The 72,089-nt window shown below is 47.1% G+C and overlaps 3 non-coding genes across 3 annotated transcripts; all 3 read left to right on the plus strand.

The window, feature by feature from the left end:
- Positions 1-27,444: 27,444 nt before the first annotated feature.
- On the plus strand, positions 27,445-27,517 carry Trnaa-cgc (transfer RNA alanine (anticodon CGC)). The gene has a single exon. It is a non-coding gene; the product is annotated as a tRNA-Ala (tRNA).
- Positions 27,518-34,293: 6,776 nt separating this feature from the next.
- Trnaa-agc (transfer RNA alanine (anticodon AGC)) lies at positions 34,294-34,366 on the plus strand. Its single transcript has one exon. It is a non-coding gene; the product is annotated as a tRNA-Ala (tRNA).
- A 2,595-nt stretch (positions 34,367-36,961) lies between these two features.
- On the plus strand, positions 36,962-37,034 carry Trnaa-cgc (transfer RNA alanine (anticodon CGC)). Its single transcript has one exon. It is a non-coding gene; the product is annotated as a tRNA-Ala (tRNA).
- Positions 37,035-72,089: the final 35,055 nt, after the last annotated feature.

A 72,089-nucleotide genomic window follows, 5' to 3' on the forward strand; every position in this document is an offset into this window, starting at 1 on the left:
TTGTGTATATGAACGTGTCCGCGCCTTTGTACTCTGCTCCCTTCACCGCTACAATCCAACCAACCATCGTGTCCGTGCGCATCAGAGTCGCAAAGAATGGGGAATAGCGCAGTTAGGTCGTGCATGTGGCGTAGCTCAGTTGGTAGAGCGTTCGCTTCGCATTTGAAAGATCCAGGGTTCAAGCCGCGCCGCCTCCATTTTTTGTGGTCAGTGCATGGTAAGTGTTGGTCGCGGCGAACCTAAAGGCACGCAAGATGTTGCAAAGCCAGCGACACAGACTGATATGATGTATACTGACGTAAGGAGAGCAAGATGTAAGTGTGGCGACCGGCTGTTATCGAGGTGTCATCGAGTGCAGATCTGTCTTAGGTATCACGGCTTAACCTCATTGAAGTCTAGAGGGTGGACAACACGTTCATCTTACTCAGAGCGGTGTCCGAACTCTATTTTCGACGTTATACGTGCCACTTTCATTGTGGCCAACTACGATTCGATACAGAATGCACAAAACCTGAAAGACACCCTAACGGATACATAGAGAGTAGTGTTTGTCTGCTGAATAATGGGAGCGCAACGGTCTGTGTCGTCTATATGGCTGTCTGTAGCACCATTAGCCTCCGGGGGGGCTGGCGTAGCTCAGATGGTAGAGCGCTCGCTTAGTATGCGAGAGATACGGGGATCAATACCCAGTGCCTCCAGAATTTTTAACACACCTACATGCGCACCTTGCCATGCAAGTGGAATAATTCACAGCCAGCAGATGTGTCTAGGAAGATACAAGCGAATGATTAGCATCCACAATTGGCAAGCGTGCTGTTATTAGTGCGCGGGAAGCACCCTCCTCCCACGCCTACACTTAATTTAGAAACAGTACAAGTGTTCCCGTAAGATTCTCAAGCCTATGTCGGAAAGATCTGCCTTGCGCCGAGTTCACGTAAATCCCACTGCACATTCCTATTCTTTGCGTGCAGTCGGCTGCTACTGGTGTTGCTAGTTGTGACTGCTGATAACAGATGCCGTAGCAATCAATTCATGGAGTGAGTTGTATGTTTTGCGATAGTCTGTCTCTGACAAGCAAGCACAGGTGCGAACACAGGAAGCTTGCAGACCCTCGCTGCCTGCAGACACCGAGCAGCCACACTAGGAGGGCGGCCTAAGCCGTAGGCGAAATGTGCTCATTCGCTTTGGCGCGACGTCGAACTATAAATAATGCTGTCACTAGCGTGAGCGTCGTGGAAAGTCGGAAAAGTCGGCTGCGTGGGTGAGTGCCAAGTTTGGGGAGCGTTTCGTAGTATGCGCAGTGCAATGGAGACGCGGAAACTTGTTGTGGCCCAGTGTTTTGCAGTTGGACGACAAGATTGGTACACAGTAGTAAAGAGCGAGGCACTGAGTTGGCATGATTAATGGAGTGCACAATGGGGCTCGAGATGTGTTTGTTACCTCAGGTGCTGTATGATTGTCGACAAGGAGTGAAAACGGAGCAATTTGTGACGGCTCTTTCAATTTAAGACGTTAAAAACAGACGGAATTTGCATTTGTAATACCAGAGCATCGAAACTACTTGGAACTTTTGTGTATATGAACGTGTCCGCGCCTTTGTACTCTGCTCCCTTCACCGCTACAAACCAACCAACCATCGTGTCCGTGCTCATCAGAGCCGCAAAGAATGGGGAATAGCGCAGTTTGGTCGTGCATGGGGCGTAGCTCAGTTTGGCAGTCTGCCTGCGGCAGCGGTGGTGAGCGGACCTCCAGGGCCAGCGCGCTGTGGCAGGAAGTGTTTACGTCAGGCGGTGAGTCGCGTGCTTACAGCGTCTGCTTATTAGTATTCGTTCCGTTTCGTAGGATCTGATATGGAATTATGAATCCGACTAACAGGAAAGATACCTTGAAGTTTACCTTTGATAGGAATTTTTTCGAAACCAAATTCGTTTGAAGTTGAAGCATGGTTAGAGGAAACAGCTAAGATTACTTTTGATGACACTGTAGGGATAAATTTCTCTATCGTGACTAGTGTTGTTTATGTGAAATTAACGTCTTCTGAAATGTGTGATAGAATTGTGGAGTCCAGTTGAGGTGTACTGAAGTTTAAACATAGAGATGGTACCGTCAGTGACGTCAGCCTTACGCATGCTGGACTGGGCATCTGAACGGCACGTATTTTCGAACTCCCGTTTGAAATATCAGCCGCGCAAATATATTCTGCATTAACACCTTACGGGAGGGTCATTAACAATTTTGCGGAGCGTTGGTCCAAAGCCCACAAATTTCCGGTGCTTAACGTCGTCAGGCAGGTTAAGATCGATCTACAGAAGCACATACCTTCATATATTTACGTAGGTGGACATCGCGGAATTGTCATATATGATGGGCAGCCAAAAACGTGTGCCGGCTGTGGTGCGCCCGGCCACGTGCGCTCTGAATGTATACAAAGACGCGTGACGCAGATACCTGTCGGTGAAGCCGCTAGCCCCCCTGTGACAACGGCACTGCCACTGACATACGCTGTTGCGGCTTCTGGTCTTCCACCCGCGACCCCGCCTGTAGATGCCCCTCTTTTGAATGATGTTTTGGCCGATAACGTCAAAGAACCGAGTGCTGACGCGGCACCGCCGCTACCACACTCAGAGATGGAGGTAACGACGGATGACTCCCCAGTGGTTGATGCCACTGGTACTGAGGATGAAGCAGACGCTGTGTTCCCGGCGGATCAACCCCAGAGTCAACAGTCCACTTCGGATGTTGATGATACCGCGAACCCTAACAGGAAGCCTTCCAAAACGAAGCGGAGACTTGCACATCAAGGAGCCAATCAGCTCGCCCCACAGCTCCGCGAAAAAGCGAAACGAATAAGCAGCCAAATGAGTCAAAACACTTCTGAACCCTCTGAAGTTGGTCTCCCTGAGTCTGGTCGAATGGACATTGATCCTGTAGTGTCTCCCCCTGTGAATCCACGACGGGTGGAAGATAGTGATACCTCGAGTAGAGTCATTTTGCCGGATACCCACGCTCAAGGAAACGCAGGATCGCTTTTGTCAGAGGCCACTCTCACTGGGAACTGGGCACAGGAAATGGAAGTACTGGATGCGAGCAATGATGCGGCTGTCATGCGGACCATTGAGACGGCATCTTCGGCACCCCCCACAGAGCAGCATACACCAACCGTACCGGGAACTACAGGAACTCCGACTGACGCGCTTGGCCTCAATTTCGTAAGCCACCCCTCTAAGACTGTTTAATTAATAGTATGTGCCTTCTCCCATGAACGAGCCCCAAGCCTATAAAATTGCCACGTTAAACATCAATAAGATACAGTCGTACAGGCGGCTCCGTAATTTACAAGATTTTGTATACGCAGCGGATATCGATATTCTGTTACTTCAAGAAGTCGCTGCGATTGAACTTGACCGAATAACTGGTTATACTACTCTCTCCAATTCCGGGAGCGGTGCGAATTGAGGGACAGCGATTCTGATAAAAGAAGGGATTGTAGCGACCGACGCAGAAAAACTGCCTGATCATAGAGGGATCGCTGTCACTTTCCATCGGACACGCATAATAAATGTTTACACCCCGTCCGGCAGTAGCAATAGGCGTGCTAGGGCTGAGTTCTTCACAAGCGCCATAGTCCCACTTTTTAGGGGAACCTACAATCGTATAATTTTTGCGGGTGACTTCAATTGTGTCTTAAGTCCAAAAGACCAGACGCCTAATTTTAAGAAATCTGGAGAACTAGAACGTATCGTCCAAGAAATGAACCTCATTGACACATGGGAGCATACGCACAGAGCGGCACCTGGGTTCACTCATGTCACGAACCACTCTGCAAGCCGGCTAGACAGAATCTATGTATCGGCGTGTATGAAGACTCTAGTCCTCCATTCCGAAGTTTGGCCCACAATTTTTTCTGATCATGCCGCATATATTTGTACTGTTAACATAGTCAAGCAAGGCACATTTCGCGGCAGAGGTTTCTGGAAACTTAACAATGCTCTCCTTAACGATGTTGACTGTCACCGTGTCTTTAACGAAACATGGGAGGCATGTGAACGACGGGTTGCAAAGTATGCCTCCGTTACTGAATGGTGGATAACACATGCAAAACCAACTTTATCAAAAATGTTTAAACGCTACGCTCGGGACAAATCCTGGTGGCAACGGCAAACGTCTGAGTTTTATTTTACTTGTCTCATGGAGCTCTACCAGTCCGATGTGACTGTACCTGAATATTTTATGCAGATTAAAAAAATTAAGGCAAAATTATTAAAACTTCAGCGGCAGCAGGCAGAAGGCTTTCAAATAAGGTCCAGGCCACAGAATGTGATAGACGACGAAATGACATCCATGTTTCACGTCATTCGTGAAAATAAGAGGGGGCGGCGGAGATTACTAACTCGTCTTCAGTTGAGTGAAGGCTTTGCGCTCACGCGGCAACAAGACATACGGAACGCACTTCAAAATCACCTGGCATATCTGCTGGCAACGACACATACCGACGATGGAACTCACGATGAATTACTCAATAACTTGCAAATGACTTTGGGTGCTGCTGAAGTCGAAACTCTCATGCGAGAAATTGATGAAGACGAATTGGATTCTGCGCTATCACGAAGTCCGAAAAATAAATCGCCGGGACCCGACGGTCTCACTGCCGAATTTTATCTTACTTTCTGCGACAAATTAAAGCCTTAGTTGTTGAGTATGTTTAATGAAATTTTACGGCCTGATTTTAATGTTCCTCAGACTCTCGTGGAAGGCATCGTGGTTTTAATCCCTAAACGCCCAATGTGCAGTTCTGTTGACGATTTTCGGCCGCTTACTTTACTGAACAGTGACTACAAAATTTTAGCACGTATTATTTCTAATAGATTGAAAATGTTGATGAATACTGTCATTGGTCAGTACCAGACCAGTGTAGGTGTCGGTAGGACGATCTTCCAAAATTTGTCTCAATACAGGGACGTCATAGCCATTGCAGATGCGTACAAGATACGGTGTGCGCTAGTTTCCCTTGACTTTTCAAAGGCATTCGACAGAGTAAACCATCAGTTTCTCATCCGGACGATGCATGCCATGGGATTTCCACTACGTTTTATCAATCTTATACATGAGCTCCTTCGTAAAGGAGTAACTCGACTCATGGTGAATGGCCAGCTGAGCGCATCGATACATATTACTAATTCAGTGCGACAGGGATGCCCTATGTCAATGGCCTTGTTTGCCATTGCCATTGAGCATTTGCTTGTCACCTTGACACAGCGTCTACAAGGATTAACCATCCACGGCATTAAGATTGTTTGTACTGCATATGCGGATGACGTCGGATTTTTGGTCATGGACGAAGGTGAAGTTGAGGAAGCCCTTCAGATCGTCAAAAACTACGAACTTGTTGCGGGTGCGAAGTTGAATGCCAGGAAATCTGGCATTATGAACATAGGACGCGGCATCTCGCTGCACCATCATGGTCAGTTGCAACTACTTTCTAAAATGAAATGCCTTGGTATTGAGTACAGGAGCAACATACAGCACACAATTGCGGTGAACTATAGGAATCTCCTGGCAAGTATGCGTGCTTGCATGCAGACCCACTACCTAAGGAGCCTTGATGAACTGCAGAAAGTCACCTTCGCTAATGTCTACCTCACCTCAAAGATTAACTACGTTGCACAAGTACTGCCCATGCCACAGGCGACAGCGAAGCGTATGATGTCCGCTGTAGGCCATTTTGTCACACGTGGACACATTTTTAAAGTCAAGTACGATACGCTCACTCTCTCCACGACCGATGGAGGCTTAAATTCAACAGATGTTCGTTCCAAGTCACGAGCTTTGTACGTATGCACCACCTACAAACGGTGGAGGTCGTTACCGAACAGTCTAACGGCTCACTTGTTAACTGAAATAGCGCCGGCCTGCCTGCAGCCTCCCGTCTATGTTCAACATATTCCGCCTGCGCTGACTCACTTTAAGAGCTTTTTCATTGAGTTCAGTTACGTACGGTCAACTCTCCCAGAAAATGAGCTTTCCGTGGTGAAGTTAGTTTATAATAAACTACTGGCAACCAAGAACAGGAACAACATCGAATACAAATACCCCAATCATCGCTGGCCAGTGATATGGAAAAACATACATAGCCGTGATTTACCAACGTCAGTGAAAGCCTCTTGGTACAGGGTCGTGAACCGTAAAATAAGTACCAATTCACGACTTCATGCTCTACATTTGGCTGACTCACCTTTGTGCCTTACGTGCAACTTGCCTGATACTGATGAACATCGTTTTCTGTGCACCACTGTTCAAGCAGCTTGGCCATGCATTCGCCGAAAACTGGCTACGATTATGAGGACTTCCCAGCTTTGTATTAAACCTGAAGATTTCCTGTATCCGGATTCAGTGCCTTACCCGAACACCAAACGGAACTCTGTCAATTGGTTGAAGGGTCATTATGTTCATTATTTACAGACGCAAGAACCCAAGAGTGAGGCGGCATACTGTCTTTAACTGGCATTACATTTTCACATACTTTCACGGACGAGACATTACAGGAAACGATATGCGAATTTTTTAGAAGTCGTTCTTCGATGAAAGAAGTATTTTTTTCTTTCCTTCATTCTACATTGCTTTGTTTTTTTTTTTTCTTTTCTTCTTCAAATGTCACAGTGACGTATACTGAACAGTGTTACGACAAGGACTATTTTCTTTTCTTCTGTTTTTCTAGAGGACCAGAGTTCCTTGTTTCATTTTCTATTACAAAAAAAACAAACAAAAAAAACATAAATAAATAAATTATAAAAAAAATAAACAATTATAAAAGTTGATAAAAAAACCAACAACACAACGAAAGCACTAAAAAGAACAACAAACAACAGAAAGAGTGTTGCAGACCAGAAGTAGGGGATTGCTGCCTGGGGTGAAGTACGGTGGGGAATTCGAGGGCCCTCTCGCCGCTACGGTAGCCGTAAAGGCCCAGGACAAATCTCTGAAAATGGAATACAACACACGCACAAAAAAAAAAAAAAAGAAAAATTCTACTTTGTCACCATTGCGGGACTATGCATTAGGTTTAGAAGTATCTTTGGTTTGGAAATTGGAATAGTTCAGAAGAATAAGTAATTCAGAAATCATGGCAGATGAAGCCGACGCCAACGAAGGCGATTTATGGCGAGTAAAAGGCGGGGCTGAAGGGGAGGAAGGAGGCGCTAAAATTGTAAAAAAAAAAAAAAAAATAAAAGTTGGTAGAGCGTTCGCTGCGCATGTGAAAGGTCCATGGTTCAAGCCGCGGCGCCTCCATTTTTTGTGGTCAGTGCATGGTAACTGTTGGGCGCGGCGAACCTAAAGGCACGCAAGATGTTGCAAAGCCAGCGTCACAGACTGATATGATGTATACTGACGTAAGGAGAGCAAGATGTAAGTATGGGGACCGGCTGTTATCGAGGTGTCATCGAGTGCAGATCTGTCTTAGGTATCACGGCTTAACCTCATTGAAGTCTAGAGGGTGGACAACACGTTCGTCTTACTCAGAGTGGTGTCCGAACTCTATTTTCGACGTTATACGTGCCACTTTCATTGTGGCCAACTACGATTCGATACAGAATGCACGAAACCTGAAAGACACCCTAACGGATACATAGAGAGTAGTGTTTGTCTGCTGAAGAATGGGAGTGCAAGGGTCTGTGTCGTGTATATGGCTGTATGTAGCACCATTAGTCTCCGGGGGGACTGCCGTAGCTCAGATGGTAGAGCGCTCGTTTAGTATGCGAGAGGTACTGGGATCAATACCCAGTGCCTCCAGAATTTTTAACACACCTACATGCGCACCTTGCCATGCAAGTGGAATAACTCACAGCCAGCAGATGTGTCTAGGAAGATACAAGCGAATGATTAGCATCCACAATTGGCAAGCGTGCTGTTATTAGTGCGCGGGAAGCACCCTCCTCCCACGCCTACACTTAATTTAGAAACAGTACAAGTGTTCCCGTAAGATTCTCAAGCCTATGTCGGAAAGATCTGCCTTGCGCCGAGTTCACGTAAATCCCACTGCACATTCCTATTCTTTGCGTGCAGTCGGCTGCTACTGGTGTTGCTAGTTGTGACTGCTGATAACAGATGCCGTAGCAATCAATTCATGGAGTGAGTTGTATGTTTTGCGATAGTCTGTCTCTGACAAGCAAGCACAGGTGCGAACACAGGAAGCTTGCAGGCCCTCGCTGCCTGCAGACACCGAGCAGCCACACTAGGAGGGCGGCCTAAGCCGTAGGCGAAATGTGCTCATTCGCTTTCGCGCGTCGTCGAACTATAAATAATGCTGTCACTAGCGTGAGCGTCGTGGAAAGTCGGAAAAGTCGGCTGCGTGAGTGAGTGCCAAGTTTGGGGAGCGTTTCGTATTATGCGCAGTGCAATGGAGACGCGGAAACTTGTTGTGACCCAGTGTTTTGCAGTTGGACGACAAGATTGGTACACAGTAGTAAAGAGCGAGGCACTGAGTTGGCATGAATAATGGAGTGCACAATGGGGCTCGAGATGTGTTTGTTACCTCAGGTGCTGTATGATTGTCGACAAGGAGTGAAAACGGAGCAATTTGTGACGGCTCTTTGAATTTAAGGCGTTAAAAACAGACGGAATTTGCATTTGTAATACCAGAGCTTCGAAACTACTTGGAACTCTTGTGTATATGAACATGTCCGCGCCTTTGTACTCTGCTCCCTTCACCGCTACAAACCAACCAACCATCGTGTCCGTGCGCGTCACAGTCGCAAAGAATGGGGAATAGCGCAGTTTGTTTGTGCATGGAGGTAGCTCAGTGGTTAGAGCGTTCGCTTCGCATGTGAAAGGTCCAGGGTTCAAGCCGCGGCGCCTCCATTTTTTGTGGTCAGTGCATGGTAAGTGTTGGTCGCGGCGAACCTAATGGCACGCAAGATGTTGCAAAGCCAGTGTCACAGACTGATATGATGTATACTGACGTAAGGAGAGCAAGATGTAAGTGTGGGGACCGGCTGTTATCGAGGTGTCATCGAGTGCAGATCTGTCTTAGGTATCACGGCTTAACCTCATTGAAGTCTAGAGGGTGGACAACACGTTCGTCTTACTCAGAGCGGTGTCCGAACTGTATTTTCGACGTTATACGTGCGACTTTCATTGTGGCCAACTACGATTCGATACAGAATGCACGAAACCTGAAAGACACCCTAACGGATACACAGAGAGTAGTGTTTGACTGCTGAATAATGGGAGTGCAAGGGTCTGTGTCGTCTATATGTCTGTATGTAGCACCATTTGTGTTCGGGGGGGCGGGCGTAGCTCAGATGGTAGAGCGCTCTCTTAGTACGCGAGAGGTACTGGGATCAATACCCAGTGCCTCCAGAATTTTTAACACACCTACATTCGCACCTTGCCATGCAAGTGGAATAATTCACAGCCAGCAGATGTGTCTAGGAAGATACAAGCGAATGATTAGCATCCACAATTGGTAAGCGTGCTGATATTAGTGCGCAGGAAGCACCCTCCTCCCACGCCTACACTTAATTTAGAAACAGTACAAGTGTTCCCGTAAGATTCTCAAGCCTATGTCGGAAAGATCTGCCTTGCGCCGAGTTCACGTAAATCCCACTGCACATTCCTATTCTTTGCGTGCAGTCGGCTGCTACTGGTGTTGCTAGTTGTGACTGCTGATAACAGATGCCGTAGCAATCAATTCATGGAGTGAGTTGTATGTTTTGCGATAGTCTGTCTCTGACAAGCAAGCACAGGTGACATAGGTGCGAACACAGGAAGCTTGCAGACCCTCGCTGCCTGCAGACACCGAGCAGCCACACTAGGAGGGCGGCCTAAGCCGTAGGCGAAATGTGCTCATTCGCTTTGGCGTGACGTCGAACTATAAATAATGCTGTCACTAGCGTGAGCGTCGTGGAAAGTCGGAAAAGTCGGCTGCGTGGGTGAGTGCCAAGTTTGGGGAGCGTTTCGTAGTATGCGCAGTGCAATGGAGACGCGGAAACTTGTTGTGGCCCAGTGTTTTGCAGTTGGACGACAAGATTGGTACACAGTAGTAAAGAGCGAGGCACTGAGTTGGCATGAATAATGGAGTGCACAATGGGGCTCGAGATGTGTTTGTTACCTCAGGTGCTGTATGATTGTCGACAAGGAGTGAAAACGGAGCAATTTGTGACGGCTCTTTCAATTTAAGACGTTAAAAACAGACGGAATTTGCTTTTGTAATACCAGAGCATCGAAACTACTTGGAAATTTTGTGTATGTGAACGTGTCCGCGCCTTTGTACTCTGCTGCCTTCACCGCTACAAACCAACCAACCATCGTGTCCGTGCGCATCAGAGCCGCAAAGAATGGGGAATAGCGCAGTTTGGTCGTGCACGGGGCGTAGCTCAGTTGGTAGAGCGTTCGCTTCGCATGTGAAAGATCCAGGCTTCAAGCTGCGGCGCCTCCATTTTTTGTGGTCAGTGCATCGTAAGTGTTGGACGCGGCGAAACTAAAGGCACGCAAGATGTTGCAAAGCCAGCGTCACAGACTGATATGATGTATACTGACGTAAGGAGAGCAAGATGTAAGTGTGTGGACCGGCTGTTACTGAGGTGTCATCGAGTGCAGATCTGTCTTAGGTATCACGGCTTAACCTCATTGAAGTCTAGAGGGTGGAAAACACGTTCGTTTTACTCAGAGCGGTGTCCGAACTCTATTTTCGACGTTATACGTGCCACTTTCATTGTGGACAACTACGATTCGATACAGAATGCACGAAACCCGAAAGACCCCCTAACGAATACATAGAGAGTAGTGTTTTCTGCTGAGTAATGGGAGTGCAAGGGTCTGTGTGGTCTATATGGCTGTATGTAGCACCATTTTTCTTCGGGGGCGGCGGGCGTAGCTCAAACGGTAGAGCGCTCGCTTAGTATGCGAGAGGTACTGGGATCAATACCCAGTGCCTCCAGAATTTTTAACACACCTACATGCGCACCTTGCCATGCAAGTGGAATAATTCACTGACAGCAGATGTGTCAAGGAAGATACAAGCGAATGATTAGCATCCACAATTGGCAAGCGTGCTGTTATTAGTGCGCGGGAAGCACCATCCTCCCACGCCTACACTTTATTTAGAAACAGTACAAGTGTTCCCGTAAGATTCTCAAGCCTATGTCGGAAAGATCTGCCTTGCGCCGAGTTCACGTAAATCCCACTGCACATTCCTATTCTTTGCGTGCAGTCGGCTGCTACTGGTGTTGCTAGTTGTGACTGCTGATAACAGATGCCGTAGCAATCAATTCATGGAGTGAGTTGTATGTTTTGCGATAGTCTGTCTCTGACAAGCAAGCACAGGTGACATAGGAGCGAACACAGGAAGCTTGCAGAACCTCGCTGCCTGCAGACACCAAGCAGCCACACTAGGAGGGCTGCCTAAGCCGTAGGCGAAATGTGCTCATTCGCTTTCGCGCGTCGTCGAACTATAAATAATGCTGTCACTAGCGTGAGCGTCGTGGAAACTCGGAAAAGTCGGCTGCGTGAGTGAGTGCCAAGTTTGGGGAGCGTTTCGTATTATGCGCAGTGCAATGGAGACGCGGAAACTTGTTGTGACCCAGTGTTTTGCAGTTGGACGACAAGATTGGTACACAGTAGTAAAGAGCGAGGCACTGAGTTGGCATGAATAATGGAGTGCACAATGGGGCTCGAGATGTGTTTGTTACCTCAGGTGCTGTATGATTGTCGACAAGGAGTGAAAACGGAGCAATTTGTGACGGCTCTTTCAATTTAAGACGTTAAAAACAGACGGAATTTGCATTTGTAATACCAGAGCATCGAAACTACTTGGAACTTTTGTGTATATGAACGTGTCCGCGCCCTTGTACTCTGCTCCCTTCACCGCTACAAACCAACCAACCATCGTGTCCGTGCGCATCAGAGTCGCAAAGAATGGGGAATAGCGCAGTTTGGTTGTGCATGGGGGTAGCACAGTGGTTAGAGCGTTCGCTTCGCATGTGAAAGGTGCAGGGTTCAAGCCGCGGCGCCTCCATTTTTTGTGGTCAGTCCATGGTAAGTGTTGGTCGCGGCGAACCTAAAGGCACGCAAGATGTTGCAAAGCCAGCGTCACAGACTGATATGATGTATACTGACGTAAGGAGGGCAAGATGTAAGTGTGGGGACCGGCTGTTATCGAGGTGTCATCGAGTGCAGATCTGTCTTAGGTATCACGGCTTAACCTCATTGAAGTCTAGAGGGTGGACAATACGTTCGTCTTACTCAGAGCGGTGTCCGAACTGTATTTTCGACGTTATACGTGCCACTTTCATTGTGGCCAACTACGATTCGATAAAGAATGCACGAAACCTGAAAGACACCCTAACGGATACATAGAGAGTAGTGTTTGTCTGCTGAATAATGGGAGTGCAAGGGTCTGAGTCGTCTATATGGCTGTATGTAGCACCATTAGTCTTCGGGGGAGCGGGCGTAGCTCAGATGGTAGAGCGCTCGCTTAGTATGCGAGAGGTACTGGAATTTTTAACACACCTACATGCGCACCTTGCCACGCAAGTGGAATAATTCACTGACAGCAGATGTGTCTAGGAAGATACAAGCGAATGATTAGCATCCACAATTGGCAAGCGTGCTGTTATTAGTGCGCGGGAAGCACCCTCCTCCCACGCCTACACTTTATTTAGAAACAGTACAAGTGTTCCCGTAAGATTCTCAAGCCTATGTCGGAAAGATCTGCCTTGCGCCGAGTTCACGTAAATCCCACTGCACATTCCTATTCTTTGCGTGCAGTCGGATGCTACTGGTGTTGCTAGTTGTGACTGCTGATAACAGATGCCGTAGCAATCAATTCATGGAGTGAGTTGTATGTTTTGCGATAGTCTGTCTCTGACAAGCAAGCACAGGTGACATAGGTGCGAACACAGGAAGCTTGCAGACCCTCGCTGCCTGCAGACACCGAGCAGCCACACTAGGAGGGGGCCTAAGCCGTAGGCGAAATGTGCTCATTCGCTTTGGCGCGACGTCGAACTATAAATAATGCTGTCACTAGCGTGAGAGTCGTGGAAAGTCGGAAAAGTCGGTTGCGTGGGTGAGTGCCAAGTTTGGGGAGCGTTTCGTAGTATGCGCAGTGCAATGGAGACGTGGAAACTTGTTGTGGCCCAGTGTTTTGCAGTTGGTCGACCATATGGGTACACAGTAGTAAAGAGCAAGGCACTGAGTTGGTATGAATAATGGAGTGCACAATGGGGCTCGAGATGTGTTTGTTACCTCAGGTGCTGTATGATTGTCGACAAGGAGTGAAAACAGAGCAATTTGTGACGGCTCTTTCAATTTAAGACGTTAAAAACAGACGGAATTTGCATTTGTAATACCAGAGCATCGAAACTACTTGGAACTTTTGTGTATATGAACGTGTCCGCGCCTTTGTACTCTGCTCCCTTCACCGCTACAAACCAACCAACCATCGTGTCCGTGCGCATCAGAGTCGCAAAGAATGGGGAATGGCGCAGTTTGGTCATCCATGGGGCGTAGCTCAGTTCGTAGAGCGTTCGCTTCGTATGTGAAAGGTCCAGGGTTCAAGCCGCGGCGCCTCCATTTTTTGTGGTCAGTGCATTGTAAGTGTTGGTCGCGGCGAACCTAAAGGCACGCAAGATGTTGCAAAGCCAGCGTCACAGACTGATATGATGTATACTGACGTAAGGAGAGCAAGATGTAAGTGTGGGGACCGGCTGTTATCGAGGTGTCATCGAGTGCAGATCTGTCTTAGGTATCACGGCTTAACCTCATTGAAGTCTAGAGGGTGGACAACACGTTCGTCTTACTCAGAGCTGTGTCCGTACTCTATTTTCGACGTTATACGTGCAACTTTCATTGCGGCCAACTACGATTAGATACAGAATGCACGAAACATGAAAGACACCCTAACGGATACATAGAGAGTAGTGTTTGTCTGCTGAATAATGGGAGTGCAAGGGTCTGTGTCGTCTATATGGCTGTATGTAGCACCATTAGTGTTCGGGGGGGCGGGCGTAGCTCAGATGGTAGAGCGCTCGCTTAGTACGTGAGAGGTACTGAGATCAATACCCAGTGCCTAAAGAATTTTTAACACACCTACATGCGCACCTTGCCATGCAAGTGGAATAATTCAAAGCCAGCAGATGTGTTTAGGAAGATACAAGCGAATGATTAGCATCCACAATTGGCAAGCGTGCTGTTATTAGTGCGCTGGAAGCACCCTATTCCCACGCCTACACTTAATTTAGAAACAGTGCAAGTGTTCCCGTAAGATTCTCAAGCCTATGTCGGAAAGATCTGCCTTCGCCGAGTTCACGTAAATCCCACTGCACGTTCCTATTCTTTGCGTGCAGTCGGCTGCTACTGGTGTTGCTAGTTGTGACTGCTGATAACAGATGCCGTAGCAATCAATTCATGGAGTTAGTTGTATGTTTTGCGATACTCTGTCTCTGACAAGCAAGCACAGGTGACATAGGTGCGAACACAGGAAGCTTGCAGACCCTCGCTGCCTGCAGACACCGAGCAGCCACACTAGGAGGGCGGCCTACGCCGTAGGCGAAATGTGCTCATTCGCTTTCGCGCGACGTCGAACTATAAATAATGCTGTCACTAGCGTGAGCGTCGTGGAAAGTCGGAAAAGTCGGTTGCGTGGGTGAGTGCCAAGTTTGGGGAGCGTTTCGTAGTATGCGCAGTGCAATGGAGACGCGGAAACTTGTTGTGGCCCAGTGTTTTGCAGTTGGTCGACCATATGGGTACACAGTAGTAAAGAGCAAGGCACTGAGTTGGTATGAATAATGGAGTGCACAATGGGGCTCGAGATGTGTTTGTTACCTCAGGTGCTGTATGATTGTTGACAAGGAGTGAAAACAGAGCAATTTGTGACGGCTCTTTCAATTTAAGACGTTAAAAACAGACGGAATTTGCATTTGTAATACCAGTGCATCGAAACTACTTGGAACTTTAGTGTATATGAACGTGTCCGCGCCTTTGTACTCTGCTCCCTTCACCGCTACAAACCAACCAACCATCGTGTCCGTGCGCATCAGAGTCGCAAAGAAAGGGGAATAGCGCAGTTTGGTCATCCATGGGGCGTAGCTCAGTTCGTAGAGCGTTCGCTTCGTATGTGAAAGGTCCAGGGTTCAAGCTGCGGCGCCTCCATTTTTTGTGGTCAGTGCATTGTAAGTGTTGGTCGCGGCGAACCTAAAGGCACGCAAGATGTTGCAAAGCCAGCGTCACAGACTGATATGATGTATACTGACGTAAGGAGAGCAAGATGTAAGTGTGGGGACCGGCTGTTATCGAGGTGTCATCGAGTGCAGATCTGTCTTAGGTATCACGGCTTAACCTCATTGAAGTCTAGAGGGTGGACAACACGTTCGTCTTACTCAGAGCGGTGTCCGAACTCTATTTTCGACGTTATACGTGCAACTTTCATTGTGGCCAACTACGATTCGATACAGAATGCACGAAACCTGAAAGACACCCTAACGGATACATAGAGAGTAGTGTTTGTCTGCTGGGTAATGGGAGTGCAAGGGTCTGTGTCGTCTATATAGCTGTATGTAGCACCATTAGTCTTCGGGGGAGCGGGCGTAGCTCAGATGGTAGGGCGCTCGCTTAGTATGCGAGAGGTACTGGGATCAATACCCAGTGCCTCCAAAATTTTTAACACACCTACATGCGCACCTTGCCATGCAAGTGGAATAATTCACAGCCAGCAGATGTGTCTAGGAAGATACAAGCGAATGATTAGCATCCACTATTGGCAAGCTTGCTGTTACTAGTGCGCGGTAAGCACCCTCCTCCCACGCCTACACTTAATTTAGAAACAGTACAAGTGTTCCCGTAAGATTCTCAAGCCTATGTCGGAAAGATCTGCCTTGCGCCGAGTTCACTTAAATCCCACTGCACATTCCTATTCTTTGCGTGCTGTCGGCTGCTACTGGTGTTGCTAGTTGTGACTGCTGATAACAGATGCCGTAGCAATCAATGCATGGAGTGAGTTGTATGTTTTGCGATAGTCTGTCTCTGACAAGCAAGCACAGGTGACATAGGTGCGAACACAGGAAGCTTGCAGACCCTCGCTGCCTGCAGACACCGAGCAGCCACACTAGGAGGGCGGCCTAAGCCGTAGGCGAAATGTGCTCATTCGCTTTCGCGCGACGTCGAACTATAAATAATGCTGTCACTAGCGTGAGCGTCGTGGAAAGTCGGAAAAGTCGGCTGCGTGGGTGAGTGCCAAGTTTGGGGAGCGTTTCGTAGTATGCGCAGTGCAATGGAGACGCGGAAACTTGTTGTGGCCCAGTGTTTTGCAGTTGGACGACAAGATTGGTACACAGTAGTAAAGAGCGAGGCACTGAGTTGGCATGAATAACGGAGTGCACAATGTGGCTCGAGATGTGTTTGTTACCTCAGGTGCTGTATGATTGTCGACAAGGAGTGAAAACGGAGCAATTTGTGACGGCTCTTTCAATTTAAGACGTTAAAAACAGACGGAATTTGCATTTGTAATACCAGAGCATCGAAACTACTTGGAACTTTTGTGTATATGAACGTGTCCGCGCCTTTGTAATCTGCTCCCTTCACCGCTACAAACCAACCAACCATCGTGTCCGTGCGCATCAGAGTCGCAAAGAATAGGGAATAGCGGAGTTTGGTCGTGCATGGGGCGTAGCTCAGTTGGTAGAGCGTTCGCCTCGCATGTGAGAGGTCACGGGTTCAAGTCGCGGCGCCTCCATTTTTTTGTGGTTAGTGCTTGGTAAGTGTTGGTCGCGGCGAACCTAAAGGCACCCAAGATGTTGCAAAGCCAGCGTCACAGACTGATATAAAGTATACTGACGTAAGGAGAGCAAGATGTAAGTGTGGGGACCGGCTGTTATCGAGGTGTCATCGAGTGCAGATCTGTCTTAGGTATCACGGCTTAACCTCATTGAAGTCTAGAGGGTGGACAACACGTTCGTCTTACTCAGAGCGGTGTCTGTACTCTATTTTCGACGTTATACGTGCATCTTTCATTGTGGCCAACTACGATTCGATACAGAATTGAACCTAAAGGCACGCAAGATGTTGCAAAGCCAGCGTCACAGACTGATATGATGTATACTGACGTAAGGGGAGCAAGATGTAAGTGTGGGGACCGGCTTTTATCGAGGTGTCATCGAGTGCATATCTGTCTTAGGTATCACGGCTTAACCTCATTGAAGTCTAGAGGGTGGACAACACGTTCGTCTTACTCAGAGCGGTGTCCGAACTCTATTTTCGACATTATACGTACCACTTTCATTGTGGCCAACTACGATTCGATACAGAATGCACGAAACCTGAAAGACACCCTAACATATACATAGAGAGTAGTGTTTGTCTGCTGAATAATGGGAGTGCAAGGGTCTGTGTCGTCTATATGGCTGTATGTAGCACCATTAGTCTTCGGGGGGGCGGGCGTAGCTCAGATGGTAGAGCGCCCGCTTAGTATGCGAGAGGTAATGGGATCAATACCCAGTGCCTCCAGAATTTTTAACACACCTACATGCGCACCATGCCATGCAAGTGGAATGATTCACAGCCAGCAGATGTGTCTAGGAAGATACAAGCGAATGATTAGCATCCACAATTGGCAAGCATGCTGTTATTAGTGCGCGGGAAGCACCCTCCTCCCACGCCTACACTTAATTTAGAAACAGTACAAGTGTTCCCGTAAGATTCTCAAGCCTATGTCGGAAAGATCTGCCTTGCGCCGAGTTCACGTAAATCCCACTGTACATTCCTATTCTTTGCGTGCACTCGGCTGCTACTGGTGTTGCTAGTTGTGACAGCTGATAACTGATGCCGTAGCAATCAATGCATGGAGTGAGTTGCATGTTTTGCGATAGTCTGTCTCTGACAAGCAAGCACAGGTGACATAGGTGCGAACACAGGAAGCTTGCAGGCCCTCGCTGCCTGCAGACACCGAGCAGCCACACTAGGAGGGCGGCTTAAGCCGTAGGCGATATGTGCCACTTTCATTGTTGCCAACTACGATTCGATTCAGAATTGTACCTAAAGGCACGCAAGATGTTGCAAAGCCAGCGTCACAGACTGATATGATGTATACTGACGTAAGGGGAGCAAGATGTAAGTGTGGGGACCGGCTGTTATCGAGGTGTCATCGAGTGCAGAATTGTCTTAGGTATCACGGCTTAACCTCATTGAAGTCTAGAGGGTGGACAACACGTTCGTCTTACTCAGAGCGGTGTCCGAACTCTATTTTCGACATTATACGTACCACTTTCATTGTGGACAACTACGATTCGATACAGAATGCACGAAACCTGAAAGACACCCTAACAGATACATAGAGAGTAGTGTTTGTCTGCTGAATAATGGGAGTGCAAGGGTCTGTGTCGTCTATATGGCTGTATGTAGCACCGTTAATCTTCGGGAGGGCGGGCGTAGCTCAGATGGTAGAGCGCCCGCTTAGTATGCGAGAGGTAATGGGATCAATACCCAGTGCCTCCAGAATTTTTAACACACCTACATGCGCACCTTGCCATGCAAGTGGAATAATTCACAGCCTGCAGATGTGTCTAGGAAGATACAAGCGAATGATTAGCATCCACAATTGGCAAGCATGCTGTTATTAGTGCGCGGGAAGCACCCTCCTCCCACGCCTACACTTAATTTAGAAACAGTACAAGTGTTCCCGTAAGATTCTCAAGCCTATGTCGGAAAGATCTGCCTTGCGCCGAGTTCACGTAAATCCCACTGCACATTCCTATTCTTTGTGTGCAGTCGGCTGCTACTGGTTTTGCTAGTTGTGACTGCTGATAACAGAAGCCGTAGCAATCAATGCATGGAGTGAGTTGTATGTTTTGCGATAGTCAGTCTCTGATAAGCAAGCACAGGTGACATAGGTGCGAACACAGGAACCTTGCAGACCCTCGCTGCTTGCAGACACCGAGCAGCCACACTAGGAGGGCGGCCTAAGCCGTAGGCGAAATGTGCTTATTTGCTTTCGCACGACGTCGAACTATAAATAAAGCTGTCACTAGCGTGAGCGTTGCGTGAGCGTCGTGGAAAGTCGGAAAAGTCGGCTGTGTGGGTGAGTGCCAAGTTTGGGGAGCGTTTCGTAGTATGCGCAGTGCAATGGAGACGCGGAAACTTGTTGTGGCCCAGTGTTTTGCAGTTGGACGACAAGATTGGTACACAGTAGTAAAGAGCAAGGCACTGAGTTTTCATGAATAATGGAGTGCACAATGGGGCTCGAAATGTGTTTGTTACCTCAGGTGCTGTATGATTGTCGACAAGGAGTGAAAACGGAGCAATTTGTGACGGCTCTTTCAATTTAAGACGTTAAAAACAGACGGAATTTGCATTTGTAATACCGGAGCATCGAAACTACTTGGAACTTTTGTGTATATGAACGTGTCCGCGCCTTTGTACTCTGCTCCCTTCACCGCTACAAACCAACCAACCATCGTGTCCGTGCGCATCAGAGTCGCAAAGAATGGGGAATAGCGCAGTATTGTCGTGCATGGGGCGTACTTCATTTGGTAGAGCGTTCGCTTCGTATGTGAAAGGTCCATGGTTCAAGCCGCGGCGCCTCCATTTTTTGTGGTCAGTGCATGGTAAGTGTTGGTCGCGGCGAACCTAAACGCACGCAAGATGTTGCAAAGCCAGCGTCACAGACTGATATGATGTATACTGACGTAAGGGGAGCAAGATGTAAGTGTGGGGACCGGCTGTTATCGAGGTGTCATCGAGTGCAGATCTGTCTTAGGTATCACGGCTTAACCTCATTGAAGTCTAGAGGGTGGACAACACGTTCGTCTTACTCAGAGCGGTGTCCGAACTCTATTTTCGACGTTATACGTGCCACTTTGATTGTGGACAACTACGATTCGTTACAGAATGCACGAAACATGAAAGACACCCTAACAGATACATAGAGAGTAGTGTTTGTCTGCTGAATAATGGGAGTGCAAGGGTCTGTGTCGTCTATATGGCTGTATGTAGCACCATTAGTCGTCGGGGGGGCCGGCGTAGCTCAGATGGTAGAGCGCTCGCTTAGTATGCGAGAGGTACTGGGATCAATACCCAGTGCCCACAGAATTTTTAACACACCTACATGCGCACCTTGCCATGCAAGTGGAATAATTCACAGCCAGCAGATGTGTCTAGGAAGATACAAGCGAATGATTAGCATACACAATTGGATAGCGTGCTGTTATTAGTGCGCGGGAAGCACCCTCCTCCCACGCCTACACTTAATTTAGAAACAGTACAAGTGTTCCCGTAAGATTCTCAAGCCTATGTCGGAAAGATCTGCCTTGCGCTGAGTTCACATAATCCCACTGCACTTTCCTATCCTTTGCTTGCAGTCGGCTGCTACTGGTGTTGCTAGTTGTGACTGCTGATAACTGATGCCGTAGCAATCAATGCATGGAGTGAGTTGTATGTTTTGCGATAGTCTGTCTCTGACAAGCAAGCACAGGTGACATAGGTGCGAACACAGGAGGCTTGCAGACCCTCGCTGCCTGCAGACACCGAGCAGCCACACTAGGAGGGCGGCCTAAGCCGTAGGCGAAATGTGCTTATTTGCTTTCGCGCGACGTCGAACTATAAATAAAGCTGTCACTAGCGTGAGCGTTGCGTGAGCGTCGTGGAAAGTCGGAAAAGTCGGCTGTGTGGGTGAGTGCCAAGTTTGGGGAGCGTTTCGTAGTATGCGCAGTGCAATGGAGACGCGGAAACTTGTTGTGGCCCAGTGTTTTGCAGTTGGACGACAAGATTGGTACACAGTAGTAAAGAGCAAGGCACTGAGTTTTCATGAATAATGGAGTGCACAATGGGGCTCGAGATGTGTTTGTTACCTCAGGTGCTGTATGATTGTCGACAAGGAGTGAAAACGGAGCAATTTGTGACGGCTCTTTCAATTTAAGACGTTAAAAACAGACGGAATTTGCATTTGTAATACCAGAGCATCGAAACTACTTGGAACTTTTGTGTATATGAACGTGTCCGCGCCTTTGTACTCTGCTCCCTTCACCGCTACAAACCAACCAACCATCGTGTCCGTGCGCATCAGAGTCGCAAAGAATGGGGAATAGCGCAGTATGGTCGTGCATGGGGCGTACTTCATTTGGTAGAGCGTTCGCTTCGTATGTGAAAGGTCCAGGGTTCAAGCCGCGGCGCCTCCATTTTTTGTGGTCAGTGCATGGTAAGTGTTGGTCGCGGCGAACCTAAACGCACGCAAGATGTTGCAAAGCCAGCGTCACAGACTGATATGATGTATACTGACGTAAGGGGAGCAAGATGTAAGTGTGGGGACCGGCTGTTATCGAGGTGTCATCGAGTGCAGATCTGTCTTAGGTATCACGGCTTAACCTCATTGAAGTCTAGAGGGTGGACAACACGTTCGTCTTACTCAGAGCGGTGTCCGAACTCTATTTTCGACGTTATACGTGAAACTTTGATTGGGGACAACTACGATTCGATACAGAATGCACGAAACCTGAAAGACACCCTAACAGATACATAGAGAGTAGTGTTTGTCTGCTGAATAATGGGAGTGCAAGGGTCTGTGTCGTCTATATGGCTGTATGTAGCACCATTAGTCGTCGGGGGGGACGGCGTAGCTCAGATGGTAGAGCGCTCGCTTAGTATGCGACAGGTACTGGGATCAATACCCAGTGCCCACAGAATTTTTAACACACCTACATGCGCACCTTCCATGCAAGTGGAATAATTCACAGCCTGCAGATGTGTCTAGGAAGATACAAGCGAATGATTAGCATCCACAATTGGCAAGCGTGCTGTTATTAGTGCGCGGGAAGCACCCTCCTCCCACTCCTACATTTAATTTAGAAACAGTACAAGTGTTCCCGTAAGATTCTCAAGCCTATGTCGGAAAGATCTGCCTTGCGCCGAGTTCACGTAAACCCCACTGCACATTCCTATTCTTTGTGTGCAGTCGGCTGCTACTGGTGTTGCTAGTTGTGACTGCTGATAACAGATGCCGTAGCAATCAATGCATGGAGTGAGTTGTATGTTTTGCGATAGTCTGTCTCTGATAAGCAAGCTCAGGTGACATAGGTGCGAACACAGGAGGCTTGCAGACCCTCGCTGCCTGCAGACACCGAGCAGCCACACTAGGAGGGCGGCCTAAGCCGTAGGCGAAATGTGCTCATTCGCTTTCGCGCGACGTCGAACTATAAATAATGCTGTCACTAGCGTGAGTGTTGCGTGAGCGTCGTGGAAAGTCGGAAAAGTCGGCTGCGTGGGTGAGTGCCAAGTTTGGGGAGCGTTTCGTAGTATGCGCAGTGCAATGGAGACGCGGAAACTTGTTGTGGCCCAGTGTTTTGCAGTTGGACGACAAGATTGGTACACAGTAGTAAAGAGCAAGGCACTGAGTTTTCATGAATAATGGAGTGCACAATGGGGCTCGAGATGTGTTTGTTACCTCAGGTGCTGTATGATTGTCGACAAGGAGTGAAAACGGAGCAATTTGTGACGGCTCTTTCAATTTAAGACGTTAAAAACAGACGGAATTTGCATTTGTAATACCAGAGCATCGAAACTACTTGGAACTTTTGTGTATATGAACGTGTCCGCGCATTTGTACTCTGCTCCCTTCACCGCTACAAACCAACCAACCATCGTGTCCGTGCGCATCAGAGTCGCAAAGAATGGGGAATAGCGCAGTATGGTCGTGCATGGGGCGTACTTCATTTCGTAGAGCGTTCGCTTCGTATGTGAAAGGTCCAGGGTTCAAGCCGCGGCGCCTCCATTTTTTGTGGTCAGTGCATGGTAAGTGTTGGTCGCGGCGAACCTAAACGCACGCAAGATGTTGCAAAGCCAGCGTCACAGACTGATATGATGTATACTGACGTAAGGGGAGCAAGATGTAAGTGTGGGGACCGGCTGTTATCGAGGTGTCATCGAGTGCAGATCTGTCTTAGGTATCACGGCTTAACCTCATTGAAGTCTAGAGGGTGGACAACACGTTCGTCTTACTCAGAGCGGTGTCCGAACTCTATTTTCGACGTTATACGTGAAACTTTGATTGGGGACAACTACGATTCGATACAGAATGCACGAAACCTGAAAGACACCCTAACAGATACATAGAGAGTAGTGTTTGTCTGCTGAATAATGGGAGTGCAAGGGTCTGTGTCGTCTATATGGCTGTATGTAGCACCATTAGTCGTCGGGGGGGCCGGCGTAGCTCAGCTGGTAGAGCGCTCGCTTAGTATGCGAGAGGTACTGGGATCAATACCCAGTGCCCACAGAATTTTTAACACACCTACATGCGCACCTTCCATGCAAGTGGAATAATTCACAGCCTGCAGATGTGTCTAGGAAGATACAAGCGAATGATTAGCATCCACAATTGGCAAGCGTGCTGTTATTAGTGCGCGGGAAGCACCCTCCTCCCACTCCTACACTTAATTTAGAAACAGTACAAGTGTTCCCGTAAGATTCTCAAGCCTATGTCGGAAAGATCTGCCTTGCGCCGAGTTCACGTAAATCCCACTGCACATTCCTATTCTTTGTGTGCAGTCGGCTGCTACTGGTGTTGCTAGTTGTGACTGCTGATAACAGATGCCGTAGCAATCAATGCATGGAGTGAGTTGTATGTTTTGCGATAGTCTGTCTCTGATAAGCAAGCACAGGTGACATAGGTGCGAACACAGGAGGCTTGCAGACCCTCGCTGCCTGCAGACACCGAGCAGCCACACTAGGAGGGCGGCCTAAGCCGTAGGCGAAATGTGCTCATTCGCTTTCGCGCGACGTCGAACTATAAATAATGCTGTCACTAGCGTGAGCGTTGCGTGAGCGTCGTGGAAAGTCGGAAAAGTCGGCTGCGTGGGTGAGTGCCAAGTTTGGGGAGCGTTTCGTAGTATTCGCAGTGCAATGGAGACGCGGAAACTTGTTGTGGCCCAGTGTTTTGCAGTTGGACGACAAGATTGGTACACAGTAGTAAAGAGCAAGGCACTGAGTTTTCATGAATAATGGAGTGCACAATGGGGCTCGAGATGTGTTTGTTACCTCAGGTGCTGTATGATTGTCGACAAGGAGTGAAAACGGAGCAATTTGTGACGGCTCTTTCAATTTAAGACGTTAAAAACAGACGGAATTTGCATTTGTAATACCGGAGCATCGAAACTACTTGGAACTTTTGTGTATATGAACGTGTCCGCGCCTTTGTACTCTGCTCCCTTCACCGCTACAAACCAACCAACCATCGTGTCCGTGCGCATCAGAGTCGCAAAGAATGGGGAATAGCGCAGTATGGTCGTGCATGGGGCGTACTTCATTTCGTAGAGCGTTCGCTTCGTATGTGAAAGGTCCAGGGTTCAAGCCGCGGCGCCTCCATTTTTTGTGGTCAGTGCATGGTAAGTGTTGGTCGCGGCGAACCTAAACGCACGCAAGATGTTGCAAAGCCAGCGTCACAGACTGATATGATGTATACTGACGTAAGGGGAGCAAGATGTAAGTGTGGGGACCGGCTGTTATCGAGGTGTCATCGAGTACAGATCTGTCTTAGGTATCACGGCTTAACCTCATTGAAGTCTAGAGGGTGGACAACACGTTCGTCTTACTCAGAGCGGTGTCCGAACTCTATTTTCGACGTTATACGTGAAACTTTGATTGGGGACAACTACGATTCGATACAGAATGCACGAAACCTGAAAGACACCCTAACAGATACATAGAGAGTAGAGTTTGTCTGCTGAATAATGGGAGTGCAAGGGTCTGTGTCGTCTATATGGCTGTATGTAGCACCATTAGTCGTCGGGGGGGCCGGCGTAGCTCAGATGGTAGAGCGCTCGCTTAGTATGCGAGAGGTACTGGGATCAATACCCAGTGCCCACAGAATTTTTAACACACCTACATGCGCACCTTCCATGCAAGTGGAATAATTCACAGCCTGCAGATGTGTCTAGGAAGATACAAGCGAATGATTAGCATCCACAATTGGCAAGCGTGCTGTTATTAGTGCGCGGGAAGCACCCTCCTCCCACTCCTACACTTAATTTAGAAACAGTACAAGTGTTCCCGTAAGATTCTCAAGCCTATGTCGGAAAGATCTGCCTTGCGCCGAGTTCACGTAAATCCCACTGCACATTCCTATTCTTTGTGTGCAGTCGGCTGCTACTGGTGTTGCTAGTTGTGACTGCTGATAACAGATGCCGTAGCAATCAATGCATGGAGTGAGTTGTATGTTTTGCGATAGTCTGTCTCTGATAAGCAAGCACAGGTGACATAGGTGCGAACACAGGAGGCTTGCAGACCCTCGCTGCCTGCAGACACCGAGCAGCCACACTAGGAGGGCGGCCTAAGCCGTAGGCGAAATGTGCTCATTCGCTTTCGCGCGACGTCGAACTATAAATAATGCTGTCACTAGCGTGAGCGTTGCGTGAGCGTCGTGGAAAGTCGGAAAAGTCGGCTGCGTGGGTGAGTGCCAAGTTTGGGGAGCGTTTCGTAGTATGCGCAGTGCAATGGAGACGCGGAAACTTGTTGTGGCCCAGTGTTTTGCAGTTGGACGACAATATTGGTACACAGTAGTAAAGAGCAAGGCACTGAGTTTTCATGAATAATGGAGTGCACAATGGGGCTCGAGATGTGTTTGTTACCTCAGGTGCTGTATGATTGTCGACAAGGAGTGAAAACGGAGCAATTTGTGACGGCTCTTTCAATTTAAGACGTTAAAAACAGACGGAATTTGCATTTGTAATACCGGAGCATCGAAACTACTTGGAACTTTTGTGTATATGAACGTGTCCGCGCCTTTGTACTCTGCTCCCTTCACCGCTACAAACCAACCAACCATCGTGTCCGTGCGCATCAGAGTCGCAAAGAATGGGGAATAGCGCAGTATGGTCGTGCATGGGGCGTACTTCATTTCGTAGAGCGTTCGCTTCGTATGTGAAAGGTCCAGGGTTCAAGCCGCGGCGCCTCCATTTTTTGTGGTCAGTGCGTGGTAAGTGTTGGTCGCGGCGAACCTAAACGCACGCAAGATGTTGCAAAGCCAGCGTCACAGACTGATATGATGTATACTGACGTAAGGGGAGCAAGATGTAAGTGTGGGGACCGGCTGTTATCGAGGTGTCATCGAGTGCAGATCTGTCTTAGGTATCACGGCTTAACCTCATTGAAGTCTAGAGGGTGGACAACACGTTCGTCTTACTCAGAGCGGTGTCCGAACTCTATTTTCGACGTTATACGTGAAACTTTGATTGTGGACAACTACGATTCGATACAGAATGCACGAAACCTGAAAGACACCCTAAGAGATACATAGAGAGTAGTGTTTGTCTGCTGAATAATGGGAGTGCAAGGGTCTGTGTCGTCTATATGGCTGTATGTAGCACCATTAGTCGCCGGGGGGCCGGCGTAGCTCAGATGGTAGAGCGCTCGCTTAGTATGCGAGAGGTACTGGGATCAATACCCAGTGCCCACAGAATTTTTAACACACCTACATGCGCACCTTGCCATGCAAGTGGAATAATTCACAGCCTGCAGATGTGTCTAGGAAAATACAAGCGAATGATTAGCATCCACAATTGGCAAGCGTGCTGTTATTAGTGCGCGGGAAGCACCCTCCTCCCACTCCTACACTTAATTTAGAAACAGTACAAGTGTTCCCGTAAGATTCTCAAGCCTATGTCGGAAAGATCTGCCTTGCGCCGAGTTCACGTAAATCCCACTGCACATTCCTATTCTTTGTGTGCAGTCGGCTGCTACTGGTGTTGCTAGTTGTGACTGCTGATAACAGATGCCGTAGCAATCAATGCATGGAGTGAGTTGTATGTTTTGCGATAGTCTGTCTCTGATAAGCAAGCACAGGTGACATAGGTGCGAACACAGGAGGCTTGCAGACCCTCGCTGCCTGCAGACACCGAGCAGCCACACTAGGAGGGCGGCCTAAGCCGTAGGCGAAATGTGCTCATTCGCTTTCGCGCGACGTCGAACTATAAATAATGCTGTCACTAGCGTGAGCGTTGCGTGAGCGTCGTGGAAAGTCGGAAAAGTCGGCTGCGTGGGTGAGTGCCAAGTTTGGGGAGCGTTTCGTAGTATGCGCAGTGCAATGGAGACGCGGAAACTTGTTGTGGCCCAGTGTTTTGCAGTTGGACGACAAGATTGGTACACAGTAGTAAAGAGCGGGGCACTGAGTTGGCATGAAGAATGGTGTGCACAATGGGGCTCGAGATGTGTTTGTTACCTCAGGTGCTGTATGACTGTCGACAAGGAGTGAAAACGGAGCAATTTGTGACGGCTCTTTCAATTTAAGACGATAAAAACAGACGGAATTTGCATTTGTAATACCAGAGCATCGAAACTACTTGGAACTTTTGTGTATATGAACGTGTCCGCGCCTTTGTACTCTGCTCCCTTCACCGCTACAAACCAACCAACCATCGTGTCCGTGCGCATCTGAGTCGCAAAGAATGTGGAATAGCGCAGTTTGGTCGTGCATGGGGCGTAGCTCAGTTGGTAGAGCGTTCGCTTCGCATGTGAAAGGTGCAGGGTTCAATCCGCGGCGCCTCAATTTTTTGTGGTCAGTGCATTGTAAGTGTTGCTCGCGGCGAACCTAAAGGCACGCAAGATGTTGCAAAGCCAGCGTCACAGACTGATATGATGTATACTGACGTAAGGGGAGCAAGATGTATGTGTGGGGACCGGCTGTTATCGAGGTGTCATCGAGTGCAGATCTGTCTTAGGTATCACGGCTTAACCTCATTGAAGTCTAGAGGGTGGACAACACGTTCGTCTTACTCAGAGCGGTGTCCGAACTCTATTTTCGACGCTATACGTACCACTTTCATTGTGGCCAACTACGATTCGATACAGAATGCACGAAATCTGAAAGACACCCTAACAGATACATAGAGAGTAGTGTTTGTCTGCTGAATAATGGGAGTGCAAGGGTCTGTGTCGTCTATATGGCTGTATGTAACACCATTAGTCTTCGGGGCGGCGGGCGTAGCTCAGATGGTACAGCGCCCGCTTAGTTTGCGAGAGGTACTGGGATCAATACCCAGTGCCTCCAGAATTTTTAACACACCTACATGCGCACCTTGCCATGCAAGTGGAATAATTCACAGCCAGCAGATGTGTCTAGGAAGATACAAGCGAATGATTAGCATCCACAATTGGCAAGCGTGCTGTTATTAGTGCGCGGGAAGCACCCTCCTCCCACGCCTACACTTAATTTAGAAACAGTACAAGTGTTCCCGTAAGATTCTCAAGCCTATGTCGGAAAGATCTGCCTTGCGCCGAGTTCACGTAAATCCCACTGCACATTCCTATTCTTTGCTTGCAGTCGGCTGCTACTGGTGTTGCAAGTTGTGACTGTTGATAACAGATGCCGTAGCAATCAATGCATGGAGTGAGTTGTATGTTTTGCGATAGTCTGTCTCTGACAAGCAAGCACAGGTGACATAGGTACGAACACAGGAAGCTTGCAGACCCTCGCTGCCTGCAGACAACGAGCAGCCACACTAGGAGGGAAGCCTAAGCCGTAGGCGAAATGTGCTCATTCGCTTTGGCGCGACGTCGAACTATAAATAATGCTGTTACTAGCGTGGGCGTCGTGGAATGTCGGAAAAGTCGGTTGCGTGGGTGAGTGCCAAGTTTGGGGAGCGTTTCGTAGTATGCGCAGTGCAATGGAGACGCGGAAACTTGTTGTGGCCCAATGTTTTGCAGTTGGACGACAAGTTTTGTACACAGTAGTAAAGAGCGAGGCACTGATTTCGCATGAATAATGGAGTGCACAATGGGGCTCGAGATGTGTTTTTTACCTCAGGTGCTGTATGATTGTCGACAAGGAGTGAAAACGGAGCAATTTGTGACGGCTCTTTCAATTTAAGACGTTAAAAACAGACGGAATTTGCATTTGTAATACCAGAGCATCGAAACTACTTGGAACTTTTGTGTACATGAACGTGTCCGCGCCTTTGTACTCTGCTCCCTTCACCGCTACAAACCAACCAACCATCGTGTCCGTGCGCATCAGAGTCGCAAAGAATGGGGAATAGCGCAGTTTGGTCGTGCATGTGGCGTAGCTCAGTTGGTAGAGCGTTCGCTTCGCATGTGAAAGGTGCAGGGTTTAAGCCGCGGCGCCTCCATTTTTTGTGGTCAGTGCATGGTAAGTGTTGGTCGCGGCGAACCTAAAGGCACGCAAGATGTTCCAAAGCCAGCGTCACAGACTGATATGATGTATACTGACGTAAGGAGAGCAAGATGTAAGTGTGGGGACCGGCTGTTATCGAGGTGTCATCGAGTGCAGATCTGTCTTAGGTATCACGGCTTAACGTCATTGAAGTCTAGAGGGTGGACAACACGTTCGTCTTACTCAGAGCGGTGTCCGAACTCTATTTTCGACGTTCTACGTGACACTTTCATTGTGGCGAAATACGATTCGATACAGAACGCACGAAACCTGCAAAACACCCTGACAGATATATAGAGAGTAGTGTTTGTCTGCTGAATAATGGGAGTGCAAGGGTCTGTGTCGTCTATATGGGTGTATGTAGCACCATTAGTCTTTGGAGGGGGGGGGGGGGGGTAAGCCGGGCGTAGCTCAGATGGTAGAGCGATCGCTTTGTATGCGAGAGGTACTGGTATCAATACCCAGTGCCTCCAGAATTTTTAACACACCTACATGCGCACCTTGCCATGCAAGTGGAATAACTCACAGCCAGCAGATGTGTCTAGGAAGATACAAGCGAATGATTAGCATCCACAATTGGCAAGCGTGCTGTTATTAGTGCGTGGGAAGCACCCTCCTCCCAGGCCTACACTTAATTTAGAAACAGTACAAGTGTTCCCGTAAGATTCTCAAGCCTATGTCGGAAAGATCTGCCTTGCGCCGAGTTCACGTAAATCCCACTGCACATTCCTATTCTTTGCGTGCAGTCGGCTGCTACTGGTGTTGCTACTTGTGACTGCTGATAACAAATGCCGTAGCAATCAATTCATGGAGTGAGTTGTATGTTTTGCGATAGTCTGTCTCTGTCAAGCAAGCACAGGTGACATAGGTGCGAACACAGGAAGCTTGCAGACCCTCGCTGCCTGCAGACACCGAGCGGCCACACTAGGAGGGCGGCCTAAGCCGTAGGCGAAATGTGCTCATTCGCTTTGGCGCGACGTCGAACTATAAGTAATGCTGTCACTAGCGTGAGCGTCGTGGAATGTCGGAAATGTCGGCTGCGTGGGTGAGTGCCAAGTTTGGGGAGCGTTTCGTAGTATGCGCAGTGCAATGGAGACGCGGAAACTTGTTGTGGCCCAATGTTTTGCAGTTGGACGACAAGTTTTGTACACAGTAGTAAAGAGCGAGGCACTGATTTCGCATGAATAATGGAGTGCACAATGGGGCTCGAGATGTGTTTTTTACCTCAGGTGCTGTATGATTGTCGACAAGGAGTGAAAACGGAGCAATTTGTGACGGCTCTTTCAATTTAAGACGTTAAAAACAGATGGAATTTGCATTTGTAATACCAGAGCATCGAAACTACTTGGAACTTTTGTGTATATGAACGTGTCCGCGCCTTTGTACTCTGCTCCCTTCACCGCTACAAACCAACCAACCATCGTGTCCGTGCGCATCAGAGTCGCAAAGAATGGGGAATAGCGCAGTTTGGTCGTGCATGTGGCGTAGCTCAGTTGGTAGAGCGTTCGCTTCGCATGTGAAAGGTGCAGGGTTTAAGCCGCGGCGCCTCCATTTTTTGTGGTCAGTGTATGGTAAGTGTTGTTCGCGGCGAACCTAAAGGCACGCAAGATGTTGCAAAGCCAGCGTCACAGACTGATGTGATGTATACTGACGTAAGGAGAGCAAGATGTAAGTGTGGGGACCGGCTGTTATCGAGGTGTCATCGATTGCAGATCTGTCTTAGGTATCACGGCTTAACCTCATTGAAGTCTAGAGGGTGGACAACACGTTCGTCTTACTGAGAGCGGTGTCCGAACTCTATTTTCGACGTTATACGTGCCACTTTGATTGTGGACAACTACGATTCGATACAGAATGCACGAAACCTGAAAGACACCCTAAGAGATACATAGAGAGTAGTGTTTGTCTGCTGAATAATGGGAGTGCAAGGGTCTGTGTCGTCTATATGGCTGTATGTAGCACCATTAGTCGTCGGGAGGGGGGTGGTGGGCGTAGCTCAGATGGTAGAGCGCTCGCTTAGTACGCGAGAGTTACTGGGATCAATACCCAGTGCCTCCAGAATTTTTAACACACCTACATGCGCACCTTACCATGCAAGTGGAATAATTCACAGCCAGCAGATGTGTCTAGGAAGATACAAGCGAATGATTAGCATCCACAATTGGCAAGCGTGCTGTTATTAGTGCGCGGGAAGCACCCTCCTCCAACGCCTACACTTAATTTAGAAACAGTACAAGTGTTCCCGTAAGATTCTCAATCCTATGTCGGAAAGATCTGCCTTGCGCTGAGTTCACGTAAATCCCACTGCACATTCCTATTCTTTGCGTGCAGTCGGCTGCTACTGGTGTTGCTAGTTGTGACTGCTGATAACAGATGCCGTAGCAATCAATTCATGGAGTGAGTTGTATGTTTTGCGATAGTCTGTCTCTGACAAGCAAGCACAGGTGACATAGGTGCGAACACAGGAAGCTTGCAGACCCTCGCTGCCTGCAGACACCGAGCAGCCACACTAGGAGGGCGGCCTAAGCCGTAGGCGAAATGTGCTCATTCGCTTTGGCGCGACGTCGAACTATAAATAATGCTGTCACTAGCGTGAGCGTCGTGGAATGTCGGAAAAGTCGGCTGCGTGGGTGAGTGCCAAGTTTGGGGAGCGTTTCGTAGTATGCGCAGTGCAATGGAGACGCGGAAACTTGTTGTGGGCCAGAGTTTTGCAGTTGGCCGACAAGATTGGTACACAGTAGTAAAGAGCGAGTTACTGAGTTGGCATGAATAATGGAGTGCACAATGGGGCTCGAGATGTGTTTGTTACCTCAGGTGCTGTATGATTGTCGACAAGGAGTGAAAACGGAGCCATTTGTGACGGCTCTTTCAATTTAGGACGTTAAAAACAGACGGAATTTGCATTTGTAATACCAGAGCATCGAAACTACTTGGAACTTTTGTGTATATGAACGTGTCCGCGCCTTTGTACTCTGCTCCCTTCACCGCTACAAACCAACCAACCATCGTGTCCGTGCGCATCAGAGTCGCAAAGAATGGGGAATAGCGCAGTTTGGTCATGCATGGGGCGTAGCTGAGTTGGTAGAGCGTTCGCTTCGCATGTGAAAGGTCCAGGGTTCAAGCTGCGGCGTCTCCATTTTTTGTGGTCAGTGCATGGTAAGTGTTGGTCGCGGCGAACCTAAAGGCACGCAAGATGTTGCAAAGCCAGCGTCACAGACTGATATGATGTATACTGACGTAAGGAGAGCAAGATATAAGTGTGGGGACCGGCTGTTATCGAGGTGTCATCGAGTGCAGATCTGTCTTAGGTATCACGGCTTAACCTCATTGAAGTCTAGAGGGTGGACAACACGTTCGTCTTACTCAGAGCGGTGTCCGAACTCTATTTTCGACGTTATACGTGCCACTTTGATTGTGGACAACTACGATTCGATACAGAATGCACGAAACCTGAAAGACACCCTAACAGATACATAGAGAGTAGTGTTTGTCTGCTGAATAATGGGAGTGCAAGGGCCTGTGTCGTCTATATGGCTGTATGTAGCACCATTAGTCTTCGGGGGGGCGGTCGTAGCTCAGATGGTAGAGCGCTCGCTTTGAATGCGAGAGGTACTGCGATCAATACCCAGTGCCTCCAGAATTTTTAACACACCTACATGCGCACCCTGCCATGCAAGTGGAATAACTCACAGCCAGGAGATGTGTCTAGGAAGATACAAGCGAATGATTAGCATCCACAATTGGCAAGCGTGCTGTTATTAGTGCGCGGGAAGCACCCTCCTCACACGCCTACACTTAATTTAGAAACAGTTCAAGTGTTCCCGTAAGATTCTCAAGCCTATGTCGGAAAGATCTGCCTTGCGCCGAGTTCACGTAAATCCCACTGCAAATTCCTATTCTTTGCGTGCAGTCGGCTGCTACTGGTGTTGCTAGTTGTGACTGCTGATAACAGATGCCGTAGCAATCAATTCATGGAGTGAGTTGTATGTTTTGCGATAGTCTGTCTCTGACAAGCAAGCACAGGTGACATAGGTGCGAACACAGGAAGCTTGCAGCCCCTCGCTGCCTGCAGACACCGAGCAGCCACACTAGGAGGGAGGCCTAAGCCGTAGGCGAAATGTGCTCATTCGCTTTGGCGCGACGTCGAACTATAAATAATGCTGTCACTAGCGTGATCGTCGTGGAAAGTCGGAAAAGTCGGCTGCGTGGGTGAGTGCCAAGTTTGGGGAGCGTTTCGTAGTATGCGCAGTGCAATGGAGACGCGGAAACTTGTTGTGGCCCAATGTTTTGCAGTTGGACGACAAGATTGGTACACAGTAGTAAAGAGCGAGGCACTGAGTTCGCATGAATAATGGAGTGCACAATGGGGCTCGAGATGTGTTTTTTACCTCAGGTGCTGTATGATTGTCGACAAGGAGTGAAAACGGAGCAATTTGTGACGGCTCTTTCAATTTAAGACGTTAAAAACAGACGGAATTTGCGTTTGTAATACCAGAGCATCGAAACTACTTGGAACTTTTGTGTATATGAACGTGTCCGCGCCTTTGTACTCTGCTCCCTTCACCGCTACAAACCAACCAACCATCGTGTCCGTGCGCATCAGAGTCGCAAAGAATGGGGAATAGCGCAGTTTGGTCGTGCATGGGGCGTAGCTCAGTTGGTAGAGCGTTCGCTTCGTATTTGAAAGGTGCAGGGTTCAAGCCGGGGCGCCTCCATTTTTTGTGGTCAGTGCATGGTAAGTGTTGGTCGCTGCGAACCTAAAGGCACGCAAGATGTTGCAAAGCGAGCGTCACAGACTGTTATGATGTATACTGACGTAAGGAGAGCAAGATGTAAGTGTGGGGACCGGCTGTTATCGAGGTGTCATCGAGTGCAGATCTGTCTTAGGTATCACGGCTTAACCTCTTTGAAGTCTAGAGGGTGGACAACACGTTCGTCTTACTCAGAGCGGTGTGCGAACTCTATTTTCGACGTTATACGTGCCACTTTGATTGTGGACAACTACGATTCGATACAGAATGCACGAAACCCGAAAGACACCCTAACAGATACATAGAGAGTAGTGTTTGTCTGCTGATTAATGGGAGTGCAAGGGTCTGTGTCGTCTATGTGGCTGTATGTAGCACTATTAGTCGTCGGGAGGGAGGGGGGTGGTGGGCGTAGCTCAGCTGGTAGAGCGCTCGCTTAGCATGCGAGAGTTACTGGGATCAATACCCAGTGCCAACAGAATTTTTAACACACCTACATGCGCACCTTACCATGCAAGTGGAATAATTCACAGCCAGCAGATGTGTCTAGGAAGATACAAGCGAATGATTAGCATCCACAATTGGCAAGCGTGTTGTTATTAGTGCGCGGGAAGCACCCTCCTCCCACGCCTACATTTAATTTAGAAACAGTACAAGTGTTCCCGTTAGATTCTCAAGCCTACGTCGGAAAGATCTGCCTTGCCCCGAGTTCATTTAAATCCCACTGCACATTCTTATTCTTTGCGTGCAGTCGGCTGCTACTCGTGTTGCTAGTTGTGACTGCTGATAACAGATGCCGTAGCAATCAATTCATGGAGTGAGTTGTATGTTTTGCGATAGTCTGTCTCTGACAAGCAAGCACAGGTGACATAGGTGCGAACACAGAAAGCTTGCAGACCCTCGCTGCCTGCAGACACCGAGCAGCCACACTAGGAGGGCGGCCTAAGCCGTAGGCGAAATGTGCTCATTCGCTTTGGCGCGACGTCGAACTATAAATAATGCTGTCACTAGCGTGAGCGTCGTGGAAAGTCGGAAAAGTCGGCTGCGTGGGTGAGTGCCAAGTTTGGGGAGCGTTTCGTAGTATGCGCAGTGCAATGGAGACGCGGAAACTTGTTGTGGCCCAATGTTTTGCAGTTGGACGACAAGATTGGTACACAGTAGTAAAGAGCGAGGCACTGAGTTCGCATGAATAATGGAGTGCACAATGAGGCTCGAGATGTGTTTTTTACCTCAGGTGCTGTATGATTGTCGACAAGGAGTGAAAACGGAGCAATTTGTGACGGCTCTTTCAATTTAAAACGTTAAAAACAGACGGAATTTGCGTTTGTAATACCTGAGCATCGAAACTACTTGGAACTTTTGTGTATATGAACGTGTCCGCGCCTTTGTACTCTGCTCCCTTCACCGCTACAAACCAACCAACCATCGTGTCCGTGCGCATCAGAGTCGCAAAGAATGGGGAATAGCGCAGTTTGGTCGTGCCTGGGGCGTAGCTCAGTTGGTAGAGCGTTCGCTTCGTATTTGAAAGGTGCAGCGTTCAAGCCGCGGCGCCTCCATTTTTTGTGGTCAGTGCATGGTAAGTGTTGGTCGCGGCGAACCTAAAGGCACGCAAGATGTTGCAAAGCGAGCGTCACAGACTGTTATGATGTATACTGACGTAAGGAGAGCAAGATGTAAGTGTGGGGACCGGCTGTTATCGAGGTGTCATCGAGTGCAGATCTGTCTTAGGTATCACGGCTTAACCTCATTGAAGTCTAGAGGGTGGACAACACGTTCGTCTTACTCAGAGCGGTGTGCGAACTCTATTTTCGACGTTATACGTGCCACTTTGATTGTGGACAACTACGATTCGATACAGAATGCACGAAACCTGAAAGACACCCTAACAGATACATAGAGAGTAGTGTTTGTCTGCTGAATAATGGGAGTGCAAGGGTCTGTGTCGTCTATATGGCTGTATGTAGCACCATTAGTCGTCGGGAGGAAGGGGGGTGGTGGGCGTAGCTCAGCTGGTAGAGCGCTCGCTTAGCATGCGAGAGTTACTGGGATCAATACCCATTGCCAACAGAATTTTTAACACACCTACATGCGCACCTTACCATGCAAGTGGAATAATTCACAGCCAGCAGATGTGTCTAGGAAGATACAAGCGAATGATTAGCATCCACAATTGGCAAGCGTGCTGTTATTAGTGCGCGGGAAGCACCCTCCTCCCACGCCTACACTTAATTTAGAAACAGTACAAGTGTTTCCGTTAGATTCTCAAGCCTACGTCGGAAAGATCTGCCTTGCCCCGAGTTCATTTAAATCCCACTGCACATTCTTATTCTTTGCATGCAGTCGGCTGCTACTGGTGTTGCTAGTTGTGACTGCTGATAACAGATGTCGTAGCAATTAATTCATGGAGTGAGTTGTATGTTTTGCGATAGTCTGTCTCTGACAAGCAAGTACAGGTGACATAGGTGCGAACACAGGAAGCTTGCAGCCCCTCGCTGCCTGCAGACACCGGGCAGCCACACTAGGAGGGCGGCCTAAGCCGTAGGCGAAATGTGCTCATTCGCTTTGGCGCGACGTCAAACTATAAATAATGCTGCCACTAGCGTGAGCGTCGTGGAAAGTCGGAAAATGTCGGCTGCGTGGGTGAGTGCCAAGTTTGGGGAGCGTTTTGTAGTATGCGCAGTGCAATGGAGACGCGGGAACTTGTTGTGGCCCAGTGTTTTGCAGTTGGACGACAAGAGTGGAACACAGTAGTAATGAGCGAGGCACTGAGTTGGAATGAACAATGGAGTGCACAATGGGGCTCGAGATGTGCTTGTTACCTCAGGTGCTGTGTGATTGTCGACAAGGAGTGAAAACGGAGCAATTTATAACGGCCCTTTCAATTTAAGACGTTAAAAACAGACGGAATTTGCATTTGTAATACCAGAGCATCGAAACTACTGGGAACTGTTGTGTATATGAACGTGTCCGCGCCTTTGTACACTGGCCCTTCACCGCTACAAACCAACCAACCATCGTGTCCTTGCACATCAGAGTTGCAAAGAGTGGAGAATAGCGCAGCTTGGTCGTGCATGGGGGCGTAGTTCAGTTGGTAGAGCGTTCGCTTCGCATGTGAAAGGTCCAGGGTTCAAGCCCCGGCGCCTCCATTTTTTGTGGTCATTGCATGGTAAGTGTTGGTCGCGGTTAACCTAAAGGCACACAAGATGTCGCAAAGCCAGCGTCACAGACTGATATGGTGTATACTGACGTAAGGAGAGCAAGATGTAAGTGTGGGGACCGGCTGTTATCGAGATGTCACCGAGTGCAGAGCCGTCTTAGGTATCACGGCTTAACCTCATTGAAATCTAGAGAGTGGGCAACACGTTCGTCTTACTCAGAGCGGTGTACGATCTCTATTTTCGACGTTATGCGTGCCACTTTCATTGTGGCCAACTAACATTCGATACAGAATGCACAAAACCTGAATGACACCCTCACGGATACATAGAGAGTAGTGTTTGTCTGCTGAATAATGGGAGTGCAAGGGTCTGTGTCGTCTATATGGCTGTATGTAGTACCATTACACATGGGAGTGCGGGCGTAGCTCAGATGGTAGAGCGCTAGCTTGGTAAACGAGAGGTACTGTGATCGATACCCAGTGCCTCCAGAATTTTTAACACAACAGCAAGCGCACCTTGCCATGCAAGTGGAATAATTCACAGGCAGAAGATGTGTCTAGGAAGATACAAGCGAATGATTAGCATCCACAACTGGCAAGCGTGCTGTTATTAGTGCGCAGGAAGCACCCTCCTCCAACGCCTACACTTAATTTAGAAACAGTACAAGTGTTCCCGTAAGATTCTCAACCCTCTATCGTAAAGATCTGCCTTGGCCCGAGTTCATTTAAATCCCACTGCACATTCTTATTCTTTGCGTGCTGTCGGCTGCTACTGGTGTTGCTAGTTGTGACTGCTGATAACAGATGCAATAGCAATCAATTCATGGAGTGAGTTGTATGTTTTGCGATAGTCTGTCTCTGACAATCAAGCACAGGTGACATAGGTGCGAACACAGGAAGCTTGCAGACCCTCGCTGCCTGCAGACACCGAGATGCCACACTAGGAGGGCAGCCTAAGCCGTAGGCGAAATGTGCTCATTCGCTTTTGCGCGACGTCGAACTATAAATAAGGCTGTCACTAGCGTGAGCGTTGCGTGAGTGTCGTGGAAAGTCGGGAAAGTCGGCTGCATGGGTGAGTGCCAAGTTTGGGGAGCGTTTTGTAGTATGCGCAGTGCAATGGAGACGCGGAAAGTTGTTGTGGCCCAGTGTTTTGCAGTTGGACGACAAAAGTGGAACACAGTTGTAAAGAGCGAGGCACTGAGTTGGAATGAACAATGGAGTGCACAATGGGGCTCGAGATGTGCTTGTTACCTCAGGTGTTGTGTGATTGTCGCCAAGGAGTGAAAACGGAACAATTTGTGACGGCCCTTTCAGTTTAAGACGTTAAAAACAGAGGGAATTTGCATTTGTAATACCAGAGCATCGAAACTACTTGGAACTCTTGTGTATATGAACGTGTCCGCGCCTTTGTACTCTGGTCCCTTCACCGCTACAAACCAACCTACCATGGTGTCCTTGCACATCAGAGTGGCAAAGAATGGAGAATAGCGCAGCTTGGTCGTGCATGGGCCCATAGGTCAGTTGATAGACCGTTCGCTTCGCATGTGAAAGGTCCAGGGTTCAAGCCCCGTCGCCTCCATTTTTTGTGGTCATTGCATGGTAAGTGTTGGTCGCGGTTAACCTAAAGGCACGCAAGATGTCGCAAAGCCAGCGTCACAGACTGATGTGATGTATACTGACGTAAGGAGAGCAAGATGTAAGTGTGGGGACCGGCTGTTATCGAGATGTCATCGAGTGCAGATCCGTCTTAGGGATCACGGCTTAACCTCATTGAAATCTAGAGAGTGGACAACACGTTCGTCTTACTCAGAGCGGTGTACGAACTCTGTTTTCGACGTTATGCGTGCCACTTTCATTGTGGCCAACTACGATTCGATACAGAATGCACGAAACCTGAAGGACACCCTCACGGATACATAGAGAGTAGTGTTTGTCTGCTGAACAATGGGAGTGCAAGGGTCTGTGTCGTCTATATGGCTGTATGTAGTACTATTATCCATGGGGGGCGGGCGTAGCTCAGATAGTTCGCCTTGAGACGCGACAGCGATCGGACGTGCTGTGTATTCGATCTTGCCGTTACCCTCGGGTTGTGAATATTTACCTTCTGTGTGTGACGTTTCTTTGTCCTCTGTTTTTGTTGTTTCTTTGCCTTAGTGTTTGTCTTGTGTCTTGCGTTGTATTGCGGCTTTTGCCGCATTAATTAAGTATTATGGCTTCCCGGTTGTTTCCGCGGAAGTGTACTCTCAGTTTTCAGTTTAACAAGGCTACCGACATCGTTGGAAATTCACGAATGGATTGTGGACACGATTGGCATTACATCGGACCAGGTACATACGGCGTATTTTGATACAGAATTATACTGCTTTTTTGTGAAATTGTTGAACCCGGTTTTGCTGGATAAGATATTACTTAAACATGGTGAGCAAGTGTCGTTCCGTCATAGGGATGGTTCTGTAAGCAGTGTTACTGTCTCAAATGCAGAAATTACGTATACCACACTTCGGGTTTATAATTTACCCCCTGAAGTTGACAACAGCTATCTTAATGAAGCTTTGCTTGGTTATGGTACTGTTCGGTCAATTCGAAATGAACGTTGGTCTGCACAACATAAGCTGCAATGTTATAATGGTGTCAGATCAGTTGAAATGCATATTAAGTCTAATATACCGTCCCATCTGGTTGTATGTGGTTATCGTGTACATCTTACTTATGAGGGGCAGCTTAGTACATGTTTCCTATGTAATGAACATGGTCATGTTCGAGCTAATTGCCCTAAGCGGGTATTTGTGCTTACAAATGGCCTAGCACAGCGCCGCAAATTAACGGTTGCCGATCTTGTGCCAGCAGCTTCCTCCACTGTTTCCTATCTGCCTCCTGCAGTAGCTTCTTCACAACAGGTGTCACCCTCCCCTGATGCAGGTTTTCCTCCGCTACCTACTCGCCCAGACGTATCGGCTGCTCCTATACCGATTCCGTCTGTTTCCAACAACAAACGCCGTCGTGCTAGTGATACCGGTAGCACTGATGACGAAGCTGCTGTTTCGCAGCCGGTTTGCGAATCTCATGAGAGAATTCCAGAATCTCCCATGCCTGTTTCGGATTCTGTTCCCGCTGTGTCTTCTGCTTTGCCTGATGACGTCAAACTTGCTGCCATGCCGTCGGCGCAAGAGCCACAACATTCGGTCGAGGTGTTGTTGACATCCCCACCGCCACAGGCATCACAACATGTTGACGACACTTCGGTGGAGACGGCTGTTTGTCGGAAAACCGCTCCTAGAACTGCGCGCTCCGCATCAGCAGACTCCAAACCTATCTTACCACCACCTACACTTCCAATACCTACACATTCTGAAACCGGTGCCGATGTTCCTGATGCAGTTTTCCCCTTGATGGCTCCTCCTTCTGACTCCTCTCGCCCTGCTAATCCTTCGGACGCTTTGGTTGACGTGCCTGATCTCGAACCCCCCACTCCGCCTGCTCTTGAATCTGGTGTGCATCAGATACGTCGTCGGGTGAAAGTGCCCCCCAATCTCCACGCGGTGCGGAAGAAACATAAGCATGCGAAGGACGACTCTGATTCCGTTGATTCTGGACAATCACCCTCTGCGATGTCTGATGTTGATGATATGGATGTAGTTGCTTCTAGTGTGGTGTAATTTGGGTTCATTTCCCATTTTTTGGTAGATGTTGCAGGCGTACACGTTTATTACCTTAAATATAAATGGCATTCAATCTGCTCTGAAGTTAGCGTCTCTGCAGCAGTTTATTTATGACTCTGCAGCTGATATTGTTTTCCTGCAGGAAGTCTCCGTTGCACACCTGTTTGTTCCTGGTTTTCGCACTATTATAAATTTTGCACCTGATTTTTCTGCAGGTACTGCTTTCCTAATTCGTGACGGTATCCCCGTTACCGAAATTGAGCTTTTAGACTCGGGACGTGGCATTGGTTGTCGGTTATTTGACACCACCTTGGTTAACATTTATGCCCCCTCTGGTTCTAGCAAGCGGCAGGAAAGGTCTCGTTTTTATAAAGAGGATCTGATTTACCTTTAATGAAAAAATACTGCGACCTTGATATTGGGGGGCGATTTTAATTGTGTATTACAAGCTAAAGACCAATGCCCTCATTTTAATTATTGTTTCGAGCTACATTCTCTTGTACGTCAATTACGACTACGCGATGCGTGGGAGGTTAAACACCCCACCTTAGTTAAATTTACATTTTTTACTGCCACCTCATGTAGTCGACTTGACCGATTGTATATTTCTGATCCCCTTAGTGTTTCGGTTTTAGATGTAGATGTTATTCCTGCCAGTTTTACGGATCATTGTGCCCTTGCTGATGTAATTAATTTGGAGCGTCAACCACTTAAACTTTATAGGCCGCTGTGGAAATTAAATGTCTCCTTGCTCGATGACCCTGACATTGAACCTCTAATACAGACGGCGTGGGACATTTGTTTACGTTCTCTGCGATACTTCCGTCTAAGCTTCACTGGTGGATCCACTGTGTGAAGGCAAAACTACGTCGCACTTTAATGTCCTACAGTTATAATAGAGCGCGAGATCAGAAACTGACTTTTGAGTATTACTATTCGGTGCTTCGGGAACTTTATGATAATTCTACAATGACATGTGCCCACCTTTCTGAGATTCGGAAAATTAAGGCCAAGCTTCTTAGTATTAAGCGGCTTCAGATGGAAGGATTGAAGATTAAATCTAAACCACCGTCCACGTTAGCACATGAAATGACTTCTATGTACCATCTGTTTCGTCACCACAAGAACCGTCGACGTGTATTGATTGACGGCCTTATGGCAGCTGATGGTCGCCGGCTTACCTTACAGAATGAAATAACCCATGAAATTACCTGCTACTATGAGACGTTATATACTGCGGCAGATTCTGATCCGATTGATGTTGACGAGATTTTAACTGCTATCCCATCAGTTTTAACATAGGACCATAATGCGAAATTTTTAGCTCCTTTTAATGCAGACGAAATTTCAGCTTTCATTGCTTGTTCAGCATCTCACAAATCTCCTGGTCCTGATGGCCTACCTAAGGAGTTTTTTGTTCGCTTTTGGCCTATTATAGGGCCTGTTTTTACGGATATTGTGAATGAAATCTTGAATGGTGGCACAATTCCAGCCGATTTCAAGAGAGGTACGGTTGTCCTCATACCTAAATCTGCTGGTTTGAAGATAGCTAGTGACTTTCGTCCTTTAACCCTTTTAAATGTTGACTATAAGACGGCCGCTAGGGCTGTTAATGCACGTCTATCCCTTTTGCTTACACCTGTGATACCTCCTTGTCAAAGCTGCTTTCCAGGGCGCTCCATATTGACGTCTCTGGCGGGGTATCGTGATGTCGTGTCGATTGTCGCTGTCACCAATATTTCCTGTGCGCTTTTATTTGTTGATTTTAGTAAGGCTTTTGATCGTGTGTCCCATTCATTTTTAGAGCTTCTGCTGCGCCGGCTCGGTTTTAATGAACAGGCGCTGCTGGTACTTAAGAATATGACGACTGGCATTTCTGCTAAGATTGACATTAATGGCCAGCTAACAAAGGTCATTGATATTCTACGTGGCTTCCCGCAAGGTAGTCCTTTATCCATGACCCTTTATGCTCTCTCCCTTCAACCACTCCTCACACGTCTCAACTCGACACTTCGTGGTCTTACGATCTCTGGGGTTACCCAGACGGCAACAGCTTATGCTGATGATTTGGTTGTTTTGCTTCGTCCCACCACAGAAGTGCCACAGTTGAAAATGGAACTCGATAAATTTTCTGCGGCCTCAGGTTCTCGTATCAATCCCCGTAAAAGCAAGCTCCTGAATTTGCGGGGCTTTGAACGTGTGGTTGTTCCGTGGGTTACAGCTGTTGAACACCATACACATTTAGGTATCTACTTTGAACGTTGTCCTCTTCGGATGGCTGCAAAAAATTGGCAAGTGGCCATTTCCAAGCTGCAAGGTGTTTTATTAGAACACTCATGGCGTTCGATACCGCTACTGCAAAAAAAGCGTGTATTAGACACTTATGTTTTATGTAAAGTATATTACGTTGCTCAGTTGTTTCCGCTTCCCCGAATGCAGTGTGCAAAAATGGTCCAGCTTATTAACAGATATATTTGGCGGGGGCATATTTTTAAATTACGTTGTGATGTTCCTACGAAGCCGCGTCTTGAGGGCGGCTTGTCGTTCACAGATGTCCGTGTCAAGGCTGCTGCCCTTTATGTTAAGCGAACCCTCCATCTTTTATTATCTGAGTCCCCGACTGTTATTTCGCGATTATTCCATGTCGTTCGTCCTGCGAGCTTGTCACCGCCCATTAACGTTGGGCCTCTAAATGCGAAGCTACGGCATGTTCGGGACTTCTACATTGAGATTAGTTACCTAGATCTCCATTTACAACGTCGTCCTGTTATTACTACGCTAACCCTGCTTGACAAATGGCCCCGGTCTTCTTCTTCCAAACCGATTGTTTTGCATTATCCCAGTTTTAATTGGCGTAACATATGGACGAATATTAGCTTACCCGTTCATTCAGCAACTGTTGCCTCCCTATGGTATAAGGTAGTTAATCAGCTGATTCCTACGAACGAACGATTTCATCGTATAGGTTTATGTGTCTCTCCGCTTTGTCAAACGTGTGGTTGTGTTGATACACTCCAACACCGGTTTACCTGCGCTGACCGTCATCGCATGTGACACTGGCTGCGCCGACAATTGGCTTTACTCACCAGGAGCTCCGAATCGGCATTTAAGACTGATATTCTCTGCTGGCCGGACACGGTTTTTTATCCCCGGACCAAGAACAACACAGTTATGTGGCTTCTTGGCCATTACATTTTTGCAGTGGTTGATGATCATGGTATTACCGATTTTATTTCGTTTACTGGTTACATGCTTCATGAGTACTGGACGCAAAAGTCTTTCCCACACCTTAAGAGGGACTTTGCGAATATGCTTACTATTGTTTTCGAAAAGCAGGGAGTTGGTTAAGTTTCAATTTCTATTGATCGCTCCTGCGCCTGAATCATTAATGGAACCGGTATAGGGGCATACTGAGCTAACTTCATGACAAGGAAGACATTCTCGCTAGTTCTTAAGTACAATCTTGGCAGGAAGGCAAAATAACTGTTTGGATAGACAACGCTTCATAAGTCCCGTGTTCACATATAAGAATCATAAGACTCCGAACCAAAGACAATTACAACGTATTGGTGACACTGTGCTACGGTGCAGGGAGGAGGAGACGTCATGGCCAGGCCTCGGGATACGACCCCTGCCCAACGCGCCTCCACCTACCTGCCCTGGGTCATTACAAAGGAAAAAAAAAGCAAAAAAAAAAATGGATAAGGCATCGGTCTCCTAAACCGGGGGAAAAAAAAAAGTTGGTAGATCGTTCGCTTCGCATGTGAAAGGTCCAGGGTTCAAGCCGCGGCGCCTCCATTTTTTGTGGTCAGTGCATGGTAAGTGTTGGTCGCGGCGAACCTAAAGGCACGCAAGATGTTGCAAAGCCAGCGTCACAGACTGATATGATGTATACTGACGTAAGGAGAGCAAGATGTAAGTGTGGGGACCGGCTGTTATCGAGGTGTCATCGAGGGCAGATCTGTCTTAGGTATCACGGCTTAACCTCATTGAAGTCTAGAGGGTGGACTACACGTTCGTCTTACTCAGAGCGGTGTCCGAACTCTATTTTCGACGTTATACGTGCCACTTTCATTGTGGCCAACTACGATTCGATACAGAATGCACGAAACCTGAAAGACACCCTCACGGATACATAGAGAGTAGTGTTTGTCTGCTGAATAATGGGATTGTATATGTCGTCTATTTGGCTGTATATAGCACCATTACACATCGTGGTGGCGTTCGTAGCTCAGATGGTAGAGCGCTCGCTTGGTAAGCGAGAGGTACTGGGCTCGAGACCCAGTGCAACCACAATTTTTTACACAAAAGCAAGCGCACCTTGCCATGCAAGTGGAATAATTCACAGGCAGAAGATGTGTCTAGGAAGAAACAAGCGAATGATTAGCATCCACAACAGGCAAGCGTGCTGTTATTAGTGCGCAGGAAGCACCCTCCTCCCACGCCTACACTTAATTTAGAAACAGTACAAGTGTTCCCGTAAGATTCTCAAGCCTACGTCGGAAAGATCTGCCTTGCCCCGAGTTCATTTAAATCCCACTGCACATTCCTATTCTTTGCGTCCAGTCGGCTGCTACTGGTGTTGCTAGTTGTGACTGCTGATAACAGATGCCGTAGCAATCATTTCATGGAGTGAGTTGTATGTTTTGCGATAGTCTGTCTCTGACAAGCAAGCACAGGTGACATAGGTGCGAACACAGGAAGCTTGCAGCCCCTCGCTGCCTGCAGACACCGAGCAGCCACACTATTAGGGCGGCCTAAGCCGTAGGCAAAATGTACTCATTCGCTGTGGCGCGACGTCGATCTGTAAATAAGGCTGTCACTAGCGTGAGCGTTGCGTGAGCGTCGTGGAAAGTCGGTAAAGTCGGCTGCGTGGGTGAGTGCCAAGTTTGGGGAGCGTTTCGTAGTATGCGCAGTGCAATGGAGACGCGGAAACTTGTTGTGGCCCAGTGTTTGGCAGTTGGACGACTAGAGTGGAACACAGTAGTAAAGAGCGAGGCACTGAGTTGGAATGAACAATGGAGTGCACAATGGGGCTCGAGATGTGCTTGTTACCTCAGGTGCTGTGTGATTGTCGACAATGAGTGAAAACGGAGTAATTTGTGACGGCCCTTTCAATTTAAGACGCTAAAAACAGACGGAAATTGCATTTGTAATACCAGAGCATCGAAACTACTTGGAACTCTTGTGTATATGAAGGTGTCCGCGCCTTTGTACTCTGGTCCCTTCACCGCTACAAACCAAACAACCACCGTGTACTTGCACATCAGAGTCGCAAGTAATGGAGAATAGCGCAGCTTGGTCGTGCATGGGGGCGTAGGTCAGTTGGAAGAGCGTTCGCTTCGCATGTGAAAGGTCCAGGGTTCAAGCCCCGGCGTCTAGATTTTCTGTGGTCATTGCATGGTAAGTGTAGGTCGCGGTTAACCTAAAGGCACGCAAGATGTCGCAAAGCCAGCGTCACAGACTGATATAATGTATACGGACGTAAGGAGAGCAAGATGTAAGTGTGGGGACCGGCTGTTATCGAGGTGTCACTGAGTGCAGATCCGTCTTAGGTATCACGGCTTAACCTCATTGAAATCTAGAAACTGGACAACACGTTCGTCTTGCTCAGAGCGGTGTCCGAACTCTATTTTCGACGTTATGCGTGCCACTTTCATTGTTGCCAACTACGATTCGATACAGAATGCACGAAACCTGAAAGACACCCTCACGGATACATAGAGAGTAGTGTTTGTCTGCTGAATAATGGGAGTGCAACGGTCTGTGTCGTCTATATGGCCGTATGTAGTACCATAACTCCTGGGGAGGCGGCGTAGCTCAGATGGTAGAGCCCTTGCTTGGTAAACGAGATGTACTGGGATCGATTCCTAGTGCCTCCAGAATTTTTAACACAACTGCAAGCGCACCTTGCCATGCAAGTGGAATAATTCACAGGCAGAAGATGTGTCTAGGAAGATACAAGCGAATGATTAGCATCAACAACTGGCAAGCGTGCTGTTATTAGTGCGCAGGAAGCACCCTCCTCCCCCGCCTACACTTAATTTAGAAACAGTACAAGTGTTCCCGTAAGATTCTCAAGCCTACGTCGGAAAGATCTGCCTTGCCCCGAGTTCATTTAAATCCCACTGCACATTCCTATTCTTTGCGTGCAGTCGGCTGCTACTGGTGTTGCTAGTTGTGACTGCTGATAACAGATGCCGTAGCAATCGATTCATGGAGTGAGTTGTATGTTTTGCGATAGTCTGTCTCTGACAAGCAAGCACAGGTGACATAGGTGCGAACACAGGAGGCTTGCAGACCCTCGCTGCCTGCAGACACCGAGCAGCCACACTAGGAGGGCGGCATAAGCCGTAGACGAAATGTGCTCATTCGCTTTGGCGCGACGTCGAACTATAAATAATGCTGTCACTAGCGTGAGCGTTGCGTGAGTGTCGTGTAAAGTCGGCTGCATGTGTGAGTGCCAAGTTTGGGGAGCGTTTCGTAGTATGCGCAGTGCAATGGCGACGCGGAAACTTGTTGTAGCCCAGTGTTTTGCAGTTGGACGACAAGAGTGGAACACAGTAGTAAAGAGCGAGGCACTGAGTTGGAATGAACAATGGAGTGCACAATGGGGCTCGAGATGTGCTTGTTACCTCAGGTGCTGTGTGATTGACGACAAGGAGTGAAAACGGAGCAATTTGTGACGGCCCTTTCAACTTAAGACGTTAAAAAGAGACGGAATTTGCATTTGTAATACCAGAGCATCGAAACTACTTGGAACTCTTGTGTATATGAACGTGTCCGCGCCTTTGTACTCTGGTCCCTTCACCGCTACAAACCAACCAACCATCGTGTCCTTGCACATCAGAGTGGCAAAGACTGGAGAATAGCGCAGCTTGGTCGTGCATGGGGGCGTAGGTCAGTTGGTAGAGCGTTCGCTTCGCATGTGAAAGGTCCAGGGTACTAGCCCCGGCGCCTCCATTTTTTGTGGTCATTGCATGGTAAGTTTTGGTCGCGGTTAACCTAAAGGCACGCAAGATGTCGCAAAGCCAGCGTCACAGACTGATATGATGTATACTGACGTAAGGAGAGCAAGATGTAAGTGTGGGGACCGGCTGTTATCGAGATGTCATCGAGTGCAGATCCGTCTTAGGTATCACAGCTTAACCTCATTGAAATCTAGAGAGTGGACAACACGTTCGTCTTACTCAGAGCGGTGTTCGAACTCTATTTTCGACGTTAAGCGTGCCACTTTCATTGTGGCCAACTACGATTCGATACAGAATGCACGAAACCTGAATGACACCCTCACGGATAAATAGAGAGTAGTGTTTGTCTGCTGAATAATGGGAGTGCAAGGGTCTGTGTCGTCTATATGGCTGTATGTAGTACCATTACCAATGGGGCGGCGGGCGTAGTTCAGTTGGTAGAGCGCTCGCTTGGTAAACGAGAGATACTGGGATCGATACCCAGTGGCTCCAGAATATTTAACACAACAGCAAGCGCACCTTGCAATGCAAGTGGAATAAGTCACAGGCGGAAGATGTGTCTAGGAAGATACAAGTGAATGATTAGCATCCACAACTGGCAAGCGTGCTGTTATTAGTGCGCAGGAAGCACCCTCCTCCAACACCTACACTAAAGTTAAAAACAGTACAAATGTTCCCGTAAGATTCTCAAGCCTACGTCGGAAAGATCTGCCTTGCGCCGAGTTCACGTAAATCCCGCAGCACGTGCCCATTCTTTGCGTGCAGTCGGCTGCTACTGGTGTTGCTGGTTGTGACTGCTGATAACAGATGCCGTAGCAATCAATTCATGGAGTGAGTTGTATGTTTTGCGATAGTCTGTCTCTGACAAGCAAGCACAGGTGATATAGGTGCGAACACAGGAAGCTTGCAGCCCCTCGCTGCATGCAGACACAGAGCAGCCACACTATGAGAGCGGCTTAAGCCGTAGGCGAAATGTGCTCATTCGCTTTGGCGCGACGTCGAACTATAAATAAGGCTGTCACTGTGTAAAGTCGAAAAAGTCGGCTGCATGGGTGATTGCCAAGTTTGGGGAGCGTTTCGTAGTATGATCATTGCAATGGAGAAGCGGAAACTTGTTGTTGGACAGTGTTTTGCAGTTGGACGACAAGAGTTTTACACAGTAGCAAAGAGCGAGGCACTGAGTTGGCATGAACAATGGAGAGCACAATGGGGCTCGAGATGTGTTTGTTACCTCAGGTGCTGTATGATTGTCGACAAGGAGTGAAACGGACCGATTTTTTGACCGCCCTTTCAATTTAAGACGTTAAATACAGACGGAATTTGCATTCGTAATACCAGGGCATTGAAACTACTTGGAACTCTTGTGTATATGAACGTGTCCGCGCCTTTGTACTCTTGTACCTTCGCCGATACTAACCAACCAACCATCGTGTCCGTGCCATCAGAGTCGCAAAGAATGGGGATAGCCAGGCTTGGTCGTGTGTGCAGCTGTAGCTCAGTTGGCAGAACGTTCGCTTAGCGTGTGAAAGGTGTTTTGGTTCAAGCCCCGGCTCCTCCATGTTTTGTGGTCAGTGCATGGTAAGTGTTGGTCGCGGCGAACATAAAGGCACTCAAGAAGTTGCAAAACCAGCGTCACAGACTGATATGATAAACACTGTCATAAGGAGAGCAAGATGTAAGTGTGGGGACCGGCTGTTATCGAGGTGTCATCGAGTGCACATCTGTCTTAGGTATCACGGCTGAATGTCATTGAAGTCTAGAGTGTGGACAACACGTTCGTCTTACTCAGAGCGGTGTCCGAACTCTATTTTCGACGTTATGCGTGCCACATTCATTGTGGCCAACTACGATTCGATACAGAATGCACGAAACTTGAAAGACACCCTCACTGATTTATAGAGAGTAGTGTTTGACTGCGGAATAATGGGAGTGCAAGTGTCTGTGACGTTGATATGGCTGTATGTAGCACTATTAGTCAACGGGGGGGTGGGCGCAGCTCAGATGGTTGTCTGCGTTCGGCAGGGCAGCAGTGCGTACCGCGCTCGGCCGTCCACGCCGCTGCGCCCGCGGAGTGTTTTGTTTACATCGTCGTCACAGCGATTTTCAGTCGACCACGCTCTAATGGCCAACTCTTACAGGAAGAACGCTCTTAAGTTCACCTTCTCAAATGAATACGCACGACCCAAAGCACTGGCCGTCGAACGCTTCCTACGCGAAGACGTGAAGATCCCCCGTGACGAACTCATCGGCATACACCTATCGATCATTAGCAGCGTCGTTTATGTTAAGATGTCTTCTGACGCTGCCTGCAATGAGATTATTCAAAGGACGCGACATGGACTAAAATTTCGGCACTCCGACGGAAACGTCGGGCCTGTGGATGTCGACCATGCAGGACTTGGCCTTCGGACGATCCGTGTATTCGAACTGCCTTTCGAGGTAAAAGAAGATGAAGTCATCGCGGCGCTAAGCCCGTTCGAAAAAGTCCAGAGCCACTTAGCCGAGACATGGGCACAGTTTACGACGTATCCGGTGCTTAATGGTGTGAGACAAGTCCGAATCGATCTCAAACGGCACGTTCCATCGTACATTTCTATCGGCGGCTGCCGCGCGGTGGTCATTTACGACGGACAACCTCGAACATGTTCCGGTTGTGGCAAAGAAGGCCACGTCCGTAATGAATGTCTGCAACGCCGCATCACACAACTAAGGCCCGACGATACGAACACCGACAGAACCACGACCACCCTTCCAGTCACCTATGCGGCGACACTGCACGTCCAGCCCACACATGACGCCGTTCATGATCATCTCTCTGGTCCGATACACTCGGAGGCGTCCCAGCACCTTGACACCGACGATGCCGCCCGTGAACATGTCCAACAGCCGGACACACCCACGCTAGAAGAACACAAGGATGCCAGTGAGAGTGTTCTGGGGAATGACGACCGCATCATAGCACCCGCGGCTTTTGTACCCGAACGACGTGAATCTCTTCCTTCCTCAGACACCGAAACTCATTGCCGAAAGCAGAAGTCGCCCAAACGACGAAAAAAAACGGCGCAAGACATCAGAATCAACCATTGAGCCCCCTCCGCAGGACGAAGAGATGGCACATCACTCTGACGGAGGACACGATAACACTTTCTCCTCTGCCACGGAGACGCGTCATCCAAAAGACGGTGAACCGTCCAACAGAGAGCGTGCGCAAGCCCCGCGCCTTAAGCCATGGAACATAGCACGCCTGTTGTCACCGACGCAACTGAGCCGACTCGGCCGGCGCTGCCACCTCTCGCCGATGCCAAACCTGTCGGACATTTTTCATGGGCGGATGACACGGATTTCCCACCTCCATCTGATGCGGAAATGAGATCTGTTCCTCCCTTAGACCAACACTAAAATGGGGGAAGTTTCTTCGGCGACCACTGCGACTTCTATGGACTTCCAGCATCCACCACAACAATCTTCACCAGCTACGACCCTATCGGCAGCACGAATCTCCCATCAGGCGTACCGAATAGCTACTATCAATACTAATAATATCGGCTCCCACGCTAAACTTCAACTGCTCCGTGACACGCTAAGAGCAGCGGACATCGACATCGCCCTGTTACAAGAACTGAGGACAGCAACTTGGGCTGGGTGTTATGGATATGAGACGTACGCCGCCCCTGCAGCTATGGAACACACAGGCGCAGCCATCCTCCTCCGAGAAGGGATTGCAGTTTCCGATGTCGCATACGTCCCAACAGCGCGAGGGGTGGCCATCACAGTTGACGGACTGAAAATCATTAATCTGTACGCCCCATCGGGCACTGATAAACGGAGGGATCGCTCCCAGTTCTACGCAGAAGATATCACACCTTTATTCCTCGGCCGATACGATCATCTCATCGTAGGTGGAGATTTCAACTGCGTTCTCGAGCGCACAGACCAATACCCCCATTTCACCACATGTCCGGAACTTCGCTTCCTCGTCCGCCGCCTTCGTCTCCTCGACACTTGGCGAGTGGTACACGGCGACCGCCCGGGGTATACACACATTACGAGCCACTCCGCCAGCCGACTTGACAGAATATACATCTCTAACGCTCTAAAATCAGTTCTCCTCGACGCGGAACGTTGGCCGTCTGCCTTCTCGGATCATGACATCTACATCTGTACCATGAACCTACGTCGACAATCTATATGGCGCAGTGCAGGACCTTGGAAACTCAATGTAGCACTACTGCGGGACCCTGAATGTCGACAACAGGTCACCGACACGTGGCACACCTGTGTTCAACGAATTACGCGTTACGAGACCACACTGCAGTGGTGGTTGCTTGCGCCAAACCGGCCATCCGACGCACATTGACACACTATGGCAGAGCCAAAGCCAGGTGGAATCACCATACAACTGATTTCTACTATAGCGCTCTACGTGAACTCATGGATCAACCTCCATCCCCGGATCGTCTAAAAGAAGCTCAACGCATTAAGGCGAAGATTTTAACCTTGACCAGATGTTGTCTAGAGGGAGCTATTGTACGAGCACGCAGCCAAGATAGGATTAACGGTGAAGAACCTTCTATGCATCATATTATTCAAAATGTTCGTCGACGCCGACAGGCTTTAATGACAACTTTAGACTTACCTGATGGACGCCGGCTGACTTCGCAAGCTACCATTGCGGATGCATTCACAACGCACTATAGACTTTTATATCAAGAGGTACCTGCCGGTGCGGAAGCCATTGCTGAGGTTACCCAGGAGACACTTGGTACGCTAAACGCAGCAGCGGCTACCCTCCTGACTTCTGAAGTGACCAACGACGACGTCCAAGGCGCTGTGGCTAAAGGGTCTCTGAATCGATCTCCCGGCCCGGATGGTTTACCTCTCGAATTTTACAGAACCTTCCAAGATTTTATGATGTCACGATGGAGGGACATGTACTGGGAACTTTTGTCCGGCGCGGCGAACCCGCCACCAATGTTCATGGAAGGCTTACTTGTACCACTCCCGAAACCCGCAGGAGGAACACGACTCGACAGTTATCGGCCGATCACGTTACTCAATTTCGACTTCAAGATTTTCACACGCCTTCTAGCAGTGCGACTCAAACATGTCTTACGAGACATTGTTTCCCACGAACAAACATCTTTAGGCGGAGATCGTAATATACAGACAGCCCTCAGTGAATATCGAGATGTGATCGCTGTGGCAACACACTCGAGGCTGCCAGGCGCTTTAATCTCCATCGACTTCAAACAAGCGTTTGACCGCGTCAATCATGCATTCCTGAACGCAGTGATGAACCGAATGGCAATTCCCCCGACGTTCACGCAAGTGGTTATGCGGCTCCTTCGTGGAGCAACGTCCACACTTCTCGTCAACGGCAGACTTACAGAACCTATACGGATTGAACGCTCAGTACGGCAGGGTTGCCCCTTGTCGACGGTGCTTTATGCCATTGCGATGGAACCACTCATTTGCGGATTACGGCTACGTTTGACAGGTATTCAACTCCGGGATCATATGTTCCGCTGCCGAGCTTACGCGGACGACTTGGCCCTCGTCGTACGTTCAGCGGCCGACGTACAAGCTGCAATGCAGTGGATTATCCGTTACAGTGAAGGGGCAGGGAGCGCTATGAACGTGGCAAAATCATGCGCCATGAAGATCGGCCGTGGCCTTCCCGCAGACAGCGCCGTCCCATTTCAACTGGTGGACACACTTCGCTGTCTCGGGTTGGTGTACACGCGAGACATTCGCCGCACCTCGGCGATCAATTATCGGGCGCTGCTGCAACGCATCCGGGCCAACATACAAAATCACATTCTACGCCCGCTGAATATGTGCCAGAGAGTCACCTTCGTCAATAACCATCTGGCAATCCGGATACCCCATATAGCGCAGATTCTGCCCATCACTGCGACAATGGCGGCCAGATTACAGGCGGCTTTCGGCTATTTCATTTGTTCTGGACACATATTCAAAGTCCAGTATGAAGCTCTCACCTTACCGAAGCGGGATGGTGGCCTCGACCTGGTTAATGTGAGAGCCAGGACTACGGCATTTTACACCAATACTATGCTCCGGTTATGGAAAAGCCAAAAATGCTAGTTTTACTGGAATGTTGACGACCGAGCTCGCACCTGTTTCGAGACGCCCACCGACGTCTTTGGCGAACATCCCACCTCCGATGTCACGTATCGGCCGTTTCTTTTTGGAGTACAGCTCCATATGCACCGAGCTCCCCAGGACCAGGAAGACGACCACCCGCGACATCTACCGCCTTCTCCGAAAGTCTCCACCACGCAGCCCCGCCGAAACACGTCAACCTCAGGTTTCATGGCCTACAGTTTGGAAAACGATCCACCAACCATATCACACCACTGACACCACCTCTATGTGGTACCTTCTCGTCAACGGCAAGTATACTACAAGACAGGAACTGCATCGTATTGCACTGGTGGACTCACCCCTGTGCCTCAAATGCAATGTCGAAGATACAGATTTACATCGTTTTGAGTGTGGGCCAGCAGCAGCTGTCTGGACCCTCGTACAGAAGATTGTGGCTTTCTACCTCCGAGTACCACCACATCATGTTTCTCCTACTATAATGATATATCCTGACACGACCTACTTTCCACCGGCTAAGTGGCACGCCGTCACATGGATCAGTGGCATGGCTGTCAACTACCTCTTCCGGGACGACATCGTCGATCCGGTGGACTTCTGGACACGCCTCCAAGTACGTCACCACACCCTTCGCCTACATCGACACTATCGGGCCACTTTCGCGAACTATTTACAGAGTATTTTCACCAACCCGCCTCAAAGCTGGAATCTCAACGAACATTGCCAACCAAGACTGGACGATCCCACGTTCCCCTTCAATGGTCAATGATAGAATACATATTGTTCTGATGGCGCGCCAAAGTGGAGCATGGCGCGGAAAGTATTCCTATTTTATTTCACTTCTCTTTTCTCCTCCTCTTCTAAGTTTTTTCTCCTTATACATGTTTATCCCTTTCACACATAGCTCTCTATCTGCAGCCTATTTGTTTTTCTTTCTCCTATGCTCCCCCCCAAAAAAAAACAAAAAAAGACTGAAAAATAAGAGTTTGCTGCTGATGGTGAGACTGTATACTCCTTTATGTTAAAAAAAAAGAATAAAAATAGAAGGCCTTTGCAGAAATATAGCTACCTCTTATGTTTTCCATTTTCAAAGGGTATTGTGTTATTTTATGAAGAACGTCGTCTCTTATTTTCATGTTCAAGAGGTTTTATTTTATAAATAACAAAAAAAAATTATAAAATTACTGAAAAAAAAGTAAAGCAAAACACAAAAAAGTTGGTAGAAAAAAAAAGTTGGGAGGGCACTCGATCCCGCCACAGCCTAAATAAATAAATAAATAAATAAAAGATGGTAGAGCGCTCGCTTAGCGTGCGAGAGGTACTGGGATCGATACCCAGCGCCTCCAGAATTTTTAACACACCTACATGCGCACCTTACCATGCAAGTGGAATAATTCACAACCAGCAGAGGTGTCTAGGCAGATACAAGTGAACGATTAGCATCCACAATTGGCAAGCGTGCTTTTATTCGTGCGCAGGAAGCACCCACCTCCCACACCTACACTTAATTTAGAAACAGTACACATGTTCCCATAAGATTCTCAAGCCTACGTCGGAAAGATCTGCCTTGCGCCGAGTTCACGTAAACCCCGCTGCACGTACCCATTCTTTGCGTGCAGTCGGCTGCTACTGGTGTTGCTGGTTGTGACTGCTGATAACAGATGCCGTAGCAATCAATTCATGGAGTGAGTTGTATGTTTTGCGATAGTCTGTCTCTGACAAGCAAGCACAGGTGATATAGGTGCGAAAACAGGAAGCTTGCAGCCCCTCGCTGCATGCAGACACAGAGCAGCCACACTAGGAGAGCGGCCTAAGACGTAGGCGTAATGTGCTCATTCGCTTTGGCGCGACGTCGAACTATAAATAAGGCTGTCACTAGCGTGAGCGTCGTGTAAAGTCGGAAAAGTCGGCTGCATGGGTGATTGCCAAGTTTGGGGAGCGTTTCGTAGTATGATCAGTGCAATGGAGAAGCGGAAACTTGTTGTGCCCCAGTGTTTTGCAGTTGGACGACAAGAGTTTTACACAGTAGCAAAGAGCGAGGCACTGAGTTGGCATGAACAATGGAGAGCACATTGGGGCTCGAGATGTGCTTGTTACCTCAGGTGCTGTGTGATTGTCGACAAGGAGTGAAATGGACCAATTTGTGACCGCCCTTTCAATGTAAGACGTTAAAAACAGACGGAATTTGCATTCGTAATACCAGAGCATCGAAAATACTTGGAACTCTAGTGTATATGAACGTGTCCGCGCCGCCTATGTACTCTGGTACCTTCGCCGCTACAAACCAACCAACCATCGTGTCCGTGCACATCAGAGTCGCAAAGAATGGAGAATAGCCAGGCTTGGTCGTGTGTGCAGCCGTAGCTCATTTGGCAGATCGTTCGCTTAGCGTGTGACAGGTCTCGGGTTCAAGCCCCGGCTCGTCCATGCTTTGTGGTCAGTCCATGGTAAGTGTTGGTAGCGACGAACATAAAGGCACGCAAGAAGTGGCAAAACCAGCGTCACAGACTGATATGATGTATACTGTCGTAAGGAGAGCAAGATGTAAGTGTGGGGACCGGCTGTTATCGAGGTGTCATCGAGTGCAGATCTGTCTTAGGTATCACGGCTTAACGTCATTGAAGTCTAGAGAGTGGACAACACGTTCGTCTTACTCAGAGCGGTGTCCGAACTCTATTTTCGACGTTATGCGTGCCACTTTCATTGTGGCCAACTACGATTCGATACAGAATGCACGAAACCTGAGAGACACCCTCTCTGATACATTGAGAGTAGTCTTTGTCTGCGGAATAATGGGAGTGCAAGGGTCTGTGACGTTGATATGGCTGTATGTAGCACCATTAGTCAACAGTGGGGTGGGCGTAGCTCAGATGGTAGAGCGCTCCCTTAGAGTGCGATAGATACAGGGATCGATACCCAGCGCCTCCAGAATTTTTAATACACCTACATGCGCACCTTGCCATGCAAGTGGAATAATTCCCAACCAGCAGAGGTGTCTAGGCAAATACAAGCGAACGATTAGCATCCACAATTGGCAAGCGTTCTAATTCGTGGGCGGGAAGCACCATCCTCCCACAATTACACTTAATTTAGAAACAGTACAAATGTTCCCATAGAATACTCAAGCTCTACTAGCGTGAGCGTCGTGTAAAGTCGGAAGAGTCGGCTGCATGGGTGATTCCAGATGTGCTTCGGAAAATACTACTGGTCTTCCAGGGAACGATAAAAGCGTAGACAGTTTAAGACATTACTCCCATGGAGATAAGTCCGCATGGTACATATTGTATTCAATGCCGATGCAATTCTTGTGTTTCATCAACACACTGAAGGTCCACAGATTACAGAATGCCTCAAGATGTGCTTCGGAAACTACTAGTGGTCTTTCAGGAATCGATCAAACCGTAGATAGTTTAAGACATTACTACCATGGCGAAAAGTCCGCATGGTACATATTGTAATCAATGCCGACGCAATTTGTGTGATTCATCAACACTCTGAAAGTCCATAGATTACGGAAGTATTACAGATGTGCTTCGGAAACTACTACTGGTCTTCCAGGAATCGATCAAAGCGTAGACAGTTTGAGACATTACTCCCATGCAGAAAAGTCCGCATGGTGACTGTTATATTCAATCCCGATGCAGTATCTGTGTTTCATCATCACTCTGATGGTCCACATATTACGGAATGAGTCCAGATGTGCATCGGAAACAACTACTGGTCTTCCAGGGAACGATAAAAGCGTAGACTGTTGAAGACTTTACTCCCATGGAGAAAAGTCCGCATGGTGACTGTTAAATTCTATCCCGATGAAATTTCAGGGTTTAATCAACACTCTGAAGGTACACAGATTACAGAATGCCTCCAGATGTGCTTCAGAAACTACTATTGGTCTTCCAGGAATCGATCAAAGCGTAGACAGTTTAAGACATTACTCCCATGGAGAAAAGTCCGCATGTTGCTTATTGTATTCAATGCCGATGCAATTCTTGTGCTTCATCAACACTCTGAAGGTCCACATATTACGAAATGCCTGCAGATGTGCTTCGGAAACAATTACTGGTCTTCCAGGGAACGATTAAAGCATAGACAGTTTAAGACACTACTCCAATTTAGAAAGGTCCGCATGGTGACTGTTATATTCTGTCCCGATGCTATTTCTGTGTTTCATCAACACTATGATGGAACACAGATTACAGAATGCCTACAGATGTGTTTTGGAAACTACTACTGGTGTTAAAGAAATCGATCAAAGCGTAGACAGTTGGAGACATTACTCCCATGGAGAAAAGTCCGCATGGTGCTTGTTGTATTCAATCCCGATGCAGTTACTGTGTTTCGTTAACACTCTGATGGTCCACAGATTACAGAAGACCTCCAGATGTGCTTCGGAAACAACTACTGGTCTTCCAGGGAATGATCAAAGCGTAGGCGGTTTGAGACATTACTCCCATGGAGAAAAGTCCTCATGGTGACTGCTTTATTCTATCCCGATGCAATTTCTGTGTTTAATCAACACTCTGAAGGTTCACAGATTACAGAATGCCTCCAGATGTGCTTCGGAAACTACTACTGGTCTTCCAGGAATCTATCAAAACCTAGACAGTTTAAGACATTACTCCCATGGAGAAAAGTCCCCAAGGTGCTTATTGTATTCAATGCCGATGCAATTTTTGTGTTTCATCAACACTCTGAAGGTCCACAGATAACGGAATGCCTACACATGTCCTTCGGAAACTACTACTGGTCTTACACGAATCGATCAAATCGTAAGAAAGTTTGAGACATTGAGCCCTTGGAGAAAAGTTCGCATGGTGCCTGTTTCATTCAATCCCAATACACTATCTGTGTGTCATCAACACTCTGAAAGTCCACAGATTACAGAATGCTCCTGATGTTCTTCGGAAACTACTACTGGTCTTCTGGGGAACCATCAAAGCGTAGATAGTTTAAGACATTACTCCCGTATAGAAAAGTCGGCATGGTACTTATTGTGTTCAATGCCGATGCAATTTTTGTCTTAAATCAACACTCTGAAGGTCCAAAGATTACGGAATGCCTACTGATGTTCTTCGGAAACTGCTACTGGTCTTCCAGGGAACTATCAAAGCGTAGACAGTTTCAGACAACCCTCCCATCGAGAAAAGTCCGCATGGTGACTGTTATATTCTATCCCGATGCAATATTTGTGTTTCATCAACACTCTGAAGATCCGCAGATTACAGAATGCCTCCTGACGTGCTTCGGAAACTACTACTGGTTTTCCAGGTATCGATCAAAGCGTAGACAGTTTAAGACATTACTCCCACGGAGGAAAGTCTGCATGGTGCTTATTGTATTCAATGCCGACGCAATTTATCTGTTTCATCAACACTCTGAATGTCGACAGATTACGGAATGCCTACAGATGTGCTTCGGAAACTACTAGTGGTCTTCCAGGAATCGATCAAACCGTAGATAGTTTAAGACATTACTCCCATGGAGAAAAGTCCGCATGGTACATATTGTACTCAATGCCGATGCAATTTTTGTGTTTCATCAACACTCTGAAGGTCCACAGATTACGGAATGATTAAAGATGTGCTTCGGAAACTACTACTGGTCTTCCAGGGAACGATCAAAGCGTAGACAGTTTAAGACATTTCTCCCTTGGAGAAAAGTCCGCATCGTGCTTTCTGTATTCAACGCCGATGCAAATTTGGTGTTTCATCAACACTCTGAAGGTCCACAGATTACGGAATGCCTACAGATGTGCTTCGGAAACAACTACTGGTCTTCCAGGGAACGATTAAAGCGTGACAGTTTAAGACATTACTCCCATGGTGAAAAGTCCGCATGGTGACTGATATATTCTATACCGATGCCATTTCTGTGTTTAATCAACACTCTGAGGGACACAGATTACAGAATGCCTCCTGATGTTTTCGGAAACTACTACTGGTCTTCTGGGGAAATATCAAAGCGTAGATAGTTTAAGACATTACTCCCGTATAGAAAAGTCGGCATGGTACTTATTGTGTTCAATGCCGATGCAATTTTTGTCTTAAATCAACACTCTGAAGGTCCAAAGATTACGGAATGCCTACTGATGTACTTCGGAAACTGCTACTGGTCTTCCAGGGAACTATCAAAGCGTAGACAGTTTCAGACAACCCTCCCATCGAGAGAAGTCCGCATGGTGACTGTTATATTCTATCCCGATGCAATATTTGTGTTTCATCAACACTCTGAAGATCCGCAGATTACAGAATGCCTCCAGACGTGCTTCGGAAACTACTTCTGGTTTTCCAGGTATCGATCAAAGCATAGACTGTTTAACACACTTCTCCCAATGAGAAAAGTCCGCATGGTGCTTATTGTATTCAATGCCCATGCAATTTTTGTGTTTCATCAACACTCTGAAGGTCCAAAGATTACAGAATGGCTACTGATGTGCTTCGTAAACTGCTACTGGTCTTACAGGGAACGATCAAAGCGTAGACAGTCTAAGACAATACCCCCATGGAAAAAAGTCCGCATGGTGACTGTTATATTCAATCCCTATGCAGTTTCTGTGTTTCATCATCACTCTGATTGTCCACAGATTACGGAATAAGTCCAGATGTGCATCGGAAACAACTACTGGTCTTCCAGGGAACGATAAAAGCGTAGACTGTTGAAGACTTTACTCCCATGGAGAAAAGTCCGCATGGTGACTGTTAAATTCTATCCCGATGAAATTTCTGGGTTTAATCAACACTCTGAAGGTACACAGATTACAGAATGCCTCCAGATGTGCTTCAGAAACTACTACTGGTCTTCCAGGAATCGATCAAAGCGTAGACAGTTTAAGACATTACTCCCATGGAGAAAAGTCCGCATGTTGCTCATTGTATTCAATTCCGATTGAATTTTTGTGCTTCATCAACACTCTGAAGGTCCACATATTACGGAATTCCAGCAGATGTGCTTCGGAAACAATTACTGGTCTTCCAGGGAACGATTAAAGCATAGACAGTTTAAGACACTACTCCCATTTAGAAAAATCCGCATGGTGACTGTTATATTCTGTCCCGATGCTATTTCTGTGTTTCATCAACACTCTGATGGAACACAGATTACAGAATGCCTACAGATGTGTTTTGGAAACTACTACTGGTCTTAAAGGAATCGATCAAAGCGTAGACAGTTGGAGACATTACTCCCATGTAGAAAAGTCCGCATGGTGCTTGTTGTATTCAATCCCGATGCAGTTACTGTGTTTCATTAACACTCTGATGGTCCACAGATTACAGAAGGCCTCCAGATGTGCTTCATAAACTACTACTGGTCGTCCATGGAACGATCAGAGCGTAGACAGTTTAAGACATTACCCCCATGGAGGGAAGTCCGCATGGTGCTTATTGTATTCAATGCCGATGCAAATTTTGTGTCTCATCAACACTCTGAAGGTCCACAGATTACAGAATGCCTCCAGATGTGCTTCGGAAACAACTACTGGTCTTAAAGGGAACGATCAAAAGCGTAGACAGTTTAAGACATTACTCCCATGGAGAAAAGTCCGCATGGTGACTGTTATATTCTATCCCGATGCAATTTCTTTGCTTAATCAACACTCTGAAGGTAAACAGATTAAAGAATGCCTTTAGATGTGCTTCGGAAACTACCGCTGGTCTTCCACGAATCGATCAAACCGTAGACAGTTTAAGACATTACTCAAATGGAGAAAAGTCCGCAATGTGCTTATTGTATCCAATGCCGATGAATGTTTCTGTGTTTCATCAACACTCTGAAGGTCCACAGATTACAGAATGCCTTCAGATGTGCTTCGGAAACAACTACTGGTCTTAAAGGGAACAATCAAAGCGTAGACAGTTTAAGACATTACTCCCATGGAGAAAAGTCCGCATGGTGACTGTTATATTCTATCCCGATGCAATTTCTTTGTTTAATCAACACTGAAGGTACACAGATTACAGAATGCCTCCGGATGTGCTTCGGAAACATCTACTGGTCATCCAGGGAACCATCAAAGCGTAGATAGTTTAAGACATTACTCCCAAGGAGAAAAGTCTGCATGGTGCCTGTTGTATTCAATGCCCATGCAATTTTTGTGTTTCATCAACACTCTGAAGGTCCACAGATTACAGAATGCCTCCAGATGTGCTTCGGAAACTACTACAGGTCTTCCAGGAATCAATCAAATCGTAGACAGTTTAACCCACTACTCCCATGGAGAAAATTCCGCATGGTACTTATTGTATTCAATGCCGATGCAATGTTTGTGTTTCATCAACACTCTGAAGGTCCACAGATTACTTAATGCCTACAGATGTGCTTCGGAAACTGCTACTGATCTTCCAGGAATCGATCAAACCGTAGACAGTTTTAGACGTTACTCCCATGGAGAAAAGTCCGCTTGGTGCTTATTGTATTCAATGCCGATGCAGTTTTTGTGTTTCATCAACACTCAGAAGGTCCACAGGTTACAGAATGCCTCCAGATGTGCTTCGGAAACAACTACTGATCTTACAGGGAATGATCAAAGCGTAGACAGTTTAAGACATTACTCCCATGGAGAAAAGTCCGCATGGTGCTTATTGTATTCAATGCGCATGCAATTTTTGTGTCTCATCAACACTCTGAAGGTGCAAAGATTACGGAATGGCTACTGATGTGCTTCGTAAACTGCTACTGGTCTTACAGGGAACGATCAAAGCGTAGACAGTTTTTCCAGGGAACGATCAAGGCGTAGACAGTTTGACACATTACTCCCATGGAGAAAAGTCCGCATGGTGACAGTTATATTCTATCCCGATGCAATTTCAGTGTTTAATCGACCCTCTGAAGGTACACAGATTAAGGATGCCTACAGATGAGCTTCGGAAACTGATACTGGTCTTCCAGGGAACGATCAAAGCGTAGGCAGATTAAGACATTACTCGAATGGAGAAAAGTCCGCATGGTACTTATTGTATTTAATGCCGATGCAATTTTTGTGTTTCATCAACACTCTGAAGGTCCACAGATTACGGAATGCCTACAGATGTGTTTCGGAAACTGCTGCTGGTCTTCCAGGGAACGATCAAAGCGTAGACAGTTTAAGACTTTACTCACATGGAGAAAAGTCCACATGGTGCTTATTGTAATCAATGCCGATGCAATTTTTGTGTTTCATCACCACTCTGAAGGTCCACAGATTACGGAATGCCTACAGATGTGCTTCGGAAACTGATATTGGTCTTCCAGGGAACGATCAAAGCGTAGACAGATTGAGACAATACTACCATGGAGAAAATTCCGCATGGTACATATTGCTTTCAATGCCGATGCAGTTTGTGTGTTTCATCAACACTCAGAAGGTCCACAGGTTACAGAATGCGTCCAGATGTGCTTCGGAAACGACTACTGATCTTCCAAGGAACGATCAAATCGTAGACAGTTTAAGACAATACCCCCATGGAAAAAAGTCCGCATGGTGACTGTTATATTCTATCCCGATGCAATTTCTGTGTTTAATCAACACTCTGAAAGTACTCAGATTACAGAATGCCTCCAGATGTGCTTCGGAAACAACTACTGGTCTTCCAGGGAACGATCAAGGCGTAGACTGTTTGACACATTACTCCCATGGAGAAAAGTCCGCATGGTGACAGTTATATTCTATCCCTATGCAATTTCAGTGTTTAATCTACACTCTGAAGGAACACAGATTAAGCAATGCCTACAGATGAGCTTCGGAAACTGCTACTGGTCTTCCAGGGAACGATCAAAGCGTAGACAGATTAAAACATTACTCCCATGGAGAAAAGTCCGCATGGTACTTTTTGTATTTAATGCCGATGCAATTTTTGTGTTTCATCAACACTCTGAAGGCAAACAGATTACAGAATGCCTACAAATGTGCTTCGGAAACAACTACTGGTCATCCAGGGAACCATCAAAGCGTAGATAGTATAAGACATTACTCCCAAGGAGAAAAGTCTGCATGGTGCCTGTTGTATTCAATGCCCATGCAATTTTTGTGTTTCATCAACACTCTGAAGGTCCACAGATTACAGAATGCCTCCAGATGTGCTTCGGAAACTACTACAGGTCTTCCAGGAATCAATCAAATCGTAGACAGTTTAAGACACTACTCCCATGGAGAAAATTCCGCATGGTACTTATTGTATTCAATGCCGATGCAATGTTTGTGTTTCATCAACACTCTGAAGGTCCACAGATTACTTAATGCCTACAGATGTGCTTCGGAAACTGCTACTGATCTTCCAGGAATCGATCAAACCGTAGACAGTTTTAGACATTACTCCCATGGAGAAAAGTCCGCTTGGTGCTTATTGTATTCAATGCCGATGCAGTTTTTGTGTTTCATCAACACTCAGAAGGTCCACAGGTTACAGAATGCCTCCAGATGTGCTTAGGAAACAACTACTGATCTTACAGGGAATGATCAAAGCGTAGACAGTTTAAGACATTACTCCCATGGAGAAAAGTCCGCATGGTGCTTATTGTATTCAATGCCGATGCAATTTTTGTGTTTCATCAACACTCTGAAGGTGCAAAGATTACGGAATGGCCACTGATGTGCTTCGTAAACTGCTACTGGTCTTACAGGGAACGATCAAAGCGTAGACAGTTTTTCCAGGGAACGATCAAGGCGTAGACAGTTTGACACATTACTCCCGTGGAGAAAAGTCCGCATGGTGACAGTTATATTCTATCCTGATGCAATTTCAGTGTTTAATCGACACTCTGAAGGTACACAGATTAAGGATGCCTACAGATGAGCTTCGGAAACTGATACTGGTCTTCCAGGGAACGATCAAAGCGTAGGCAGATTAAGACATTACTCGAATGGAGAAAAGTCCGCATGGTACTTATTGTATTTAATGCCAATGCAATTTTTGTGTTTCATCAACACTCTGAAAGTCCACAGATTACGGAATGCCTACAGATGTGTTTCGGAAACTGCTGCTGGTCTTCCAGGGAACGATCAAAGCGTAGACAGTTTAAGACTTTACTCACATGGAGAAAAGTCCACATGGTGCTTATTGTAATCAATGCCGATGCAATTTTTGTGTTTCATCACCACTCTGAAGGTCCACAGATTACGGAATGCCTACAGATGTGCTTCGGAAACTGATACTGGTCTTCCAGGGAACGATCAAAGCGTAGACAGATTGAGACATTACTACCATGGAGAAAATTCCGCATGGTACATATTGCTTTCAATGCCGATGCAGTTTTTGTGTTTCATCAACACTCAGAAGGTCCACAGGTTACAGAATGCGTCCAGATGTGCTTCAGAAACGACTACTGATCTTCCAAGGAACGATCAAAGCGTAGACAGTTTAAGACAATACCCCCATGGAAAAAAGTCCGCATGGTGACTGTTATATTCTATCCCGATGCAATTTCTGTGTTTAATCAACACTCTGAAAGTACTCAGATTACAGAATGCCTCCAGATGTGCTTCGGAAACAACTACTGGTCTTCCAGGGAACGATCAAGGCGTAGACTGTTTGACACATTACTCCCATGGAGAAAAGTCCGCATGGTGACAGTTATATTCTATCCCTATGCAATTTCAGTGTTTAATCTACACTCTGAAGGTACACAGATTAAGCAATGCCTACAGATGAGCTTCGGAAACTGCTACTGGTCTTCCAGGGAACGATCAAAGCGTAGACAGATTAAGACATTACTCCCATGGAGAAAAGTTCGCATGGTACTTATTGTATTTAATGCCGATGCAATTTTTGTGTTTCATCAACACTCTGAAGGTCCACAGATTACGGAATGCCTACAGATGTGTTTCGGAAACTGCTGCTGGTCTTCCAGGGAACGATCAAAGCGTAGACAGTTTAAGACTTTACTCACATGGAGAAAAGGCCACATGGTGCTTATTGTAATCAATGCCGATGCAATTTTTGTGTTTCATCACCACTCTGAAGGTCCACAGATTACGGAATGCCTACAGATGTGCTTCGGAAACTGATACTAGTCTTCCAGGAACGAAGAAAGCGTAGCCAGTTTAAGACATTACTCCCATGTAGAAAAGTCCGCATGGTACTTATTGTATGCAATGCCGATGAAATTTTTGTGTTCCATCAACACTCTGAAGGTCCACAGATTACAGAATTCCCCCAGATGTGCTTCAGAAACTACTACTGGTCTTCCATGGAACGATCAAGGCGTAGACAGATTGAGACATTACTACCTTGGAGAAAATTCCGCATGGAACATATTGATTTCAATGCCGGTGCAATTTTTGTGTTTCATCAACACTCTGAAAGTGCACAGTTTACAGAATGCCTCAAAATGTGCTTCGGAAACTACTAGTGGTCTTCCAGGAATCGATCAAACCGTAGATAGTTTAAGACATTACTCCCATGGAGAAAAGTCCGCATGGTACATATTGTATTCAATGCCGATGCAATTTTTGTGTTTCATCAAAACTCTGAAGGTCCAAAGATTACGGAATGGCTACTGATGTGCTTCGTAAACTGCTACTGGTCTTACAGGGAACGATCAAAGCAAAGACAGTTTAAGACAATACCCCCATGGAAAAAAGTCCGCATGGTGTCTGTTATATTCTATCCCGATGCAATTTCTGTGTTTAATCAACACTCTGAAAGTACTCAGATTCCAGAATGACTCCAGATGTGCTTCGGAAACAACTACTGGTCTTCCAGGGAACGATCAGGGCGTAGACAGTTTGACACATTACTCCCATGGAGAAAAGTCCGCATGGTGACAGTTATATTCTATCCCCAAGCAATTTCAGTGTTTAATCGACACTCTGAAGGTACACAGATTAAGGAATGCCCACAGATGAGCTTCGGAAACTGATACTGGTCTTCCAGGGAACGATCAAATCGTAGACAGATTAAGACATTACTCCCATGGAGAAAAGTCCGCATGGAACTTATTGTATTTAATGCCGATGCAATTTTTGTGTTTCATCAACACTCTGAAAGTCCACAGATTACGGAATGCCTACAGATGTGTTTCGGAAACAGCTGCTGGTCTTCCAGTTAACGATCAAAGCGTAGACAGTTTAAGACATTACTCCCATGGAGAAAATTTCCGCATGGTACTTATTGTACGCAATGCCGATACAATTTTTGTGTTTCATCAACACTCTGAAGGTCCACAGATTACAGAATGCCTCAAGAAGTGCTTCGGAAACTACTAGTGGTCTTCCAGGAATCGATAAAACCGTAGATAGTTTAAGACATTACTCCCATGGAGAAAAGTCCGCATGGTACATATTGTACTCAATGCCGATTCAATTTTTGTGTTTCATCAACACTCTGAAGGTCCACAGATTACGGAATGATTACAGATGTGCTTCGGAAACTACTACTGGTCTTCCAGGGAACGATCAAAGCGTAGACAGTTTAAGACATTTCTCCCTTGGAGAAAAGTCCGCATCGTGCTTACTGTATTCAACGCCGATGCAAATTTGGTGTTTCATCAACACTCTGAAGGTCCACAGATTACGGAATGCCTCCAGATGTGCTTCGGAAACAACTACTGGTCTTCCAGGGAACGATTAAAGCGTGACAGTTTAAGACATTACTCCCATGGTGAAAAGTCCGCATGGTGACTGATATATTCTATCCCGATGCCATTTCTGTGTTTAATCAACACTCTGAGGGACACAGATTACAGAATGCCTCCAGATGTGCTTCGGAAACTACTACTGGTCTTCCAGGAATCGATCAAATCGTAGACAAATTGAGACATTACTCCTCTGGAGAAAAGTCCGCATGGTGACTGTTATATTCAATACCGATGCAGTTTCTGTGTTTTATCATCACTCTGATGGTCCACAGATTACGGAATGAGTCCAGATATGCATCGGAAACAACAACTGGTCTTCCAGGGAACGATCAAAGCATAGACTGGTTAAGACATTACTCCCATGGAGAAAAGTCCGCATGGTTACTGTTACATTCTATCGCGAAACAATTTTTGTGTTTAATCAACACTCTGAAGGTACACAGATTACAAAATGCCTCCAGATGTGCGTCAGAAACTACTACTGGTCTTCCAGGAATCGATCAAACCGTAGACAGTTTGAGACATTACTTCCATGGAGAAAAGTACCCATGGTGCTTATTGTATTCAATGCCGATGCAATTTTTGTGTTTCATCAACACTCTGAAAGTCCACAGATTACAGAATGCATCCAGATGTGCTTCGGAAACTAATACTGGTTTTCAAGGAATCGATCAAAGCGTAGACAGTTTAAGACATTACTCCCAAACAGAAAAGTCCGCATGGTGCTTATTGTATTCAATGCCGATGCAATTTTTGTGCTTCATCAACACTCTGACGGTCCACATATTACGGAATGCCTACAGATGTGCTTCGGAAACAACTACTGGTCTTCCAGGGAACGATTAAAGCGTAGACAGTTTAAGACACTACTCCCACTTAGAGAAGTCCGCATGGTGACTGTTATATTCTATCCCGATGCAATACCTGTGTTTAATCAACACTCTGAAGGAACACAGATTACAGAATGCCTCAAGATGTGCTTCGGAAACTACTACTGGTCTTAAAGGAATCGATCAAAGCGTAGACAGTTTCAGACATTACTCCCATGGAGAAAAGTCCGCGTGGTGCATATTGTATTCATTGCCGATGCAATTTTTGTGTTTCATCAACACTCTGAAGGTCCACAGATTACAAAATGCCTCCAGATGTGCTTCGGAAACAACTACTGGTCTTAAAGGGAACGATCAAAAGCGTAGACAGTTTAAGACATTACTCCCATGGAGAAAAGTCCGCATGATGACTGTTATATTCTATCCCGATGCAATTTCTTAGTTTAATCAACACTCTGAAGGTACACATATTACAGAATACCTCTAGATGTGCTTCGGAAACTACTACTGGTCTTCCACGAGTCGATCAAACCGTAGACAGTTTAAGACATTACTCAAATGGATAAAAGTCCGCAAGGTGACAGTTATATTCTATCCCGATGCAATTTCTGTGTTTAATGAACACTCTGAAGGTACACAGATTACAGAATGCCTTCATATGTGCTTCGGAAACAACTAGTGGTCTTCGAGGGAACGATCAAAGCGTAGACAGTTTAAGCCATTACTCCCATGGAGAAAAGTCCGCAAGGTACTTATTGTATTCAATGCCGATGCAATATTTGTGTTTCATCAACACTCTGAAGATCCACAGATTACATAATGCCTACAGATGTGCTTCGGAAACTACTACTGGTTTTCCAGGAATCGATCAAAGCGTAGACAGTTTAAAACATTACTCCAACCGAGAAAAGTCCGCATGGTGCTTATTGTATTCAATGCCGATGCAATTTTTGTGTTTCATCAACACTCTGAAGGTCCACAGATTACGGAATGCCTCCAGATGTGCTTCGGAAACTACTACTGGTCTTCCAGGGAACGATCAAAGCGTAGACATTTTATGACATTACTCCCATGGTGAAAAGTCCGCATGGTGACTGTTATACTCTATCCCGATGCAATTTCTGTGTTTAATCAACACTCTGAGGGACACAGATTACAGAATGCCTCCAGATGTGCTTCGGAAACTACTACTGGTCTTCCAGGAATCGATCAAATCGTAGACAAATTGAGACATTACCCCCATGGAGAAAAGTCCGCATGGTGACTGTTATATTCAATACCGATGCAGTTTCTGTAACTCATCATCACTCTGATGGTCCACAGATTGCGGAATGAGTCCAGATGTGCATCGGAAACAACTACTGGTCTTCCAGGGAACGATCAAAGCATAGACTGTTTAAGACATTACTCCCATGGAGAAACGTCCGCATGGTGACTGTTACATTCTATCGCGAAGCAATTTCTGTGTTTAATCAACACTCTGAAGGTACACAGATTACCAAATGCCTCCAGATGTGCGTCAGAAACTACTACTGGTCTTCCAGGAATCGATCAAACCGTAGACAGTTTCAGACATTACTCCCATGGAGAAAAGTACGCATGGTGCTTATTGTAATCAATGCCGATGCAATTATTGTGTTTCATCAACACTCTGAAGGTCCACAGATTACAGAATGCCTCCAGATGTGCTTCGGAAACTACTACTGGTTTTCCAGGAATCTATCAAATCGTAGACAGTTTAAGACATTACTCCCATGGAGAAAAGTCCGCATGGTGCTTATTGTATTCAATGCCGATGCAATTTTTGTGCTTCATCAACACTCTGAAGGTCCACATGTTACGGAATGCCTACAGATGTGCTTCGGAAACAACTACTGGTCTTCCAGGGAACGATTAAAGCGTAGACAGTTTAAGACACTACTCCCATTTAGAGAAGTCCACATGGTGACTGTTATATTCTATCCCGATGCAATTTCTGTGTTTAATCAACACTCTGAAGGTCCACAGATTACGGAATGCCTCCAGATGTGCATCGGAAACAACTACTGGTCTTCCAAGGAACGATCAAAGGGTAGACTGTTTAAGACATTACTCCCATGTAGAAAAGTCCGCATGGTGACTTTTACATTCTGTCCCGATGCAATTTCTGTGTTTAATCAACACTCTGAAAGTACACAGATTACAGAATGCCTCCAGATGTGCTTCGGAAACTACTACTGTTTTTCCAGGAATCGATCAAAGCGTAGACAGTTTAAGACATTACTCCCATGGAGAAAAGTCCGAATGGTGCTTATTGTATCCAATGCCGATGCAATTTTTGTGTTTCATCAACACTCTGAAGGTCCACGGATTACAGAATGCCTCCAGATGTGCTTCGGAAACTACTACTGGTTTTCCAGGAATCGATCAAAGCGTAGACAGTTTAAGACATTACTCCCATGGAGAAAAGTCCGCATGGTGCTTATTGAATCCAATGCCGATGCAATTTTTGTGTTTCATCAACACTCTGAAGGTCCACAGATTACGGAATGCCTCCAGATGTGCTTCGGAAACTACTACTGGTCTTCCAGGAATCGATCAAATCGTAGACAAATTGAGACATTACTCCCATGGAGAAGAGTCCGCATGGTGACTGTTATATTCAATACCGATGCAGTTTCTGTGTTTCATCATCAGTCTGATGGTCCACAGATTACGGAATGAGTCCAGATGTGCATCGGAAACAACTACTGGTCTTCCAGGGAACGATCAAAGCATAGACTGTTTAAGACATTACTCCCATGGAGAAAAGTCGGCATGGTGACTGTAACATTCTATCGCGAAGCAATTTCTGTGTTTAATCAACACTCTAAAGGTACACAGATTACAAAATGCCTCCAGATGTGCGTCAGAAACTACTACTTGTCTTCCAGGAATCGATCAAACCGTAGACAGTTTGAGACGTTACTCCCATGGAGAAAAGTACGCATGGTGCTTATTGTATTCAATGCCGATGCAATTTTTGTGTTTCATCAACACTCTGAAGGGCCACAGATTACAGTATGCCTCCAGATGTGCTTCGCAGACTACTACTGGTTTTCCAGGAATCTATCAAAGCGTAGACAGTTTAAGACATTAATGGAGAAAAGTCCGCATGGTGCTTAATGTATTCAATGCCGATGCAGTTTTTGTGTTTCATCATCACTCTGAAGGTCCACAGGTTACAGAATGCCACCAGATGTGCTTCGGAAACAACTACTGATCTTCCAGATAACGATCAAAGCGTTGAACGTTTAAGACAATACTCCCATGGAAAAAAGTCCGCATTATGACTGTTATATTCTATCCCGATGCAATTTCTGTGTTTAATCAACACTCTGAAAGTACTCAGATTAAAGAATGCCTCCAGATGTGATTCGTAAACAACTACTGGTCTTCCAGGGAACCATCAAGGCGTAGACAGTTTGACACATTACTCCCATGGAGAAAAGTCCGCATGGTGACAGTTATATTCTATCCCGATGCAATTTCAGTGTTTAATCGACACTCTGAAGGTACACAGATTAAGGAATGCCTACAGATGTGCTTCGGAAACTGATACTGGTCTTCCAGGGAACGATCAATGCGTACACAGTTTAAGACACTATTCCCATAGAGAAAAGGCCGCATGGTACTTATTGTATTCAATGCCGATGCAATTTTTGTGTTTCATCAAAACTCTGAAGGTCCACAGATTACGGAGTGAATACAAATGTGTTTCGGAAACTGCTACTGGTCTTCCAGGGAACGATCAAAGCGTAGACAGATTAAGACATAACTCCCATGGAGAAAAGTCCGCATTGTGCTTATTGTATTCAATGCTGATGCAATTTTTGTGTTTCATCAACACTCTGAAGGTCCACAGATTACGGAATGCCTACAGATGTGCTTC

This window comes from Schistocerca gregaria, chromosome 10, assembly GCF_023897955.1.
Source record: "Schistocerca gregaria isolate iqSchGreg1 chromosome 10, iqSchGreg1.2, whole genome shotgun sequence".
Classification (NCBI taxonomy): domain Eukaryota; kingdom Metazoa; phylum Arthropoda; class Insecta; order Orthoptera; family Acrididae; genus Schistocerca; species Schistocerca gregaria.